Raw genomic sequence first — 72089 nt, 5'->3', positions numbered from 1 at the left:
CCAGTTTTTGATTTTTTTGACCATTAGGTTAATATATAACATCTTATGCATGTAGTAGTCTATATTAGGTTGATAGTCACCTAAGTTTCAACTCATTCAAAAAACACTAAATTGTTACACTCTCCCTCCCATGTTTCAGATGTATGGTGTCATACTTTACATCTTTTATTTTGTGACTCTCTTGACTAATTTTTATAGATATACTTTATTTTACTACTTTTATGCTTCTTACTTTTCTTATTCCTGATTATGGTCTTTCCTTTCTACTCACAGAGTTGCCTTTAACATTTCTTAGGAGGCTGATTTAGTGGTGATGAATTCCTTCAAAACTTTTTTTTCTGGGAAACTATCTCTCCTTCTATTTTGAATGATGGCCCTGCTGGGTAGGGTAGTCTTGCTGGTAGGTTTTTTCTTTCAGCACTTCAAATATATCATTCTGCTCCCTCTGGCCTGCTAAGTTTTCACTGAAAAATGGTGGATAACCTTACGGGGTTCCTTTTGTATTTAACTATTTTTTTTCCTTTTGCAGCTTTTAAAATTCTGTCTTTACCACTACTTCCTGCCATTTTATTTATTTATTTATTTGACAGACAGATCACAAGTAGGCAGAGAGGCAGGCAGAGAGAGAAGGGAGGAAGCAGGCTCCCTGCTGAGCAGAGAGCCTGATGCGGGGCTTGATCCCAGATGCTAGGATCATGACCTGAGCCGAAGGCAGCGGCTTTAACCCACTGAGCCACCCAGGCGCCCCCTTCCTGCCATTTTAATTTTTGTGTGTCTTGGTGTGGACTCTACTGTGTTGATTTTACTGGCAGCTCTCTGTGCATCCTGGATCTGGATTTCTATTTTCTTCCCTATTTTCTTCCCCAGATTTGGGAAGATTTCAGCTATTATTTCTTCAAATACATTTTCTCTCCCATTTTTTTTCTCTCTTCTCCTTCTGGGATGTAATAATCATATTACATATGATATGATATGATATGATATGAGTTCCCTTAATCTATTTTCATTTTAATTATTTGTTTTTCTCTCTCATGTTCAGCTTAATTGCTTTCCATCACTCTGTCCTTCATGTCACTGATCCATTCTTCTGTTTCCTCTAGTCTACTATTTCCTCCCCCTCTTGCCTACTATTTATTCCCTCTAGTGTATTTTTAATTTCAGTTATTGAGTTCTTCATCTCTGATTGGGTCTTTTTTATGTTTTTTATCTCTTTGTTGAGGGTCTTACCGAGGCCTTCCAGTCTTTTCTCAAGTCCAGTCAGCATCTTTCTGGTAATAGGCAAATTACTTATTTCTATTTCTTTTAGCTCTCTTACTATGATTTTGTACTCGTCTTTCATTTGGGGACATATTCCCCTGTCTCATTTTGTCTAATTCTCTGCATTTCTTCATGTTTTAGGAAAGTCAGCTACGTTTCCTGATCTTGAAAGTAGTGGCTTTATGAAGAAGAGGTCCTGTAGTGCCCACTGTACAGCGTGCCCTGTTCACTAGAACCTGTAATTGAGGGGTATCTCCTATGTGTGTCTTGTGCACCCTGCTGCTGTGGCTAAGCCGTTTTTTGTCTCCAGTCCAATCGTCTGCAATGACTCTCTTTGCCTGTTGCGGGCAGGGCTTGGTCCCTGTGTTGTTAGCCAGTCTGGGACCACTTTGGCTTGAGTTGAGTCAGAGGAGGCATTTTCCTGAGCTGCAATGCCGTCAAACTGCAGGGCACTTTCCCTATGTTGTCCCCTACGAAGATTTTGTTGATGGGTAGGCCTGCAGTCAGACCAGATGTCTGCTTTAAGCCCACTGCTGGGACCTCAGTTGGACAGATATGTATGGTTTTCTTCCCCTCTCCCTGTGCAGGAGCCACTTTGGAGTGGTGCCAGCCCCTGTTGTGTGGCTGCTTGCACACTGCCAGTCTTGTGGCACCACTTTGGACGAGCTCTGGCCAAGTGCATCTTAGAGGGGTCAGGTCTGCAGGAGAATGCAGGGGTTGGGGACATAGTGCCAGCAAGGTTTGGGCAGGTCTGTTATGGGAGAGGACCTGTAGCCACTTTAGGAAATTCCTGCTGCTGGGATCGAGGGGGCAGATCCACAGAAGCATGCAGGGATGGGGCTTACTGTTAGCTGGCTAGGTGGAAAGTTTGGCGCTGCACTGGTTCCCTGCAGGTGTCTGTGTATCTAGGCTGGGAAAAGGGGAGGGAAATGGCACCCACCAGCTCTTTTGTTCTTGAAACCTACAAACAATCCCTCCACATCAGCACATGCTCTGAGATTAGGAAACAAATTCTACCTCCTTTTATACCCCAGGCATTTTTCAAACTGCTGCTTCTATGCTGTGTCTCTGCAGGGCTGTTTGTTGTGCTGTCTCTTTAAGGTAAGTACTCAGTCCACTGAATTTTAAAGCTCCAGATGTCAAGCACTACTGATTGTAAAAACTCACAAAGCCAAGCCCCTCTGGACTTCAAAGCCAAATGTTATGGATATTTGTCTTCCCAGTGTGGGCCTCTTGTGCCCGAGTTACCTAGTATGGGGTCCTCTTTTCTCTCCTCTCAGTACGTATAAAGTTCCTCCCTCCTGTGAACAGTCCTGTGGGTCCCTTTGGCTCCTGACCATGTTTCCACCTCCCTACAATTGTCATTGTGGCCTCTTCTCTACATTTAGCTGTTCTTTGCTGTTCAAGTCATTTTCTGGTTTATTTATACTGCTCTGGTTGTTATCTAGTATGTGTGGGACAGGTGAGCCAGGATCCTCCTACTTTGCCATCTTCCTAGAAGTCCACCTATATTGATTTAATGGTACTGTTAGTGTTCTAGATCCTGGGTTGGGAGGTATATTTATGAATATTGATTATATTATGATTTATTACATCTTTATTACATATATTGTTTACTTAACATTATTTGCTTATTTATTTATTTATTAAAGATTTTATTTATTTACTTGACAGCCAAAGATCACAATTAGGCAGAGAGGCAGTCAGAGAGAGAGGAAGAAAAGCAGGCTCCCCGCTAAGCAGAGAGCCCCATGTGGGGCTTGATCCCAGGACCCCGGGATCATGACCTGAGCCGAAGGCAGAGGTTTTAACCCACTGAGCCACCCAGATGCCCCAACATTATTTATTTTTAAATGAAAAAAATTAATTTACCTTCCTGACACTTTTTATTTTAAAATTTCAAATATAGAGAAAATAAAATACAATAGATAATCCAAAATGGATAATCCAAAAAATCATATACTCCTCTTAATTCAACAACTTTTTTTTAAAAAAGATTTTATTTATTTATTTGACAGACAGAGATCACAAGTAGGCAGAGAGGTAGGCAGAGAGAGAGAGAGGGAAGCAGGCTCCCTGCCCAGCAGAGAGCCCGAGGCAGGGCTCCATCCCAGGACCCTGAGATCACGACCTGAGCTGAAGGCAGAGGCTTTAACCCACTGAGCCACCCAGGCGCCCCTTAATTCAACAACTATTAATGTGTTGCCAAATTTTAAAATATTTCTGTCAATATACATGTATACATTAATTTTCTTGCTGAAATGTTTAAAAGTCATTTGCAGACATATGAAACTTCACCCCCTAATATTTCATCATACAACCTTTAAGAATAAGAATGTTCTACTTAATCCCAGTGCCATTATTACACCCAAGAAACTTAATAATAATTTTGCATTATTTAATACCCACTGCATATTTTAAGTCTCCCAAATGTCTCCAAATTCCCTTTATAGATGCATATTTTAAAGTATTAAATTTGACATATTGAATTTGATGGTCATTTCTTTTAATTGAAACAATTTGCAATCCATTTTTTTCATGACTTTTTGAAGAGTCCAGAACATTTGTCTTATACAGTATATTCTATATCCTGATTGTTTCCCATGATGTTATTTAACCTGTTCCTTTATTCCCTGTATTTCATGTGGGCTGAAATATAGATCTAGACTCAATTAAATTCAGATTAAACCTATTTGTCAAGAATCCTTCTTTCACAACACATGTAATATGACTTCACATCTAATCAGGAACTATGTAATACTAGATTGTCCCACTACTAATGATACTTAGTGTGATTGTTAAATTCAATGTCAACTTTCAGATCTTCACATTGTAAAGGTACAAGGTACCCTTTGGAATTAATAATCGGAGAGGTTATACTTGGGCACTGGGGAATATCCTGTTCTCTCAACAGCCTTTGATTTTGTAATATTAGAAGCCATTTCCTAGGTATTGCAAAATCTTGATTTTCTAACTCTGTCATACTAAATGGAACTTTTCCCAGTATTTTAATGTTTTTTAATGAATTACATCAGGATCCTAGAGCTTTAGCTTATATGAGTGAGTTAAATTTAACATAATTATCATTTATTATTATTATTCTTGTATAGTTAGATTGACCTGGAAATGTTTTTTAATATCGTATCTATGGACTGAATTGTGTCACCTCAAAATTCATGTTGAAGTCATAACTCCCCACTGTGATGCTATTTGGAGATGAGGACTTTGGGAGGTTATTAGATTTTGATGAGGTCATGAGGGTGGGGCCATCATCCTGGGATTAATCCTCTTACAAGAGACACCAGAAAACCCATTCTTCCTTTGTTCCCCCACCACTTGAGGAGACACAGAGAGAGTGGCGTCTGTAAGCTACAAAGAGAATTCTCACCAGAACCCTACCATGCTGGTACCCTTATCTTAGATGTCCTGCCTCCAGGTAGTGAGAAAATTAATTTCCATTGTCGAAGCGACCCAGTCTACAGCATTTTGTTGTGGCAGTCCTAAGAGACTAATACATAGTTTTTAAAGTCTTATAGAACCTCTTGTCTCACCTGTACTCCTACCAAAATTTTCACATATTGCTACACATTTTCATCGGAAATATAATGCTCTGCTCTGAATTATACAAACTGAGAAACATTGAGGAGCATATTTATTGCTGTTTCTGCATAGGCATTACAGTGCAGACAAAGGTGATCCTAAGCAGAGGGTTCTCATGGTTGCCTTCCCCATGGAAGACCAATGGGGCTGCTTTTCAGTACTATAAATAGTGAATATTGCTGAATTTTCTCCTTAAGGTACATTCTACCCCCCCTCCAATATATACACCTTTACTGAGATATGATTGACATATGACATTTGTAAGTTTAAGATGTACATGTTAATTTGATACTTATATATTGCAAAATCATTTTTATCATAGTGTTCGCTAAAACCTGTAACACATTACATAAGTATTATTTCTTTTTTGTGCTAAGAATATTTAAGATCTCGTTTCTCAGCAACTTTCAAATATGTAGTACAGTATTATTAACTAAAATCACTGTGCTATACATTAGATCCCTGGAACTTACTCGTCTTATTACTGGAAGTTTGTACTCTTGACCAACATTCCTCTTTCCCTCGTCCGCCAGCCTCTGGTAACCACCATGTAGGCTCTGTTTCTGTGAGTTTGGCTTTTATAGTTCCAAATATAAGTGATAATCACACAGTGTTTGTCTTTCACAATATGACTTATTTCCCTTTAGTATGATGCCCTCAGGGTTCACCCATGTTGAAGCAAACAAGATGTCCTTTATAGCTGAGTAATATTCTACTGTGTGTGTACACACACACACAGACACACATGTATAAAACACACACACACACACACACACACACATATATATGTATATAAAACACATCTTGTTTAGACATTAATTCGTTGATAGATACTTAGGTTGTTTCCATATCTTAGCCATTATCAATAATGCTGCAATGAACATGGGAGTGCAGATACCTCTTTAAGGTCTTATTTGAATTTCCTTTGCATATATACTCAGAAGTGAGATTGCCAGGTCATATGGTGATTCTATTTATTAATTTTCTGAGTAACTTCCGTACCATTTTCTGTAATGGCTAAACTATTAGGGCAAATTCTTTTTTTTTTTTTTTTAATTTATTTGACAGAGAGAGAGAGACAGCGAGAGAGGGAACACATGCAGGGGGAGAAGGAGAGGGAGAAGCAGGCCTCCTGCCAAGCAGGCAGCCCGATGCAGGACTCGATCTTGGGACCCTGGGATCTTGACCTGAGCTGAAGGCAGACAATTAACAATTGAGCCACCCAGGTGCCCCACAAATTCTTGAAAGTTGAAAAATTTGGTCAAAGTTATAAACCTTCTTTAGGCTTATGATCTGGATTGGTGGTTGGCTTTCCATAAGGATTGTACCAAATTCCACTGATATGAACCATGTTTGTGAGTATTCCCCTAAATGTGACATTTGCTAACATTCATCAGTACAATTAAAAATATTTTCTGAATATAATAGAAAAATGTATTATCTGTAATTTTGATTATATTTTCATTTTAATTAGACATTTGTTTTTTTCTATAAATTATTTTTCTTATGCCATTGCCAACTTTTCTATTGTAGTTTCAGCATTTTCTAAATAATGAAAGTTTAATGACCATGTAGCAGGTTATATTTTACTGAAAATCATTTTTTACAGTTTGACTTTTGAAGAAAGCTATTGTATTAAAGATGCCATGATCCTACCAGCATTAGAAGGACACTAAGAAATGTGGAAAAAAGTGTTTCTCTGTATCTTGTTCCCAGAAAGCTTATTTTTAGCACACACATGTGAAAATCAGTCAGGCTAAGTGATTTAAAAAATGATGCCATTTCTAAGTGGGTATTTGATTTTTGTAAATATTTCAGCAATGAACCTAGATATATTTGCTAAATGTCAAAAACATAGCACTGAACATGGAGCAAGTTTTGAAACTCTGCTTCTACTGCTACTTGACTCCTCTGTAGAAGTTTCCTTATGGCGTTTTTGATATGGTCATGCTTTCAATGATCAAGGTCACCTCTACATGGGCATACTATAGTGATTTTAAAATTATAGTTCTTCTAGGCCTATTTTGAAGTTGGAATTTTTGAAATGTAGATTCTTCTTTGAGCACATTTTCTTCTTTCTGTATGATTTTGTTAAATTGAAACCTCTCCCTTCCTTATATGCTTCCTCAAAGATAAGAGGAGAAAGCCAATAATGTTCAACCTTGTCCCCAAATTGTGTTAAGTGATACTGCTACATAGTATAGCCAGGTGGCAGCTTCTTTTTATCTTCTGCAGTGTGTTCATTTATGGCCTTTCAATCAATGCTCAGCTCTACTTTGAGGAGCAAACATGCTTCTATGGGGTGAAATATGTGAATCTCAGTTTTTGTCACCAGCATTATGACCCAATAAGTTGTCCTTACACTGACATGATCTGCAAAAATATAGGACTTTGTTTTTTGGTATTTATCAGTTATACTTTGTCTTATTTTGTAATTATCTTTATATTTTATTAATTCTGCTTGCCTTCCATCCAATATTAACTCTCAGAGGGCATAGATGTGTTTTAACTTATCACTCCATCCCCTGCAAAATTCTTGATGAAGGAAGTGAGTTGAGTCATCTTGGTTTTGGAATTGAATTCCACATTCTATATGATTTGCTTGGGAAGCATATATAACTTTCTCTGGTTGGTCCTGAGTCAGAAGCAAGAGCAGATTATTTGAAAACAACCATCAATTTGGTCCTGTTTTAAAAATATAATTGTAGGGGTGGCTAAGTAGCTCATTCGTTAAGCATCTGCCTTCGGCTCAGGTCATGATCCCTTTGGCTCAGGTCATGATCCCCGTGTTCTGGGATCAAGCCCCGTAGAGGGCTGCCTGATCCATGGGAAGTCAGATTCTTCCTCTCCCACACCCCCTGCTTATGTTCCCTCTCTTGCTATGTCTCTCTCTGTCAAATACATAAATAAAATATTTAAAAAAATATATATATATAATTATATAGCTTATTGTTTTCTCAGAGAAAGCAAGCATCTTTCCCTCAGTTGTGTTATTGAAGTTACATCAAGGGCAAAAGTTTGTAATTATTTATCAGGAAAGACTATTTTTTCAATTAAAATTGGCATATATATTTTAAAAACCTCTATAATCCTGTGATAATATATATATACATTTCACAATCATTAGAGTTCTAATGTCTAGCTTAAATTGTCTGCTGTAATTTCCATCTGCTACATGGGACTAAGAATTATTATTTTCTTTTAAGTAGGAAGTGTTTTCATACTCAAAAACAAGAGTCAGTCTTTCTTAAAACTTCTTTACTTCAGGTCACATAAATTAAACTCTTTTCTCACAATTTTTTCTACCAAACTTTAAATGATATCTGTCTCTTTGTAATGGACTTTCTCAAAATTGCCATGCAGAACATCACGCAAGTTCTGACTAATGCATTGTTGTTTGAACAGTGGTAAGTCATATATATACTTGCGGGATCCGGGAGGTCAAAGGAACCACAAAAACAAGTGCAAATTTAGGACATGTAAAAAATTAGTAAAGGCCTAATAACCAAATGTCAGAGGGTTTATTTAATATGGTGGGTTTTTTGTTTGTTTTTTGTTTTTTTGTTAGCTATCCTGTTAGCCTAATAGAAGGAAGTGTTTCTGTTCCCATAATATACTGATATAAGTAGCAAGGAAATGAATGAAATTTCATGAAATAAATGGAATTTTCTACCAGATTATGGTTGAGGGACAGACTTGGCCAATGGACTCGTTAATCTATATGAGGATACTGGATCTGATTCACTGAATTGTGTACTTAGAATGTGATCACATTGACCCAAATACTCTCTTTTACTGGGACTATGGTATGATCACTTGCCACCTCTCTGCCTTAGCCAGTGGTGTGTGACCAAACAATATAGCTGATTTAACTGTTTGGCCTTGGAGACAGTAACTGTGGCCTCATTAGTGCCATAGTCATATGGTATGACTACACAAAAATAACTGACTAAAGAGAAATCTATTACTTGACCTTCCAGTGCTTTCTTTCTTACATGGAAAAAGTGAATAGAAATTTATTTTGAGACTGTTGATTTTGCCACTTGACTTTACTTTGCAGCAGGAAACCCTATTTCCTCTTTTTTTTTTTAAATTAAATTTTTTATTTATTTTCAGCGTAACAGTATTCATTGTTTTTTCACCACACCCAGTGCTCCATGCAATCCGTGCCCTCCCTAATATCCACCACCTGGTTCCCCCACCCTCCCACCCCGCCCCTTCAAAACCCTCAGGTTGTTTTTCAGAGTCCATAGTCTCTCATGGTTCACCTCCCCTTCCAATTTCCCTCAACTCCCTTCTCCTCTCCATCTACCCTTGTCCTCTATATTATTTGTTATGCTCCACCAATAAGTGAAACCATATGATACTTGACTTTCTCTGTTTGACTTATTTCACTCAGCATAATCTCTTCCAGTCCTGTCCATGTTGCTACAAAAGTTGGGTATTCGTCCTTTCTGATGGAGGCATAATACTCCATAGTGTATATGGACCACATCTTCCTTATCCATTCATCCGTTGAAGGGCATCTTGGTTCTTTCCACAGTTTGGCGACCGTGGCCATTGCTGCTATAAACATTGGGGTACAGATGGCCCTTCTTTTCACTACGTCTGTATCTTTGGGGTAAATACCCAGCAGTGCAATTGCAGGGTCATAGGGAAGATCTATTTTTAATTTCCTGAGGAATCTCCACACTGTTCTCCAAAGTGGCTGCACCAGTTTGCATTCCCACCAACAGTGTAAGAGGGTTCCCCTTTCTCCACATCCTCTCCAACACACGTTGTTTCCTGTCTTGCTAATTTTGGTCATTCTAACTGGTGTAAGGTGGTATCTCAATGTGGTTTTGATTTGAATCTCCCTGATGGCTAGTGATGATGAACATTTTTTCTTGTGTCTGGTAGCCATTTGTATGTCTTCATTGGAGACGTGTCTGTTCATATATTCTGCCCATTTTTTAGTATGATTATCTGTTTTGTGTGTGTTGAGTTTGAGGAGTTCTTTATAGATCCTGGATATCAACCTTTTATCTGTACTGTCATTTGCAAATATCTCCTCCCATTCCGTGGGTTGCCTCTTTGTTTTGATGACTGTTTCTTTTGCTATGCAGAAGCTTTTGATCTTGATGAAGTCCCAAAAGTTCATCTTTGCCTTTGTTTCCTTTGCCTTTGGAGACATATCTTGAAAGAAACCCTATTTCCTCTTAGGACCAGTCACTCCAGCCAGGTTCGCCCAGGGGTTATGAAAAGCTGGGCTCTATAGCTTGCAGCTCAGATGCCCCTGATACCACCAGACATTCCCAGATGCTCCTGGTGCTGGCAATGCTACCACTGTGGCACCTGGATGCTATTATAGCTTCCAATGTGCTTCATTGTCCTGTCCTGATACTGCTAAATGAATCTCTACCTCACGCTCTCTTCTGGTTCTTTATGTCACTAGCTCCATATTCAAAATCCTAGAGTTTGATCCTGATGATTGACTGAGCCTTGTTCATGCACCCATTTCCTAACTAGCACACTTCTTGGGAAAACAAGTATCCATCCTTTCCAGCTTCTTTAGGGGGAGGTAGACTGCCACCTGTGAAGATTTAAAAGGTGGGGAAGTACCCAAGACACGGAATGTGTGGAGACTCAGACAAATGCACTACAAGTTGGAAAGTGTAATGTATGTTCTGAGGTTGGAAAGCATGGAGAAAAAGTGGGGAAAACACTCTGGAAGTAGGACCCAGAACAAGGGGAACCCTGACAACCAAATGAAGGCATTTAGACTTTATTTGGTAGGCAGAAAAAGTCACTAGAAATTTCTGCATGAAGAGGTCAAAATGGGCTTTAGCAATAATGATCTGCAGCAGTTTGTATAGAAGAACATTTGGAGGAAGGAGATTTCGGAGGCAGAGAAACCAGTGAGCAGTCCAGGGAGTTATCTACACATGAAGTGATGGGTGTCTGAACTTGGATAGTGTCTGTAGCAAAGGAGGTGGAAAGAACAGGTGAGAAAATTGGGAGGTTAAATTCTAGAGCTTACTTAAAGAATCCACTTCCCTCCAAGCATTCTCATATTCAACATTCTTGATAGCATAAGTATGAATAACTCATTAAGAAGTATTCTTCTATTGCAAAGAGAACCCAGTGGCTGCTGAGGGCAGCACTCCTTAGAGTGTGGACAGCTGGGCTCTTGAGATCCTTGCAGCCAAATCTGCAAGATAAAAACTATTTTTACAGTAATATTGAGATGTTAGGTGCCTTTCTCACCATGGTGCCATTTACTCTGATGATACAAAAGCCATAGTGGCTAACACTGCTCCTCAGCACAAACCAAGGCAGTGGCACTGAACTATATCAGTAGTACACAGTAATCATTGTATTCTTTACCCACATACTTGTAAAAAAAAAAAAATGAAAGAAAGCTGTTTCACCTAAGAATATCTTTAATGATGCAGTAAAAATACTAAGTTTATTAAATCTTGATCCCTAAATACATGGCTTTTAAGAATCAGTGTGAGGAACTGGGAAGTACAAATAAAATCTACTGCACATCAAAATGTGCCAAACACAAGCATAATTGTTTGAATTGGAAGCTAAACTAGCTATCCCTGCCTCCCCTCCCTACACATCATTTTTACTTCAAACAACAACTGACAAATGATGATTTTTGAGCTTTAGCTGGTTGATAGACACTATCTTGAAAGTGAATGAAGTGAATCTGTCCTTTGGAAAAAATAGTTTTTGTTCCCAATGATAAAATTAAAATTTCAAAAGACCTGTATCTGTCAGCTAACCAACATCCTAACATTTAAAGATTTTTCCAATGAGATTATTGATGAAATTAATGGATGCAATTTAAAAATTATACAGTGAACTGTGTCAACATTTGAAAGATCTATATAACTCAGTGAGCAAATATTTGAAAAATGACCAGTGCAGGATGTTAAAAAGTCATGGGGAAAAAATCCATTCAAAGACCAAAACAAGCCAATAGATTTTATAACAAAGAATGAAAAATTCACTGGTATGGTTTTAGATTCTATATTGAAACTTACTTCTAAAAACTAATCTTGCCCAGTTTTGATGTTGTTACCATTGAAGAATATCTACAGTTCTCTTCCCTTCTCTAACTGTATATCTATGTGAGACTGGATTTATATTTCAACAATAACAACATATTACAACAGATTAAATATAGAAGCAGATATAGGAGTCCAACTCTTATCTATTTAAGCCATATTTTAGAGATTTGCCAAAATATAAATACCACTCTTCCAATTTTTCAGTTTTGGAAAATACATTATTGATGTTAATATATAAAGCGTTTTTTAATTTTTTATTTTTTTAGATTTTACTTATTTATTTGAGAGAGAGCAGGAGTTCTTGCCAGAGGCTCAGAAAAGGAGGGAGTGGAGAGAGACTGCTAATGGATATAGAAATTTTTTGGGGGAGAGGAGGGTAAAGAAAATGCTCTTGACTTGATAACAATGATGGTTTAAAACCTTGTAAATATACTAAAAATCACTGAATTATGTACTTTTTAAAAAAGACTTATTTATTATTTGAGAGAGAAAGAGGGGGGAGGGGCAGAGGGAGATAGAGAGAAACAGACTCCCCTCTGAATATGGAGCCGAATGTGGGGCTCAATCTCATGACCCTGAGATGATGACCTGAGCCAGAGTCAAGAGTCAGATACTTAACCTACTAAGCCACACAAGTGCCCTGAATTATACACTTTTAAATGGTCCATTTTATGGTATGTGAATTGAATCTCAATAAAAAAAAATTACACGCTGGGAAAAAAAAAAAAGCTATGTTAGAGGTTAACAGCTAATACTGAAATCATTCCTGTTGCAAAAATGTTTTGAGTAGCAGGGTTTGAGGGGTTGAATATTTGGTATAAATCATATAAAGATACAAATGTTGGTGATTTTAGAAATATTCAACCTTTCTATAATTTGCTTGAGGCTGGCTAGCCTTAGTGTTTTGCTTCATTTAGATGCTAATGATCACCACCATAACACAAAATCCCTACATTTTTCACTTTTAGCAATGGTGAGTGAGTTCAGTGACAGTGATTGAAGCCATCGGATTTCATGAGACTTGCTGACATCTCAGGGTACCTGCCATCAGGAAGAAAAGGAAGCCAGTTGGAAGGATATTGGCAGTTGGAATAGGGGTAGAGTGGGGAAGTGGTAGTCTTTGTAGGTATAGCAGCAGGACTGTCCTCGCAATGGTGATACACGAACTACCGGGCTAGAAGTAGCATCACTATTTGCAAAGGCTTACCCGTTATGGGGCAGAACTCTATTAACAGGTTCATTCCCTTGATGGCCAGACCAGCAACAATCTCAGAACCCCAGTCCTAACAGAAAGGGATTAAGGCCCATGTCCCAATGGCAGAAGACAGGAATTGTGAAAGACCAGCCACAGAGACTAGATGGTATTGAGGATTGTGAGGAAAATGCTTCAGATTTTGTGATCAGAGACTTCCACATCTTGTCTAAGTACCAAGCTGAGGTTACAGAACTAACTGTAGATCAAATCGATCTAGGATTTTTTTTTTTTCTTTTTTAAATCCGAGGCTTTCATTTTGGCTTGGGAGAAATGTCTGATGGTGTTAAATGCTTACTCATCTTGCATGTGGACTTTTGTTCGCTTTTTTTGTACAAGTTTTAACCAATGATGAGAATTTACTATTATTGAAAGACAAAATTACTGAGTTACTGGATATTACTGAATGACAAAAAAAAAAATACAATACAAATTGTTGGGAACACTGTATACTGACAACAAAGAAAATGGGGTTATTGAAAAGTGTTAATTATAGAAAAACATTCTTTGCAATTTTGTTGACTTTCATTGTATACTTTAAAATTGGTTTAATTTCCATTTTTAAGGATAAAACTTTTCTCCTCCTCTTTCATTGAGAACAAGCCCCAATTAACAGAAGTACAACAATGATTTGCATAACAATAACTTCTTGGCATTAGAGAAGCTTGGCATTTGGTTTTCTCTAAATGAAGGGTTTGTTCTCTGCAGGCCACAACAATATTTTTATCTTAATATTTTGTAATCTTTTCATTATTTCCTGAAATGTAAATTTCAGTACATAATATATCTTCATGCTCCTTGTTGGCATACCTGAAAACACCTTTTAAACTTTTATAGCTTGACCCAGTCTCACTTTCCATTTGTACCACTTCCTCCTGTGCTCTAGCCAACAGATTGGTCTTTTCCACATTCCCCAAATAATCCATGGTCTTCAGTGGCATCATACAGAATCAATTACTCCTAGCTCTGCATTCCCACCACACTTTACCTCTCCAGGCACGGTCATTTTTGTTTGTTTGTTTGTTTTTAATTAACATATAATGTATTATTTGTTTCAGGGGTACGGGTTTGTGAATCATCCATCTTACACAGCACTCATGGTAATTTTTTTTTTTACACTACATACACTCTAAGGTACTTATGCAGAGGTGCTTCAAGGTTCTCATGTATCTCAAGATTCTCCTCTCCTGGGTAGAGAGAAGAGAATGTACTCTAGAGTCAAATCTTAGTTGGCATTTTAACCCCACCACTCAAGACCGGGTTAAACTTGGTGACTCATTGATTTTCTAACCTTTAGTTTCCCATTTGTAAAATTGGATGAGTAATACCTAGGTTATAGGGTCATTGTGAAGGTTGAGTAGGATTCTGTAATACAATGGGCCTAGTGTATCCAAAAATGCTAACTCCTTGCTTCTCGTTCTCATTTTATAACATGTATAATTTTGACAATGTGGTTAGTATATCTCCCACTAGATTATACCAGCAGGGAGGGAGATGGAGCAGTATCTGGCCTAGACACCTTGACGAATGAATGAATAGCTCTGAGTTTTCTTTCCAAATTTCTTTGGAAGTTGTGGTTTTTTACCTGCTTTAAGTGAATAGTTCTGTGTTCACACCAGACATACACTCAATTCAATTGGGAAATTGAATGAGATTGGAAGTTTTTCATCTTCTCCCTCATCTTCAAGTTGTTTTAGATTCCAAATGGTCATACTTTCTAGAATCCTAAATGGAAATTTGAGATGAAAAATATTGTTTCTTCCTATTTGTACCTATTTTTAGTTAGCTTTTCATTCTGTTTGGATTATTTTGCTCTATGTAGTTCTAGGATGCCTTCCTCAACCTCATGGTTGGTTTTCAAATAATAAGGTTTTTTTGAGCATCTATAAGTACTTCTGTTTTCTTTCTCAAAATTAACCAGGCTCAGTAATGGCTTGTTAAGTTATGAAGTCATTAGATCCCCAAAATGCTTAGAGAACAAAAAATGACAACCATAATTGTTTCTATGAAAAATCTATAAAAGATAAATGAATGGTGGTTGAGTAATGGATTTTTATTCAACAAAGGATGAGATATTTAATCAGAGATGGTTTTTCTTTCAATACTATATTAAAAGCTTTCATATGTTCAAATTTAGAGTTATTGTCTTAGAAGGTACAATCATTACTGCAAGTTCTTACTTTTCTTTTTTAGAAAATTTTATTACCATGGAAAGTTCTCTCTGGGCAATGCTTTTGATCCTGAAAGTAATTCATATGTATCTTTTATGAAATTTTTATATTGGAATAAAATAGTTAAAAAAATACCAGGTAGCTTTTTCAAAAATTATACAAACCAGGATACTGTTGAAAATTAACTCTTTTTAATCATTTTAGAAGTGAAAGTTCAGAGGAGGCTTTGGCTTTGCCAGGAATACTCAGGAAAAGCTATGTAGAGTTCATTTTTGAGTGAAGTCTTGAATAATAGGAATTTCTCAATGAGGAAGTGAAGAAAGCATTTCAAATGAAGGGAATAACCTTTACTAGTCGATGTTGGGTTTAGCTTTTATGTGCTACCCCTACAAATGTTGAAAATAGGTATTACGTTAGTCTTTACTCTTTTTTTTTTTTTAAAGATTTTATTTATTTATTTGACAGAGAGAGAGATTACAAGTAGGCAGAGAGGCACACAGAGAGAGGGGGAAGCAGGCTCCCTTCTGAGCAGAGAGCCCGATGCGGGACTCGATCCCAGGACCCTGAGATCATGACCTGAGCTGAAGGCAGAGGCTTAACCCACTGAGCCACCCAGGCGCCCCAGTCTTTACTCTTTAGGTACGTGTACGTATTAGGAAGGTGAAAAGAATAGGCAATTTCTCCTTCTTTAGCCTCCTCTTCTCTTCTGGAACAAGTACCCAGGAAAACAGACTGAGCAATGTTCCAGGTTGCTACTGGAGTGTTTCAAGGATGCTAGAGTAGTGTCATTCCCCAAAAACATCTTTGTTCTACAAAGTCCTTTTCCTGCATTATCTATAAAAATTACAATCCTGAAACTCATTCATACTACCTTGTGAAAACTGCCTTAGAGGAGATTCCTGTTCTTTACCAAAGCCAAGTCTTTTCATAATCTGTGACTTGTTATATATATTATACTGCTCCCATTTATTTTATAAGCTTTATCTTGGAGACAGAATCCATATCTGTACTTTTTAATATTTTTCTATGAGTTTAATATAGTGCTAGAATCTAGATAGAGCTTCTTAAATACCTCTTAGATTGCTTCTTGATTTGACCATCATGGGAAAGAGAGGAACTGCTGAAAAAATATATAAGGCTATTCAAACTGCAGATATAATGGTAGAGGGGAATGTGTTTTGGGTATTTGCCATTGCCTTTCCACATCTACTCTCCATCCTACTCTGACTGATCTTTATGGATGGTATCAATTTGTTCCCTTGCCCTTTGGCTTCCATTTGGGTTTAGCAAATAGGAGGAACTGGAAGGAAATCTGAAGGACAGAAGGAGCAAGGTTAGGTTATTTATTCACACCATTCCCACTCTGCAGGAATTCATGGCTGCTTTCCTCTACCTGAGTCCACAGCTGCTTTTCAGTATCCTCCTCCCACACATATCACTATAACCCTCTTCAGTTTCCAGTAATTGCTTGCTCCTCTTGCCCCTTTAGATCTAGTAATGATAATGACTCCCAATTATTTTAGCCTTAGGGTGCTTCACTATCATTTGTTGATTTCCTTAACCCTGCCCACACCCTTCTGAAAATCTTTCCATTCAGCTCTCTCATTATTCATCTACTCATATCTTGCTGGGATTCTAACTGATACAGGTGGGGGCCATAACTTTCTGAGTAACTCTGGAAATCACAGTTTGCATTTTATTGTTGTTATTGTAGAGCAAGATTTTTTTTTTCTTAGTTAATGTGAGTATTTACTTTTCTGGGGGTGGGAGGAAAGACAGACATCCTGAGATGGACATTTGAGGAGACTACTATAATTTTAAATTATGACCTTCAACAATTTGTGGAGAAAACCAAATTTCTTACTCTGCACTCCATTTTTTAAAAGCTTATTTATGTAACAGAGATGTTTCCTGCCCAGTGATTCAATGATCCATTATTAACCAGCCTTGTTCATTCTAACACATTGTTTTAGGTGCTTAATTGACTCAGCCCTCCCATACAGATAAAACTTGCTTAGGAACCCCTTTGACTAGTAGAGTAATTATGTAGACAAGAATGTGAATTAAATGTTTGGGTGAATAACAATGATAGTCACAGTTTCCACTTTTTTTTTTTAATTGTTGACAGAGCAATAAGAAAGATCAAAATATTATTAGAAATGACTGAGATATAGGACCTTTAAGTAATTCTTGATATATGGAAGAATAAGGTAATCCTTAAATATTATTGCTGTTGTGGGTTTTTTGTTTTTGTTGTTGTTGTTGTTGTTGTTTTGGTAAAAAAAAGGAACATTCCCTTTTAGTTAAGGGCATATATTCATCAGATATTTTATGTTATCATGTATGATTTTTACATTTATATTTCCATAAACATGAGAAATAGCTAGTTGACAGCAATGCTATAATCTTAAGATTCTTTTTTAATGTTGTCCTCTAATTAGTACTAGGAAATGTGTACTTTTTGAAGCATATTGAGAAAAAATATTTCTTTAGAGTGTTCTTTCTTCATGATTCTTTTGGAGCCAATTTGTACTTGAATTAATGAAGAAGTCTCTCAATGTAACTGAAAACTATCATAAGTGAGAGCTCTAAAGACATAAAATATATGAATGAATGAGTTTTTTCTATAGAGCTTTAGAAATAGCCTAATAAAGTGTCTGAACAGCAATATAACAATTTTGTACTCATATGTTCTGTCAGACTATATTTGAGTTCCTTTTCTGTTTCTAGTCCCGGACTGAGCACTAAGGATATCTTTCATTAAAAGCCAATGTCGTGGAAATATTACATGTGTCAGGGGTGATGTTCAAATATTTAAAAATTCATATATCACAGTCTTATACAATCAGAAGCGAAGCCAGCAGTAAACAACAGATTTAGCTGGACCCCTATATCCTATCTGAGTTTCCCCAAGACTTAATTCTTGGTTTTATCACCTGAAGCCTCCAGGCCATTGACTGAAGATTTGTACTTGTCCCTTATTTGAGATCAGGCTAGCTGGGTCTCCCTTCTTTGTCTTTGTGTCCTTTGTTTCTGATTCTAGACTGTGCCATGTGCTTTGACTTTCCATTGTTCCTTTAAGTACTTCAGTCCTTCAGTCCCAGGTGCTGATTTGAATTTTGGATCTTCTACTTCCTTAGCCTCTGGTTATCCTCTTGACTTTTTAGTCACCTACTTGTTTCTGAGCTCCTGGTCATACTGCAATATATATTTCACTTCTTTAGTGTCCGTTACCATCCCTTCTCTGACCATCACATGATACTTCGTCTCTACTTTTCTTATAGTGTTTGTTTCTCTTGGTTAATTAAGTAAATGTCTTATTAATCCTTCTAGATTATGAACTTTTGACAGCAGAGAGCAATTCTTATATGTATTTTTAAAGATTTTTATTTTATTTGTTTGTTTGTTTGTTTTAGAGAGAGAGCAAGAGCATTAGTGGGAGGAGTAAAGGGAGGGGGAGAGAGAATCTGAAGCAATCTGCTCTCAGTACAGAGCCTGATGTGGGGCTTGATCTCATGACCTGAGCCATGACCTGAGCCAAAATCAAGAGTCATATGCTTAACTGACTGTGCCACCCAGGTGCCATGAGAGCAAGTCTAATAGAACTGGATATACATTAATAGCATCAGATATTAAGCAATTATTTTTACCTTGTTCAGTGCTATTATGGTTATGGTTTTCAAATTCCTTACCTAAAAGAAATATATACCGAAATACTTGTAAGGTGAAATATGTTTCTGGCATTTATTTAAAAATATCCTAGGAAACAAGTCTGGGGATACAGAGAAGATAAAATAAGGAAAATAAAATATTGGCAGTTAGTAAAATTGAATTATGGGTACATTGGGGGGTCGCTGTACTTTTTCTCTACTTATATGTTTGAAAATTTCCATAATAAAGGCTAAATTATATATAAATACAAGTTATACATAACTATAAATATAAATAAAAATAATGATAAATATAAATAAAAGACTATATTAAAATATTTGTTCACAGAATTGACTCCTGAAATTGCCCCTTCTCCTGGTCTGGAATGATTGCTGGATACCATAAACGTCTTCCTTATTCTTATCTAAAGGGAATGTCATCTGGGGTGGCCACTTGTTCTCACAATAGTTTCCTCTTTTCTGGGAATGGATCAAAACACAGACCAGGCCTCTAGTGGCCATACCTATGCTACATGGCACTGCTATGCTCCACCCAAGTTCATTGATCCAGATGTAGATGGACACACGCTTGAGCTAGTCACACTGTTTCTTCATACTCTTTCTTCTGACAAACTTGTAAGAGAGAACCACACAAACTTGTCAGATTGGAAGCCTGTGTGTTAATGGCAATGCCCAGAGATAAGGCCTATGAACTCGCACTGTGAGGTTTTCTAGTTGCCTTTTCCCCTATCTTCCTGTGGTTTTCATGTCCACTTCTTCCATTGCTTCCAATGCCTCAGTATTTGCCCAGTAAATCCCTCTCCCTACTGTTTTTTGTTGAAGTCATCCAGAATTTGTTTCTGTTACCTAGAATAATAAAGAAAACTTATTTGATGTGTCATCTAAGTGAAATGAACTCATGCACATAATAAGGAACAGAATGTCTGAATTCAGCACATTTCTGCATATGAAACATTTTTGTATGTTATTGTGCAGAGGATTTCCTTTCTGCCTGCTTACTTTCCTACCTTTAACAATAATCACTGAGTACCTACTATGTGGCTACACTGTGGCAAGTGCTGATTATGATGAGAAAAACAGAGAAAGTTCTTGCCCTCATGGAGCTTACAATTTTATGGGGGAAATAGGTATTATTAACTAATGATACTCACCATTGTGTTATTAGAGAGATGAGTATCCAAAAGGAAAGGAATATATTTCAAAGAAGGTAAAGAACCAGAGAACCTGATTAAGAATGGATGGGGAGTAGGGAGTCAACTTGATTTGAGGGCTAAAAGATAAACAATTTATAATTATATGAGAGGACATTGAAATGAAGATGGGAGTGAAAAGTCATTCTTGAAAAGTTGACTTCCAGAATTCTGTCCAATCAACAAAATGGATGGAAACAGAACTCCTACATGCAAAAAGATGTTTGTCACTGTCTGATTAATAGTTAAGACTACTTTGGAATCTGTTTAATGTTCACCATTAGGATAATAGTTAAACTAGTACATTCACTTTATTATAAGATCGAAATCTCCCTGAGGTTTTACTGGCCAGAACTGTGACACATCTATACTTTCTAAGCTAGGTACCAGTAAGGGCAATTGTAGTGAATGGCTTAGAGAATAATCTTGATTTGTGACCCTCAGGCTAGAGAAAAGCTCGCATCCCCTAAAGCACATGGGTTTTATATGAGCAAGACAGTTAACAAAAAGAAATGACTATTACTTGGACAACCAACAATGTGTGAGGCAGACAAGTCAAATGACCTGGGCAGGAGCTGTTCTATAGGAGTTGTATGAAGGGAAGTTTGATTGGAGAGGGTTTGAATGAGAGTGAAAAGAAAATAATTACAGCAGTAAGTATAGACAACTCTTTTGAGAATTTTTGCTATAAAAGCTAGAAGAGAAATGAAGTGGTAGATGGACAGTGATGTAGGGACCAAGAGAGATTTGTATCTAAGATTGGAGAAATTACTGCATGTTTAATGTTAATGGGTATGAATCTATAGAAAGGCAAAAGTTGAGATAAAGAAGAGAGGAAATGATGTTGATTAAGGCAGAGTTGTTAGGTATGAATGCACACATGGGAGATTGGTCTCAGGAGGAAGATAATACCTCCACAGTGATAGGAGGCCATGGGCCCAGATGCGGTAGATGTGTAGATAGGGTAGGGAGCTTGTGTAAACTCTCTTCTGATTGCTTTTGCAGAACCCCAACATGTAAAGTATTGAACAGGTTTCTCAGGAAGGTTAAATTCTTGTGTGGCAGAGAATATTTCATTGTATCCCCATGAATAATTTCTATGATGTCTTGATTCTTTATTTTAACTAGGCTGATTGTTAGTACAGTAAGGTAATTGTTCTAAAACTATATTTATAAATAGATCCATGGGATCAGTGTTAGGATAGAAGGAAGTGTCCGTGTACTTTGAATAAAATTCAAACTCCTTACTGGAGACTACAGATCCCTACATAATCTGATCTTTGTCTACCTCTCTAAACATACCAAGTATTATTCTTCCCTTGCTTATTCTGTTCCAGCGAAATTGTCTGTCTTTCTTTTTTCCCCAATGTCAAACTCATTTTAGTTTTGTGATCTTTGTACTTCCTGTTTCCCTCTTCTTAAAACACTTTTCCATTAGGTATGCATACGGCAGTCTCACTGACATCATTCAGGGCTCAGTGAATCTCCTTAGTCCCTTGATCTAAAGTTGTGATACCCTGACCAGCCACTAGTGTATTACTGTATTTTGCTTCTTTGTAGTATTTAGCACTAACCAAAATTCTACATTGAGTTAGTTGTTTGTCGTAGGTTATTATATGCACTGAAACATATATACTTGTTTTAGAGAATGGCTTAAGAAATACCAAAGGAAGGACAGCAAATAACATGTAATTCTCCTCATCTCCTTAGACATAGATCAAGTATGCTGATCTATTTTATAAAATATTTAACAAAAATGCTAGGCAAACTTAAGAGCCACAGTGTTCACTTGCAGCAGGATGTTCAATAGTAGGGGAAATGCAATCCAAGTCTTTGCTTTTATTCATGTAGTAATGCTTTGGCTTCTTCCTTTGGGCCTCTAATATGGAAACAATCAACTCAGAAGTCCTAGAACACTAAAATGTTCCAACTAAACAAGAAAGTATTAGATTGGAAAAGAAATCTGACTCTAATTTTTAAAAAATTTTTCTGACTAGTTTTTTCTTTTTTTTAAAAAATGTATTCTGCCATTTATTTTGTTTTTTTTTTTTTTATTAACATATACTGTATTATTGGCTTCAGGGGTATAGGTCTGTGAATCATCAGTTTTACACAATTCACAGCATTCACCATAGCCCCAGTGTCCAAAACCTAGCTCCCCAATCCCTTCCCTCACACTTCCCAGTAACGCTCAGTTTGTTTCATGAGATTAAGAGTCTCTGTCTTTCTCTGATTGGCTTATTTCACTCAACATAATACCCTCTTGTTCTATCCATGTTGTTGCAAATGGCAAGATTTTATTTCTTTTGATGGCTGCATAGTATTCCATTGTATACATGTATACCACATCTTCTTTATCCACTCATCTATTGATGGACATCTAGGTTCTTTCTATAGTTTGGCTAAGGTGGACATTGCTGCTATAAACATTCAGATGCATGTACCCCTTCAGATCACTACATTTGTATCTTTAAGGTAAGTACCTAGTACTGTGATTGCTGGGTCGTAGGGTAGCTCTATTTTCAACTCTTTTCTAGAGTGGTTGCACCAGCTTGCGTTCCCACCAACAGTGTAGGAGGGTTCCCCTTTCTCTGCATCGTCACCAACATCTGTCATTTCCTGACTTATGAATTTTAGCCATAATGACTGGTGTGAAGTGATATCTCACTGTGGTTTTGATTTGTACTTCCCTGATGCTGAGTGATGTTGAGCACTTTTTCATGTGTTTATTGGCCATTTGGATGTCTTCTTTGTAGAAATGTCTGTTTGTGTCCTCTGCCCATTCTTGATTGGATTATTTGTTCTTTGGGTGTTGAATTTGAAATGTTCTTTATATATTTTGGATTAGCCCTTTATCTGATATGTCATTTGCAAATATCTTCTCCCATTCTGTCAGTTGTCTTTTGGTTTTGTTGACTGTTTCTTTTGCTGTGCAAAGCTTTTGATCTTGATGAAGTCCCAATAGTTCATTTTTGCCCTTGCTTCCCTTGCCTTTGGCGATGTTTCTAGCAAGAAGTTGCTGCAGCTAAGGTCGAAGAGGTTGTTACCTGTGTTCTTTTCAAGGATTTTGTTGGATTCCTATCTTACATTGAGGTCTTTCACCCATTTTGAGTCTATTTTTGTGTGTGGTGTAAGGAAACGGTCCCGTTTCATTTTTCTGCATGTGGCTGTCCAATTTTCCCAACACCATTTGTTGAAGAGACTGTCTTTTTTCCATTGGACATTGTTTCCTGCTTTGTCAAAGATTAGTTGACCATAGAGTTGAGGGTCCATTTCTGGGTTCTCTATTCTGTTCCATTGATCCATGTGTCTGTTTTTGTGCCAGTACCATACTGTCTTGATGATTACACTTTGTAATAGAGCTTGAAGTCTGGAATTGTGATGCTGCCAACTTTGATTTTCTTTTCCAACATTCCTCTGGCTATTCGGGGTCTTTTTTGGTTCCATATAAATTTTATGATTATTTGTTCCATTTCTTTGAAAAAAATTGATGGTATTTTAATAGGGATTGCATTAAATGTATAGACTGCTTTTGGTAGTCTAGACATTTTCACAATATTTGCTCTTCTAATCCATGAGCATGAAATGTTTTTCTGTCTTCCTCAATTTTCTTTTCTTTTGTCTTCCTCAATTTCTTTCATGAGTACTTTATAGTTTTCTAAGTACAGATTCTTAGCCTCTTTGGTTGGTTTATTTCTAGGTATCTTATGGTTTTGGGTGCAATTGTAAATGGGATCGACACCTTAATTTCTCTTTCTTCTGTCTTGCTATTGGTGTATAGAAATGCAACTGATTTCTGTGCATTGATTTTATATCCTGACACTTTACTGAATTCCTGTATAAGTTCTAGCAGTTTTGGAGTGGAGTCTTTTGGGTTTTCCACGTAAAGTATCATATCATCTGCAAAGAGTAAGAGTTTGGCTTCTTTTTTGCCAATTCAGATGCCTTTTATTTCTTTTTGTTGTCTGATTGCTGAGGCTATCAGACTTTTAGTACTATGTTGAACAGTAGTGGTGATAGTAGATGGTCCTGCCAACTTCCTGACTTTAGGAGAAAAGCTCTCAGTTTTTCCCCATTGAGAATGATATTTGTTGTGGGTTTTTCATAGATGGCTTTGATGACATTTGAGGTATGTACCTTTTGTCCCTACACTGTGAAGAGTTTTGATCAAGAAAAGGATGTTGTGCTTTGTCAAATGTTTTTTCAGCATCTGTTGAGAGTATCATATGGTTCTTGTTCTTTCTTTTATTAATGTATTATATCACGTTGATTGATTTGCAGATGTTGGACCAAACTTGCAGTCCAGGAATAAACTCCACTTGGTCGTGGTGAATAACCCTTTTAATGTACTGTTGGATCCTATTGGCTAGCATTTTGGTGAGAATTTTTGAATCCATGTTCATTAAGGATACTGGTCTGTAATTCTCTTTTTTGATGGGGTCTTTGTCTGGTTTTGGGATCAAGGTAATGCTGGCCTCATAAAGTGAAGTTTGGAAGTGAGTTTGGAAGTTTTCCTTCCATTTCTATTTTTTGGAACAGTTTCAGGAGAATAGTTATTAATTCTTCTTTAAAAGTTTGGTAAAATTCCATGGGAAGCCATCTGCCCCTGGGCTCTTGTTTTGGGGAGATTTTTGATGATTGCCTCAATCTCTTTACTGGTTACGGGTCTGTTTAGGTTTTCTATTTCTTCCTGGTACAGTTTTGGTAGTTGATATGTCTCTAGGAATGCATCCATTTCTTCCAGATTGTAAATTTGCTGGTATATAGTTGCTCATAATATGTTCTTATAATTGTTTGTACTTCTTTGGTGTTGGTTGTGATCTCTCCTCTTGCATTCACGATTTTCCCAATTTGGGTCCTTTCTCTTTTCTTTTTGTTAAGTTCGGCCAGGGCTTTAGTGATCTTATTAATTCTTTCAAAGAACCAGCTCCTGGTATCATTGATTTGTTCTATTGTTCTTTTGGTTTCTAATTCATTGATTTCTGCTCTGATCTTTGTTATTTCTCTTTTCCTACTGGATTTAGGATTTCTTTGCTGTTCTTTCTCCAGCTCCTTTAGGTATAGAGTTAGGTTGTATATTTGAGACTTTTCTTGTTTCTTGAGAAAGGTTTGTATTGCTATATACTTTCCTCTCAGGACTGCCTTTGCTGTATCCCACAGATTTTGAACAGTTGTGTTTTCACTTTCATTTGTTTCCATGAATATTTTTAGTTCTTCTTTAATTTCTTGGTTGACCCATTTGTTCTTTAGTAGGATACTCTTTAGCCTCTATGTATTTGAGTTCTTTCCAACTTTCCTCTTGTGTTTGAGTTCTAGCTTCAGAGCTTTGTGGTCTGAAATTATGCAGGGAATGATCCCAATCTTTTGGTACCAGCTGAGACCTGATTTATGACCCAAGATGTGATATATTCTGGAGAATGTTCCACGTGCAGTAGAGAAGAATGTGTATTCTGTTGCTTTGGGATGGAATGTTCTGAATATATCTGTGATGTCCATCTGGTCCAGTGTGTCATTTAGAGCCTTTATTTCCTTGTTGATATTTTGTTTAGATGATCTGTCCATTTCAGTGAGGGGGGTGTTGAAGTCCCCTACTATTATTGTATTATTGTCGATGTGTTTCTTTGATACCCATGTTAGGGGCATAGATACTTAAAATTGTTATATCTTCTTGTTGGGCAGACCCTTTGAGTATGATATAGTGTCTGTCCTCATCTCTTATTGTAATCTTTGTCTTAAAATCTAATTTATATGATACAAGGATTGCCACCCCAGCTTTCTTTTGATGTCCATTAGCATGGTAAATTTTTTCCCGCCCCCTCACTTTAAATCTGGAGGTGTCTTTGGGTCTAAAATGAGTTTCTTGTAGACAGCATATCAATGGGTCTTGTTTTTTTTTTTTTAATCCATTCTGATACCCTGTGTCTTTTGATTGGGGCATTTAGCTCATTTACATTCAGGGTAACTATTGAAAGATATGAATTTAGTGCCATTGTGTGGCCTATAAGGTGACTGTTACTATATATTGTCTCTGTTCCTTTCTGGACTGTTACTTTTAGGCTCCCTATTTGCTTAGAGGACCCCTTACAATATTTTCTGTAGGGCTGGTTTGGCATTTGCAAATTCTTTTAGGTTTTGTTTGTCCTGGAAGATTTTGTCTCTCCTTCTATTTTCAATGACGGCCTAGTTGGATATAGTGTTCTTGGTTGCATATTTTTTTCATTTAGTGCTCTGAATAGATCATACCCGTCCTTTCTGACCTTTCAGGTGTCTGTGGTTGGGTCTGCTGCTAATCTAATGGTTCTACTGTTAGAACCATTACATTACATTCTACTGTTAGAACCATAACATGTTGTATGTTATAGACCTCTTATCCCAAGTTGCTTTCAGGATTTTCTCTTTGTTATTGAGACTTGTAAGTTCTACTATTAGATAATGGGGCGTTGACCTATTTTTATTGATTTTTGAGGGGGATTCTCTGTGCCTCCTGGATTTTGATACTTGTTCCCGTCACCAAATTAGGGAAATTCTCTGCTGTAATTTGCTCTAATATACCTATTTTCCCTCTCTCTCTTTCTTCTTCTTCAGGGTTCCTAATTATTCTAACATTGCTTTGTCTTATAGTATCACTTATCTCTCAAATTCTCCCCCATGATCCAGTAGTTGTTTATCTCTTTTTTTTCCAGCTTTTTTGTTCTCCATTATTTGGTCTTCTATATCACTAATTCTCTCTTCTGCCTTATTTATTCTAGCAGTAAGAGCCTCCATTTTTGATTGCACATATATATATATATGTGTGTGTGTGTGTGTGTGTGTGTGTGTATGTATATATCTATATACATGTATACATCTATATACATCTATATACATGTATATAGATATATACATACACACACACACACACACACACATACTAGACTCGTGAATAGAACAAGGCCACATATTGATTTTGGGTGTATTTTGGTCTTTTAGAAGAAACTACCTCTCAAAATTTTAAAGAAAGAAAAACTTATATATATATATATATATATATATATATATATAAACTTATATATATATATAATGGTAAGCATGATGAAGGGATGGAATAGGACTATAAAGATGAAAATTTTAAAATATTCTAAAAAAGGAATAGATAAGATAAGAAGTTGGTTGAAAAAAAGGATTTAAAAAAAAGAGGAAAGAATGTGATCAGGCTGGAGATTAGAACAAAGCCATGCACTAGATTTAGGGTATATTTTGATCTGTTAGAAAAAACTGTGTACCAAAATTTTAATGAAAGAAAAACCTATATGTATAAAAAAATAAGGTTAAATACAATGAAGGGATAGAATATGACTATAATAATGAAAATAAAGAAAGATTTTTTAAAAAGGTATTGGTAAGATAAAAAAGTTAAAACAGTAAAGAGGAAAAATTAAAAAAATAAAATAAGCAAAAAATAAAATTAAAAAAATTTAACTTTGAAAAACTGAAGAATCATGGGAACAAAGCCATGAATTCTATATGCTGTGTTCCCATAGCTCTGGAGTTTTGTAGTTCTCAGTGATTGGTGAATTTGATCTTGGCTGCATATTCTTGCTAATCTTCTGGGGGAGGGGCCTATTGCAGCAATTCTCAAATGTCTTTGCCTGAGATGGAATTGCACCGCCCTTGCCAGGGCTGGTGAAGTAATGTGCTCAGTTTTGCTCTTGGTAGATTTTGTTCCCTGAATGCTTTCCATACAGCTTTGGAGAATGAGAATGGAAATGATGCCCTTCCAATCTCAGGCTCCATAGGAGCCAGGAGCTCGGGACCCCACTCCTCAATATGCCCCCAACGAAAAGCAGTCAATCACTCCTGTCTCCCTGATCACTGGCCCCACTCTGTGCTCACCCAGCCTGTGACTGAGCGTTTCTATCTCTGGTGCATTGACCCATCTGGAGTCTCCAAACTCAGCAGATTCCTGCAGTGCTATCTTGCACCACTCCTCCTGGAGGAGGTAGGAGGTTGTCTCCCCAGATCTGCCATTTGTGGGGTCCCTGCTTGAAGAGCAGTGGCCCCACTGTGCCTCGGATCATGGTTTGGGGTAACCTTGAGCTGAGAGTTCACTCCTCAGCTCCGTGTATGCAGCCAGCTTCCCTGCTCTGATACCTGGCAGCTCTGCCACAGTCAGACACCCCTGGTCTTTTTGTGACCTCGTGCGTTCTGAGACCACACTTTCCCTATGAGGGCTCCACCCTTCACTTAGCCCTCTGGAACGACATCCCTCAGTGGAGTTGAGGCTGGACGAAGACTCTCCTGCTGCTGGTGGGGCTGCTGCTGCCCTGGGAGAGTGGATGGGTTTTGGGAGACAAAGTGGTCTCAGATACAGAACTCCAGGAAATGTCCACCCAGGAGAGTAAGCACATTAATAAGGAAATTAAAAATGGTCTCAAGGGGGTAAAACAGATAAAGCACTAATAGAACAAGTAAATGAAAGTACGCCAGTCACTACTCAGCAATTCAGAAGAGGCCAAGAAGAAGAAAGAAGATGCCCTACATGATACCAAGGATTCTGAAATGAAGCTGTAGGCATCCCAGGGGTTGTGTGATGACACCATGGTGGCCCTCTGGGAGAAGTGTAAGTCCTGCCTGACACAGACCTTCATGAATTTCTACACACATGTCTGTAGAACCAGCTCCCACCTGGTTGGCTGTCAGCTCAAGTTGTTCCTGAACTGGTTCTCCCATCTACTTTTGGATTAATGGCAGCCTCATGGACTCCCTGCTGGAGAAAACTTGCAGCAGACCCATGCCCTGGACTCATGCAGGACAGCTTCAACCGGACATCTAGCATCATAGACAAGATTTTCCAGGACAGACTTCATCTGTGTGCCACAGGATACTTCTGCTACTCACCCTTCAGCTCATTCTAGGAGAGGCCTCTCTTCTTCAATCCTAAGTCCTGCATTGCCTGGAGTAGAATATATTTCCCTGCATATTAATCCTTGAACTTCCACAACATGTTTTGGCCCCTCTTTGACATGACATACCAGGCTCAACAGGCCCTGGATGTCACCTTCATAGAATTCCCTACCACTTTCCAGTGGAATTCACAGAAGACAACCAAGACCATGCCATGTTCAAGGAGATCCATCACAATTCCACAGCTTCACTGAGGATGAAATACCAGTGTGACAAATGCCAGGAGATCTTGTCAGTGGACTTTTCGGCTGACAACCCTCTCAAGTCCAGCTATGACAGGAGCTTAACAGTTCCCCCCAGCTTGTGGAGAAGTTCACCAAACTGTACCCTGAGCTTCTGCAGTCCTCCCAGGAAAAGGTCAACACATCCTCTCTGCTGAAGCAGCTGAATGAGCAATTTATCTGGGTGTCCGAGCTGGCTACTCTCACTCAAAGTTAAGAGCCGTTTTGTCTCCAGGTCACTATGATGAGTTCCCAGACTTCTGACTCTAATGTTCCCTCTGGCCTCACTCACTAAGGTGATTTCAGAGCTCTTTGACTCCTGACTTCATCACTGCGATGGTCCCAGAAGTCTCCAGGTATAATTGTAAGTTTATGGAGACTGTGGCAGAGAAAGCTCTTGAGGAATACTGCCAAAGAACTGGGAGAATTAGATGTAAACATTACCTCTTCAAATATGAGGGTGTCTGAATTCAGTTGTCCCCAAGATGAGCCATGAGCCCCTAGAGAGAGCTCTGCATGTCACCAAGTGACCAGGCCTTGCCTTGAGGCCCTCCTGTCCCCTCACCAGCCTTTCCTTCCTCTGGACTCTTCACTGCAATGCCTACCTTCACTAATCATGGGAAGAAATCCCCCTAACTCAATAAAACCACCAGTGTGAAAAAGAAAAAAAAAAAGAATGACATACGTTTAAATAAATAAAATAAAATGAGAATCTTTTTTGGTGAACAGAAATGTCATTTATTGACATATGCTTGTGTGCTTATTTAGACAAATAGAGAATGGATGAATTATTTGATTTGAAACTCCTTACTTTATCAGTTTCTCTGAGATGCTCATAAATTGTGTCATTTATTCACTAATTATTTCAACTTAGTGCTAAGAGGTAATTTTCATGGGTTTTTCCATGTTTCTGCACATCTTGTGAACAGAGTTAGTGATAGCCTTTTGTTCTGGATGATCTTTTCAAAGATGTCTGGGACTAAACAGAGATAATATCTCCCTCTGGAGCAGAGGGCCAGTATGTTTGCTATCCAGTATGATTATTTTCATTATTGTCCTCTTGAGCAGCTTTGGACAGGTTTTCTTGCAGTCCAATCTCTTATAAGATAAAGTTGTGCTTTCTCAAGCTCAGGGTATCTCAGCTATGATGCAAACCCATTGGGTGAGCAGCACTTGCCTAGGCTGCTCTGTGTAACCTATGGAACTTGAGGGATAGGAGGAACCAGCACAAACATAAATTTCAAGGTGTTGACTATGCCATGAGTAACACAGTCTTTTGTCTGCAACCCAAGACTCCTGTGTCTTTTGCCACTACCCAAAAAAACCTGTGGCAGACTAACTTGTCAGCTTGCAGAAGTTGGCAAAATCTCAGCTGTAACAATATTTTTGTTGTTGTTGTAACAATTTTTGATACTTGTAGGAAGCATCATCTTCAGGGATATGGTTTGGAAAGGTTTTTTTCCTGGATGTCATCAAGGCTTGACCTGAATCAGGATCCCTGGTAGGGATCATTACTGGATGATCAGGGTGGGGCAGATTTGAATCTGGAGGGAAAAGCATTGCTGGCCTGAGGCAAATATCAGGGTTGATTAGTCTTATCTAAGAAAAGCCATCTAAGCTGTATTTGAAGTAGACCTGAATGAGTGAACAGACTAGGAAGTAGGCAGCCCTCAAGAGGTAGGATGGCTCAAGTAAGCACATATCCCAGACAAAAGTGGTCAGAAGCTGGATGGCAAAAAGTAACCGCTTAATTCCTTTCTATTCTAGAGCATGACTTTTCATACCGAATGTGCTCTTTTTCCTTCTCCAAAAGTGATCCTTGTGTAAGACTTCGAGTTCTTAAATTGCTAGGTTCTTGGGATGTTCTAGTCCCAGATCTGGCAGACCCTAGTCATTGTCACTATTCGTGTTTAAAGAAAATGATGCTCTTTGCCTGATCAGGAGCATTGGCTGAACTGTGATATTTTCCTTTTTTAAGGTGTGCTGGTTCCTGGTGTCCAGTTGCCTAGGCTCTTCTCCAGGATAGGTTTCTGCTCTCGGGACAAGTAACCCTTAACTATTGGGGTGAAAGTATGACACCTTGAGCCTTAAGAGATCACTAGGGACAAATAAAAACAACCAACCAACCAAACAAACAAAACAAGTTAATAGTGGCTTCAATAGTAACAAATTTCCAAACGATGTGTCATTCAGTTTTCTCAGTATAAACAGTTACAGTTCCCTCAGGAATTTGGAACTGTTGATTGTGCTCTTTCTAAAGTGGAATGTGGTTAAAATAACAGCTGTCAATCCAAGCTGGCAGGCCAAAGCAGTGGTGGCTAAGCCTCTTTGTACTCATAAATAGTCTTATAAAAATGGATATGCCATGAAATGCAATGGTCACTGCATGATCATGTGGAAGTGTGTAAAGAAAATTCCCCAGATATTTCAGACACTTAATTTCGGCCCTAATTATTGTGCCCCTCTGAATAGCTTATCAGTTATTCTATCAATGTTATTGGCAGAATCAACAAAAATACAAATTATTATTATTATTATTATTATTATTATTTTGAGAGAGAGAGAGAGGAGAGGGGCAGAGGGAGAGAGAGAATCTTAAGCAGGCTCAATGCCCAGTGCAAAGCCTGGCATGGGGCTCCATCTCAAGACCCTGAGATCATAACCTGAAACTGAAATCAGGAGTCAGACACTTAGCTGACTTGAGTCATCCAAGCACCCCACAAATTTTCATTACTTTAAGGAGAACATTTAGGAGCAGTTTATCTTAGAAATGTATAGTCATAGGTTGCCTTTCAGTTTGATTATTCTTATATGCTTATATAATCTCATATATAAGCAGTGGGGAACATGCTTCTGGAAGTTGAATTTGGAATAAAAAAGGCAACATGAGTGAAAAAAATCCCAAAGTATAGGCCTTGGTCTTGAAGCAGGACTGGCTATCATAAACCAAGTTCAAGAGAAACCCAGGAGAAGCAGGTAGGATGAGAAGGCATTAGGAATTCTAGACCGCCTTGGATTTTAGGACAGCTAGTTAAGAGGGAAGATTAGAAGTGTAGGAAAGCAAAAGAAATCTTTAGCTTGGTGGCAGAGAATGGGAAAAGCAAATACAGGTAGAAAGACTATTCAGGCTTATCTGTGGCTCAGGGTAAGTAGGACCACTATAAACAAAACAAAGCACCAGACAAGTGTCTGACCAGACTGCTTTAACAGGGCAAATTAGGGAGCTATAAAGAACCTGCAAACTATAACCCAGTCTGTTCTGTGCCTGGTGATAGCTGTGTTGTTAGGAGCACCCAGAGCAAGTTTGTGTCTCCCTCCTTTGGCTACAGAACAAAATTTCTCTGATGGGGAGCGTTCTCTCCAGGCTGGGTTGGTTAAGAGCCTCTCAGCCAAGTCTGGAATTAGTATAAGCAAGATTAGAGCTAAAGCTAAATGCAGTAATTCAGAGGGAGATTTATATACACTATCAAACTGAGGGACAAGAAGGTATCAGAAGTTCTGGGAAGGAGTTGGGGTAAGCATTCCTTTTTATTCAGTGTATATTATGTGCCAGGTTCTATGCTAGGGTTTGGGATTACAAAGCTGAGAAGACAACACCTCTGATAATTTAGAGTGCCATTGCTAAACTAGACAAGCTGATTGCAATCAAGTGTATATAGATTGGTATATACACTTGGTATAAAGATTACTATAGGACTCTCCAGGAGTACACAAGGTGGGGGTGAAGGCAGAGATTATAAAAGATGGTCTCCTGGAGGAGGTGATCATCAAGTTATGTCAAGAAAGATGAGTAGGGGGGAGGTTTGAGTAAATCCTGTGAATTGAGAGAAGGCATGATTCATTCTGTAACCTTCAAGGTTTTAGGGTAAATGAGGCTGGAGAGCCATAAAGAACATCACATATTCTCCACAGTGGTAGAGAAACTCAACCACTCAGTTTTCGGTTTCTCAGAGCAGCTCCACTCATGGACAATAGTGGCAGTCTTAATTACCTTTGTGCCTTCTCTAGGCTATCTTGTGAGGGTTTCCTCAGAGTTCTTCACAGTTCTTCACAGAGTCCAAGCTCTCTCTTCAAGGGCTAGAGGGTGTAGAGGGATTAGAAATGACCTCTTTATTTCATATATACTGACATGCTGAGATGCCAGCTCTCTCCCTCTTTGGCTTTGGAATGAGGTCGCAAACCAGCATACCCAGGTAAACCCATGGTGACTTTTTCTGTGAATTCTCCCCTTAGCAGAGGGATATGGACTGACACATGTCAATAAAGAGCAAACTCTGGGGCATGTGCTAATGACAGACAACTCTTGGGCCTTTTCCCCTGAGGAGAACAGGTCTATTATATCCTTTAGGTCTTATAGTCCTTGGGCTGAATTCATATTTACCATCTTCCTTTCTTGTTTAAAGATGTTGCAGAAAATGAAAATGTCATGTTTGTTTAGTATTGCTTAGATATTATCTATGGTGGGGGATTGTTGCTATGAGTATTTGTTATGAATGCTCAAAAAGGCAGAGTGTGGGCTAAAGTGAAAGTACAAGAACACTGTATTAACCACAAGATTCTGATGGTTCTGGTGCTAGAAGGCAAGTTATGTGGCTTGCGTTGCCCACCTCATGTGGCTATTTGTAAGATTAAATCACAAAAGGTATATGAAAAGGAGGTGTCCCTAGGATACTATATAAACATAAGACGTTATTATTTGACTTGTTCCTTAACTAGCTTACTAAAAAAAGAGCATTTTTTTCTTTTGAAGTGTATCTTTTAGCTAAGAATGAGTTACCATGGTATTAGAGATACTTTAATGAAACATTGACAAATAAATGAAAAAAAAACAATAAAATGTGGTTGTTCATGAGTTTAAAAAAACCTCCAAAATAGTTAACATACAGTGTAAATGAGTTTTAGGTGTACAATATAGGGATTCAACACTTCCGTATAGTATGCAGTGCTCATCATAGCAAGTACATTCCTTAATCTCCGTCACCTATTCCACCCACTCACCCACACACCTCCCCTCTCATAACCATCCATTTGTTCTCTGTGGTCAAGAGTCTGTTTCTTGGTTTCTCTCTCTCTCTTTTCCTTTGCTTGTTTGTTTTGTTCCTTAAATTCCATGTGCGAGTGAAATCATATGGCCTTTGTGTTTCTCTGACTGACTTATTTCACCTAGCATAATACTCTAGCTCCATTCACATCATTATAAATGGCAGGATTTCATTCTTTTTGTGGCTGAGTAGTATTCCCATTGTGTGTGTGTATGTATGTGTACACACATACACACATATACAGATATGTATATGTATGTATATCTCACATCACATATGTGTACACACACACATACATATGTATATATATCTCACATCTTCTTTATCTATCAGTTGATAGAGATGGCTCTTTCCATAATTTGGCTATTACTGATAATGGTGCTATAAACATCAGGGTGCATGTGCCCCTTTGAATCAGTACTTTTGTATACTTTGGGTAAATACCTAGTAGTGCAATTGCTGGGTCATAGGGTAGTTCTATTTTTAACTTTTTGAGGAATCTCCATGCCATTTCCATAGTGGCTGCACCAATTTTCATTCCCACCAACAGTGCAGGTGGATTCCTTTTCCTCCACATCCTTGCCAACATCTGTTGTTTCCTATGTTATTAATTTTCGCCATTCTGACAGGTGTGAAGTGATGGCATTGATTTACATTTCCCTGATGATGAGTGATATTGAGTATCTTTTCTTGTGTCCGTTGGCCATCTGGATGTCTTCTTTGGAGAAATGTCTGTTCATGTATTCTGCCCATTTTTGAATTGGATTATTTTTTGGGAGTTGAGTTGTATCAGTTCTTTTTAGATTTTGGGTTCTAACCCTTTATTGGATATGTCATTTGCAAGTATGTTCTCCCATGCTTCAGGTTGCCTTTTAGTTTTGCTGATTGTTTCCTTACCTGTGCAGAAGCTTTTTATTCTGATGTAGTCCTGATAGTTTAGTTTTGCTTTTATTTCCTTTAACTCAGGAGACATATCTAGAAAAATGCTACTATGGCTGATGTCAGAGATATTACTGCCTGTGTTCTCTTCAAGGATTTTTATGTTTCATGTCTCACATTTAGGTCTTTAATCCATTTTGAGTTTATTTTTGTGTATGGTATAGGAAAGTGGTGCAGTTTTATTCCTTTGTGTAGGTGTCTAGCTTTCCCAACACCATTTGTTGAAGAGACTTTTTTCCTATTGCATATTTTGCTTCCTGTGTTGAAGATTAATTGACCATATAATTGTGGGTTTATTTCTGGGTTTTCTATTCTGTTTAATTGATCTATGTGTCTATTTTTGTGCCAGTACCATGCTGTTCTGATTACTACAGCTTTATAGTATAACTTGATGTTTGGGATTGTGATACCTCCAACTTTGCTTTTCTTTTTCAAAATTGCTTTGGTTATTTGGGGTCTTTGTGGTTCCTTGCAAATTTTAGAATTGTTTATTTTAGTTCTGTGGAAATGCTTTTGGTATTTTTTAAAAAGATTTTATTTATTTGACACAGAGAGAGAGAGATCACAAGTAGTTGGAGAGGCAGGCAGGTGGGGGGGGGGTGGGAAGCAGCCTCCCTGCTGAGCAGAGAGCCCGATGAAAGACTTGACCCCAGGACCCCGAGATCATGACCTGAGCCGAAGAGCAGAGGCTTAACCCACTGAGCCACCCAGGTGCCCCTGCTTTTGGTATTTTTAATAAGGATTGCATTAAATCTTTAGATTGCTTTGAGTAGTATAGGCATTTTAACAATATTTGTTTTTCCAACCCAATGAGCATAGGATGTCTTTTCATTTCTTTGTATCATCTTCAATTTCTTTCCTTGATGTTTTATAGTTTTCAGGGTACAGGCCTTTCACCTCTTTCATTAGTTATATTCCTAGATATTTGATTATTTTTGGTGCAATTATAAATGGATTTGTTTTCTTAATTTGTCTTTCTGCTGCTTTATTATTAAGGTAAAAAATGTAAAAGCTTTCTGCACATTGATTTTGCATTCTGTGACAAAATTTGTATCCTGAATTCATTTATCAGTTCTAGTAGTTTTTTGGTGGAGTCTTTAGGATTTTCTATATATAGTATCATGTCATCTGCAGATAGCGAGAGTTTTACTTCTTTCTTACTAATTTGAATGCCTTTTATTTCCTTTGTTGTCTGATTGCTACAGTTAGGACTTCCAGTACTATGTTGAATAAAATTAGTGAAATTGGACATCCTTGTCTTGTTCCTGACCTTAGGGGAAAAGCTCTCAGTTTTTCATCATTGTGTATGATGTTCGCTGTGGGCTTTTCATATGTGGCCTTTATTATGTGGAGGTATGATCCCACTAAACCTATTTTGTTGGTGGATTTTTTAAAAAATCGTGAATGAATGTACTTCATCAAATGCTTTTTATGCCTCTATTGAAAGGGTCATATGGTTTTTATCCACTCTTGTTGATGTGATGTATCATGTTGATTGATTTATGAATATTGGATCACCCTTCACAGAAATAAATCCCACTTGATCATGGTGAATGATCTTTTTTGATGTACTGTTGCATTCAGTTTACTAGTATTTTGTTGAGGATTTTTGCATCTATGTTCATTAGAGATATTGGCCTGTAGTTCTCTTTTTTTGTGGTGTCTTTATCTGATTTTAGTATTAGGGCGAGATTGGCCTCATAGAATGAATTTGGAAGTTTCCCCTTTTCTTCTGTTTTTTGGAATAGTTTGGGAAGAATAGTATTAATCCTTCTTTAAATGTTTGGTAGAATTTGCTCATGAAACTGTTTGGTTCTGGACTTTTGTTTATTGGGAGGTTTTTGATAACTGAGTCAATTTCATTGCTGGTAAGTAGTCTGTTCAAATTTTCTATTTCTTTCTGCTTCAGTTTTGGTAGATTATACATTTCTAGGAATTTATCCATTTCTTCTAGCTCATCTAATTTGTTGGCATATAGTATTTCATAATATTCTTTTATAATTGTTTGTATTTCTGTGGTATTGTTTGTTATTTCTCCTCTTTCATTTCTGATTTTGTTTGAGTCAACTCTTGTTTTTGATGAGTCTGGCTAAAAGCTTATCAATTTTGTGGATCTTTTCAAAGAACTAGCTTTTGGTTTCATTGATCTGTTATATGTTTTCTTAGTTTCTATATCATTTACTTCTGCTCTTTATTATTTCCTTCCTTCTACTGGTTTTGGGTTTTATTTGTTGTTCTTTTTCTATCTCCTTTAAGTGTAAGTTTACTTTATTTGAGATTTTTCTTGTTCCTGGATGTAGGCCTGTATTTATTATAAATTTTTTTCCTAGAACTGCATTTGCTGCATCCCAAACGTTTTGAACCATTGTATTTTAATATTCATTCAAATTCCTATACTTTTTGATTTTTTTCTTTGATTTCTTGGTTAAGCCAGTCATTATTTAGTAGCATGTTATTTAACCTTTGTGTATTTGTGGTCTTTCCAGACTCTTTTTTTTTTTTTTTTTTTGGTGGGAGATTTCTAGTTTCATATTATTTTGGTCAGAAAAGATTCATGGTATGACTGCAATCTTTTTGAATTTGTTGAAACTTGTTTTGTGGCCTAGTTTGTGATCTATTCTAGAGAATGTTCCATGTGCACTTGAAAAGAATGTGTATTCTGCTGTTTTAGGATGGAATGTTCTGATGAATATATCTGTTAGATCCATCTAGTCCAGTGTGTCCTTCAAAGCTATTGTTTCCTTAGTTGGTTTTCTGTTTAGATGATCTGTCTAAAGATGTAAGTGGAGTGTTAAAGTCCCCTACTATTATTGTATGACTACCGATTAGTTCCTTTATGTTTGTTATTAACTATTTTATGTGTTTGTATTGTATTTTATGTGTATTCCCTTGTTAGGTGCATAAATATTTATAATTGTTTTTATCTTCTTGTTCGATTATTCCTTGTATTATTATAATATGGTGTCCTTTGTCTCTTTTTCCAGTCTTTGTTTTAGAGTCTATGTTATCCAATGTAAGTATTGCTACTCAGGCTTGACACCAATTTGCATGATAATGTTTCTCCATCCCCTTACTTTGAATCTGCAGGTGTCTTTAGGTCTGAAATGAGTCTCTTGTAGGTAGCATATAAGTGGGTCTTCCTTTTTTTATCTACTCTAAAACTGTTTTTTAAAATAGTTTCTTAAAGCATTGAATAATATTTAGGGCTTTTTATGTGTATTTTGGGCTCTCCCTGCAAACTGACAGTTATTTGATTCCATAATTCAATGTATTTTGATGAAGGAGCGCTGAAATATGCAGCACTTTTTTGAAAGACAATTGCTTTAAAAAAGAGCTTTAGCTTTGACAGCGAGAAAGGTATTGGTAATTTCCATAGATACATTAAAAAATGGGTAAAGAGGGGCACCTGTGTGGCTCAGTGGGTTAAAGCCTCTGCCTTCAGCTCAGATCATGATCCCAGGGTCCTGGGATTGAGCCCCGCATCAGGCTCTCGGCTCAGCAGGGAGCCTGCTTCCTCCTCTCTCTCTGCCTGACTCTTTGCCTGCTTGTGATCTCTGTCAAATAAATAAATAAAATCTTTAAAAAAATGGGTAAAAAATTCAGACAGGAGGCAGTAGGAGTGAACACACTGCCTGTTCTAAAAGTTTAGATGTGCAAGGGATATGAGAGGTCAGGAAATATATGGAGGTGAGGAAAGATTTGTTCTCAACCAAGGGTGATGCTTGATGTAAAAGTATTGCAAAAAGAGCACAAATCTTCACTTGGGCGATCATCACTATCAGGGATTAAATATCTGCCCCCAAGCTCCTCCTATCAGTCACCTGCCCTGCTTGCCAGACTATGAAAACTTCAGAGGGAATTTTTGTGGGCTTTGTGGACAGGAGGAGTATTTTTCCCTGACAGCCCCCCATAAGGCATTAGACATTGATTTGCAACTTGCAAACCTCCTAAAAACAAATGTTTAGAGCAGAGCCCCCCTTTTTTTTGATTTTCTCAACTAGAGAAGAAGTCATGTTAATAACTGCAGAGGCAACCTGCTTCTATAGGAACATAGGTGCAAGACAGACTGAAGTTCTTTTGTTCCTCCTTGTTCAAGGAAATACATGGCTTACACTCAGTAGGGAGCATTGACTTCAGAGTTATCAAAAGTATTATTTCTAATATTTCTACAAGTGGAAGACTATTCAAAATGAACTTATTAATTTCAATGAAGAAGCGCTTTCCTGCATTTTATGTAACAAAACTGCATAAATGGGCCATTATCACACTAGTGTTTAAAAAAAAAGCAAAAAAAAAAAAAGTTAAAACTCTTGAATATTTAGTATGGCTGGGAATTATATCATATTGATAATATGTTAATTCAATGTTTTCAATGAAGTCTTTCTAATTAGTACTCACAGATAACTTAATTCTATTCATGGGGGAATAAATTTGAATACCTTTATAATATACACCCACACTCAGAAGATTTTTTTAAATGAAAATTTGTAAGTACATTATGAAAATTCTCGTTCAGTGCATTAGTTATTAAATTCTAGAACCAAAATACTAAACTCATTGTTTTCTAAAAACAGTATTTAGTTTAATGAATAAAGTATAGTAGTCCTGTCAATAGTGGGAGATTAAAGTTAATGAAAGGCTGTTTAATAATTTTGAACATGCAAGTAATGAGTTTTAACTTTGTATTTTGTTGTATTATGAAAAGAGGTCAGAAACCTTTTGAAGATAGTGCCTATGTAATTTCATACTGGGCAAATCTTGTTTTGAGGCTAGTGTGGTAGTGCATATTATGCTGAACAGATATTTCTTGCAGAATGGGTGTGGTGAGGTGAATATCTGCAGAGTAACTGGTTTTTGCTGTTGGCTCAGAGACCTGTGTCTGCCTGTGTCTGAAGTGTTGAGCCTGAATTGTTGGGTGTTCTTTTCTACGCCAGAGTGGTTCTATAGAGGCTAATCTGATCTTAGCTTGTATGTAAAATGGACCGCCCCACGCCCCCAAACCCTGGGTGATTAGGACACACATAGAATTTCAAATACATGCTAAGGTGGGGCTAGGACTGACTGCTTTATCAAGCACATTGACAGATGGGGAGATCCTTTCAGTACCTGTAGAACCAGAAACCTGACCTTATGGATTTTCTTTTTCTTAAAAAAAAGTTAAGTAAACTTTAAAAAATTGAAGTAGAACATACATATTGAAAAGTGTACAAATTAAGTGTATGTTCATTTAAAGATCATTAAACTGTAGCCCCCTGTTTCACTAGTATAGCATTTAAGGCTCAAAATTTCACTCTGAGCAGTTTTAATTGCATCTCACAGATTTTGATATGTTGTATTTTCTGTTACAATTCAGTTCAAAATTTTATGGGTTATTTAGAGGCAAACTGCTTTTTATCAAACATTTGGGCCTTTTCTAGGTGTTTTTTAAATTATTGATTTTCAGCCTTATTTCATAAGATTAATGATTTAAGTGCTTTGAAATTTGTTGAGACTTGATTTATGGTCCAATGCTTGGTTAATTTTGGCAAATGGTTTATGTGCACTTGGAAAAAAATCTGTATGCTATTTTATTGTATATAGCAGTTAAATGAGGCTCATTAATCATGTTCATAAAATCTTCCAAATCTGATTATTTTTTTCTTGCTTGTTCTTTCTTTTACTGAGAGAGATGCATTCAAATATTCAAATCTAATTGTAATGCATCCATTTTTTCTGCCAATTTTTGCTTCTTTTGAGGCTGTATTATTAGAAGCACACACACATTTGTAACAGTTAAGTCAGTCTGGTGGATTGACCCTTTTACCTTTATAAAACATTTGCTCCCTCTAGTACTGGTTCTTTTTTTTTCCCCTGATATTAGTTAGCTCTAGCAAATTTTGTTTTGTTTTGTTTTTGTGTTGTATACATTTTCCCAACTTTTGTTTTTAACCTGTGTTTAAGAGGTGTCTCTTGTAAGAAATATATAGCTGAGTTTTTTTTTAAATTTTTATTTCTTTTCAGTGTAACAGAATTGATTGTTTATGCACCACACCCAGTGCTCCATGCAATATGTGCTCTCCGTAATACCCACCACCTGGCTCCCCCAACCTCCCATCCTCCACCCCTTCAAAACCCTCAGATTGTTTTTCAGAGTCCATAGTCTCTCATGGTTCACCTCCTCTTCCAATTTCCCTCAGCTCCCTTCTCCTCTCCATCTCCCCATGTCCTCCATGTTATTTGTTATGCTCCACAAATAAGTGAAACCATATGATAATTGACTCTCTCTGTTTGACTTATTTCACTCAGCATAATCTCTTCCAGTCCCATCCATGTTAATACAAAAGTTGGGTATTCATCCTTTCTGATGGAGGCATAATACTCCATAGTGTATATGGACCACGTCTTCCTTATCCATTCGTCTGTTGAAGGGCATCTTTGTTCTTTCCACAGTTTGGCCACCGTGGCCATTGCTGCTATAAACATTGGGGTACAGATGGCCCTTCTTTTCACTACATCTGTATCTTTGGGGTAAATACCCAGTAGTGCAATTGCAGGGTCATAGGGAAGCTCTATTTTTAATTTCCTGAGGAATCTCCACACTGTTCTCCAAAGTGGCTGCACCAGTTTGCATTCCCACCAACAATGTAAGAGGGTTCCCCTTTCTCCACATCCTCTCCAAAACACGTTGTTTCCTGTCTTGCTAATTTTGGTCATTCTAACTGGTGTAAGGTGGTATCTCAATGTGGTTTTAATTTGAATTTCCATGATGGCTAGTGATGATGAACATTTTTTCATGTGTCTGATAGCCATTTGTATGTCTTCTTTGGAGAAGTGTCTGTTCATGTCTTTTGCCCATTTTTATTTTTTAATCCAATCTGATGACTTTTCGATTGGAGAATTTCATCCAAATTGCTGATAATTTTGGTTTTAAATCTATCATTTTATTTTTTGTTTCCTATTTGTCCCTCTGTTTTTTCTTTCTCTTTCTTGCCTCTTTTGAACTGATGAAATATTTTATCAATCTATTTTCTCCTCTATGAATTGTCGATTATATATAATATTATGTTTCTGTCAATATGACAGTATGCATTCTTGACTTAGTAGAGTTTACAAAACTTTTATTACTGCCTAATAATGTCAGGACTTTCACTCCATATAATATACTTCTGCCTTTTTTCATCTCTTTCCATATATATGTATATTTTACCTCCCTCTTGGAATATTATTATTGTTTTCTGCCATTACAATTGTTTATAGTTTCTTTCTGTTGCTTTTCATTTTGTCGTGCATTTCTGTGTTTCTGCCTGGGATTGTTTTTCTCATGTTCAACAAAATGTGTTTAATATTCCTTTTAATATTGGTCTGTTAATGATGTCTTCTCTCAGTTTTTGTTTGCTTTAAAGTGCATTTCTTCTTCACATTCTTAAAAAACAGTTTTATTAAGGTACAATTTATATACCAGAAAAGTCACCTTCTTCTTTTACTTTTTTTTCCTGTCTCTTTCACTTAAAAAAACTGGAGTAAATCACAATATAAAATTTACCACATAAACAATTTTTAAGTGTATAGTTCAGTAGTGTTAAGTATATTCACATTATCATACAACAAATCTCTAGAACTTTTTTATCTTGCAAAACTTCTTCACTTTTATGGGGGTATAGGAATATAGCTTGACAATTATTTTCTTTCAAAATTTAGTGTCAGTATTATTGTTATTTATTTGAAGGAAATGTTTTTTGTTTCTTTGACATGGATGATAATTCTATTTTTTGGTTATCTGTGAATCCATTTCTGTTGTCCACTTTGTCGTTGTTGTTTTGGCTTTTAGTTGTTGGTAATTTGCTCTTATCTTCTGAGATGCCTAGTAACTGTTGAATGCTGGATAAGAGGCATAAAAATTATAGACATTTGGATGATTTTATACTCCTTCCAGAGAGGATTTACTTTTCTGTTAATAGGCTGTTTATGTAAGGGTAGATTTCCTCAGTTTAATCAACCATTAAGATGATTTGTGGTGAAATTTCAGTCCATGTAATGTTCATTGTATTTTTGTTTGTCTCAATTCTGGGATATAGCCTTTCTGGGGTTTAATGCAAAGCTGAGGTGTTTACCTTGATGGTTATTGAGCAACAGTTTTTATCTTTTCATCCTTGTGAACATGTTGAATGCTCTGAGCTTGAAAGCTAATGCTCTGGTTGGCCTCTAAGCCCTATGGTGCTTAAGTATTGGCAAGTTTCTCAAGGAGCAAATTTAGGAGAATGTTGAGCTTCTCATCTATAAACTTTCCTTTATGTGCTTCTCTTCCCCCTGTGATGTTGGTTCTTTTAAGTGTTGGCTGTATACATTGCTTTGTAGTGCCTTCAAATAGCTGATTTTTTAAAAAAATAAGATTTTGTCCAGCTTCTTGGTGGAAGTATCAGTCTGATATATAGCTGGAAATGGATATCCTCCGGAATTTCTTCAGATCAGGGTAAAACTAAAATATGCAGATTCTCTTAGCTAGATATCCAGGTCCGACTAGAACTTGTATGTGGCTGTTCATCTCTCTGGGATGTGCCATCACCAAGTTTTATCTCAGTGGGAAAATGGGCTAAGAATATTAATTAATATTTCACAGGAATAATATAAATGTGGCAAGGAAATCTATAAACGAGTGTTCAATCTCAATTAGTATTAAGAAAATGGAAATTGAAACAAGGAGATGATTTTCCTCCATCAGATTAAAAAATTAATTTTCTTACTATTTGTGGGAATGTAAATCAACCAAATCTACATTAGCAATAATGATAACTGACATTTATTGAGCACTTCCTGTATGTGTCATGAGCTGTTTAATAAGAAGGAAAAAATACTCTACTAACTAAGGGAAAACTCTGTTTTTCCTACTCATTACACAGAACACTTCTGTGACCAGGCATTTGGGTTTTTTGCATACCAATCAATTCTCTGATACCAATTGGGTGTTGTATAATTCAGTTCTACCTAGAGTAGGTACAGTTTAAACTACTTGGAGTTAGTGTCAGATCCCACAAATTAAGGACTCAGCCCCACAATACCTCCCCTACTTCAGATATCAATAGCAAATCCCAGGATGTTAACTTCTACTCCTTTCTTTTTTCTTTTTTCTTTTTTTTTTTTTGGTAATTTTATTTTATTTATTTATTTTTTCAGTGTTCCAAGATTCATTATGCATGACACCCAGTGCTCCATGCAATACGTGCCCTCCTTAATACTCACCACCATGCTCACCCAACCCCCCACCCCCATCCCCTCTAAAACCCTCAGTTTATTTCTCAGAGTCCACAGTCTTTTAGGGTTTGTCTCCCCCTCTGATTTACCCCAACTCACTTCTCTCCATCTCGCAATGTCCTCCGTGTTATTCCTTATGCTCCACAAGTAAGTGAAACCATATGATAATTGACTCTCTTTGCTTGACTTATTTCACTCAGCATAATCTCCTCCAGTCCCATCCATGTTGATACAAAAGTTGGGTATTCATCCTTTCTGATGGAGGCATAATACTCCATAGTGTATATACGGACCATATCTTCTTTATCTATTTATCTGTTGAAGGGCATCTTGGCTCTTTCCACAGTTTGGCGACTGTGGCCATTGCTGCTATGAACATTGGGGTACAAATGGCCCTTCTTTTCACTACATCTGTATCTTTGGGGTAAATACCCAGTAGTGCAATTGCAGGGTTATAGGGTAGCTCTATTTTTAATTTCTTAAGGAATTTCCACAGTGTTTTCCAAAGTGGCTGCACCAACTTGCATTCCCACCAACAGTGTAAGAGGGGTTCCCCTTTCTCCACATCCTCTCCAACACTTGTCATTTACTGTCTTGTTGAATTTTCTACTCCTTTTTTAAAAAAATTTTTTTATTATTTATTTATTTATATTTTTTATTGTGTTATGTTAGTCACCATACAATACATCATTAGTTTTTGAAGTAGCGCTCCATGATTCATTGTTTGCATATAATACCCAGTGCTCCATGCAATCCATGCCCTCCTTAGTACCCATCACCAGGCTCACCCATTACCTTACCCCCTGTCTTCTAAAACCCTTAGTTTGTTTCTTGGAGTCTGTAGTCTCTCATGGTTTGTCTCCCACTCTCGATTTCTCTCCTTCATTTTTCCCTTCCTTCTCTTAATGTCCTCCATGCTATTCCTTATGTTCCACAAATAAGTGAAACCATAAGTTAATTGACTTCCTCTGTTTGACTTATTTCACTTAGCATAATCTCCTCCAGTCCCATTCATGTTGATACAAAAGTTGGGTATTCATCCTTTCTGATGGCTAAGTAATATTCCACTGTGTTTATAGACCATATCTTTTTAATCCATTGATCTGTTGAAGGGCATCTTGGCTCTTTCCACATTTTGGCTATTGTGGACATTGCTGCTATGAACACTGGGGTGCATATGGCCCTTCTTTCACTACATCTGTATCTTTGGGGTAAATATCCAGTAGTGCAATTGCTGGGTCATAGGTAGCTCTATTTTTAATTTTTTGAGGAACTTCCACAGTGTTTTCTAAAGTGGCTGCACCAATTTGCATTCCCACCAACAGTGTAGGTGTAACCTCTACTTCTGACTGACCAGATATAAATTGAAATTTCCCATGACCTCCTCCTTGGGTTCAGTAATTTGCTAGTCTGACCAACAGAACTTGGGGAAACACTTACTTCACTTACTTACATTTACCAGTTTATTGTAAAGTGGTAATAAAGGATACAGATTAATAACCAGATGAAGAGGTACAAGGGTGGGTCTGGAAAGGTCCTAGGTATAGGGTCCTCTTTTCCCTTGGAGTTGGGGTGTGCCAGTCTCATGGCATGGGATATGTTCACCAATCCAGAAGCTCTCCAAACTGTGTATTTCAGGGATTTTTATGGAGGCTTCACCATGGAGGGACAATTGATTCTTAACTCATATTCCAGTGTCTCTCCCCTCTCAGAGAATGGGTGGTGAGAGGGGAGTGGGACTGAAAGTTACAAGCTTTTCATCATGTCTTGATCTTTGCAGTGGCCAGCCTCCATTCAGGAGCCCACCAAGAATCACCTCATTAGAACAAAAATGCTTCTGTTACCTAGGACATCCTGAAGGATTTAAGAGTTCTGGGTCAGACATTCCTACCTCAGAAAATTACAAGGATTTTAGGAGCCCTGTGTCAGGAAAAAGGGTTAAGGACCAAATATTAACAGGAATCAGGAAAAGTTCACAGCTCTTCTAAATACTTTATATGTATTATTTATTCTTACAATGTATGAAATGAATAAAATCATCATGAATCCTATTAGTAGAAGGAAAACCTGACACAAAAAGAATTAAAGAGATGTCCACATTCACTCAGATCATCAGTGAGAGCTCTGACATTAAGAACCAGAGAATCTGTCTGGAGTGTTCCATACGCTTCTACACTAATTTAGACTGCCTCTCAATTCTAATTCTAAAACTTCTTCCTATAGACATTGCCACACAAAGGTACAAAGAAGAATGCACAAAGAAGTTCCCTGTATATTTGCTAATAGTTAAAAACTGCAAGCAGACTAAATATTCATCCATGTGGAATTGTAAAACATAGTCTCCATGCAAAATATCCAAACAATGGAATAGTCTGCATCAGTTACTAATAAAAAGATAGATGTCAATTTGCCAACATGGAAAAATGTCCAAGATATTGTTTTAATAAAGGAAATGTAAAAAGGCGTTTCTGTGATAAAATTAAATATCTCTATATAGGTGTGTGTGTGAATAGAAATTTTCATGTTGATATACACACCAAATTCATAGTGGTTTCCTCCTGTGGGTAGTGGTGAGGGAGGACTTTTGCATTTTTGACCTATACATGTCTTGTATTACTTGTATTTTTATACTGAATACATATTAATTTTGTATTATCTATAACATTTTTCTGTTAAGATTTTAAGCATACACAAAAGCAGAAAATGCAATAATGAAACTCTACTTGTGTATATCTAGAACAGTCAACAATTATTAGTTTTACTTTGTTGACTTCATTTTCCCATGTCAATTTTTTTTTTCTTAAATGCCTTATAGCAAATCTCAGACAGCACATCCTTTCATTCCTAACTAACTCAGTATGTGTCAATAGAATCATAGAAATTTTATTACATAATCACAGTGCCATTATCATACCTTGCAAATTGACAATAACTCCTTGGTATCATGTAACACCCAGTCTGTAATGAAATTGCCACAATTGTCTCAAAAATGTCTCTTTACAGTTGGTTTGTTTAGAACAGGATTCAAATTAGGTTCTTACATTGTATTTAATTGTTAGATTTTTTTTTTGCCTATTTTAACCTAAAATAGCACCCTCACTTATTTTTTTTAATGCACTGACTTGTAATTTAACAATTATTAGAAGAATTCAAATATGTATTCTCATAGCTACTTATATGGCAACCCGTGTCACACATTAAATCTTATGGAAGTAAGACACATATGTATTTCTTCCCTCCATCATCCATCAATAGTCAGTATTTATTGAAAGTCAAAGGTGGTTTGAGCAAAAGACATTTCTCCTTTTCTCCCTCCCTTCTCCCGCCTTTCTTCTCTCCTTCCTTCCTTTCTCCCTCCCTTCTTTCCATTCTTCCTTTCTCCCTCCCTCCCTTCCTTCCTCCCTCACTTTCTTCCTTCCTCTTTCCTTCCTTCCTTCCTTTGTTCCTTCCAACCTTCCCTTCTCTCTTTCCCTCTTTCTTTCTTTCTTTCTTTCTTTCTTTCTTTCTTTCTTCTCTTGCTACAGTCAGGAGTTATTGGTGTGGAAACCTGGAAATCAACTTTTTTTTCCCTAAAAATTATAGTATATTTTAAATACCTTTGCTCTGAAAAACTCAGAAACTTAAAGAACTTTCAAAGAAGGGCAAGTCAACATAATTACAATCTCAGATGGAATATTCAGGACAGTTTAAAAGTATTCAGTGCATGATAAATAAAGCTTTGCATCATTGTGTACAGCATTTGAGAGAGAATGCCAAGATGGCACAGAGTTATTCTCTCTGATCCAATGAGACCTAATTAGCACTAATGGGGGGAAAACAGCAAATGAGAGCAGAAGTGCAATATTATATCAGGGAAAATATCCTAATGGACAGATTGATCAGTTAATGGAAAAATCCCAAGGGAAACAATGTTAAGGCAATTGAAATATGTAATTAAGAGGACAGAGAACACTGGAGGAGAAATAAGTGTGCTGTTTGTAATTCTCCAAGCAACTCTGCATAGATCAATTCCTGTTCAGAACATTTTGTCTTTATTTTGGAAAGAGATAAAAGCTAGCATTGTTGTATTCTTAGTGAAAACGTATCTAGAAAGAGAACAGAATTCATATAACTATGTTTTGTTTTCATTCCTCTTGCTGATATTCGAGTGTGCATTCTAGAAATTCCCAAAGGAGGCTCACATTTCAGTCTCACTCACTCACTTCAATATCATAAAATTTGCTTAATTACAATATTATAATGATACCATGGCATTACTGTGCTTGCTGTGATGGATGCTGACCAAGAAGGAGAGAAGTGAGACACACACTTTGGAAGCTTCGTATCACAAGTGTGATAATCAAATTGCTAGCCCAACTAATCTATCTTCAAAACAATAGGTTATTTTGTATTACAAAACTCATAATATAATTTATCTATTGTATGTTCTTTTAACATTATTTGGTGGAAAATTTGAAATTATAGAATGACCTGAAACATCTCAAGAATTTCACCAAAGCCCTTTGAATTAAGTGTGGGCATATTAAACAGAGTTACCATGTATTTGTTGAATCAAATTTTTTTTTCACTTCTAGTGAAAGAGACCAATGTAGGACTGATTAGTGATTTTAGCTCTCATTTAGCAATATACCGGAATATAAATCACTGAAATTTACTGTATCTAGCTTATCTATTATTTGCTCTGTGTTGTGGCTAAGAACATTTAGATATGGCCAGAGCATTTAGAATTTAAAGCAAATTTCAGGAGCAGGGGTAAGTGCAAAAGAATATAATGGTTTGTTGATAGGAATAAGGGTTATTGTGAAAGTTTTCAAACTAGTTTTAAGGAAGTGTCTATCTAATTACACTCATTATAATCATACTACACCCATTAGATGTATTTGTTTATTTAAACTTGCTGGCCATAAACTAGGACATGTCTATGTTAATGACGAGAAACTATCAGACAGGCAGTTAATCTCGATCCTGGAACTTGAAGAAAAGAAAAAAAAAAGCCTGGAAATAGAATTTGAAGTCTATCACTAAGGTAATCAATCAACCTGAAAACATTCTACAGATGTCAAAGGAAAGTCTATATGGAAACAGCAGTCTTCATATTTGGCAAAAATAAATTCAAATGAAAGGTAATTGAGCCTAGTGAATAGATAATAGTGAATAGATAATTTGCTACATGGTCTTATATTTTCCCTCTTTCTTTGTACGAGCTATACACGGTGCTTGATGATCTCTTTTGTGTCTGAGTATCTGATTCACAGGGTGCTCACAAATCAAAACCATAATCCAGTAATCTTTATTCTTCCACGGGCATAAAGCCATATTCCCTATAAAGTCACAGCAATTATTTCTGTAATTATATGGTTGCATCTTACTCTTTAGCAATATGTCTACTATATTCATGACACGATGGCTTTGCTTGTTGATATCAAGATAATACTAAACTATAAATCTTCTTAAGGCAGAGACCTAATTAATCACTCTTATATGTCTAGTATACATGGTAGGCATGGCAAAAAGTACAGTGAACGACCTCTAATATATATGATTTAAAAGTGTCCATATCCTATTTTTAAGGCAATGGATCTATTCCCACTGACTGGTTAGAATGCTAGGTACCTAATGACTGGTTAATATCTTCAGAAGTTGAGGTTACTAACACAGCTCACTGAAATGCACTGTGTTCTATGTGTTTAAGTTATAACTTCAGGGAGGCTGGAATCTTAGTCCAGGATTCCTATATATATATAGTCCTTCTCGAATTGATTGAAGGCATTCAAGGTAAGGGGTGGTAATTTAGGATTTCACTGCTTCAAGAAGAGTAGTAATTTAACATTTTTCTGTTTTACTAAGGTGCAAAGTAAGACTATTAGTGATAAAGTATTTTAATTCCAAATTTCCATTTATTTCAGGCTTTGCAGACTTTTTAGAAGTTAGGAAGTTGTTATGAATGTTAGTAATTCTTTTTTTTTTTAAGATTTATTTATTTATTTATTTGAGAGAAAGTGAGAGAGAGTGAAAGCAGGTCAGAAGGAGAAACAGACTCCTTGCTGAGCAGAGAGCCTGATGTGGGACTCGATCGCAGGACTCCAGGATCATGATCTGAGCTGAAGGCAGTTGCTTAACCAACTGAGCCACTCAGGCACCCTGAATGTTAGTAATTCTTTTTTTTTTTTTAAATTTAAAAAAAGTTTTTTATAAACGTATAATGTATTTTTATCCCCATGGGTACAAGTCTGAATCGCCAGGTTTACACACTTCACAGCACTCACCATAGCACATACCCTCCCCAATGTCCATAACCCCAAACCCCTCTCTTGACCCCCTCCCCCTAGCAACCCTCAGTTTGTTTTGTGAGATTAAGAGTCACTTATGGTTTGTCTCCCTCCCACTCCCATCTTGTTTCATTTATTCTTTTCCTACCCCCAGACCCCCCACATTAGATCTGCACTTCCTCATATCAAGGAGATCATATAATAGTTGTCTTTCTCCGATTGACTTATTTCGCTAAGCATAAACCCTCTAGTTCCATCCACATCGTCGCAAATGGCAAGATTTCATTTCATTTGATGGCTGCATAGTATTCCATTGTGTGTATATATATGTGTGTGTGTGTATATATATATACACATATATATATACCACATCTTCTTTATCCATTCATCTGTTGATGGACATCTAGGTTCTTTCCATAGTTTGGCTATTGTGGACATTGCTGCTATAAACATTTGGGTGCACGTGCCCCTTCGGGTCACTACATTTTTATCTTTAGGGTAAATACCCAGTAGTGCAATTGCTGGGTCATAGTGTAGCTGTATTTTCAACTTTTTTGAGGAACCTCCATGCTGTTTTCCAGAGTGGTTGCACCAGCTTGCATTCCCACCAATGGTATAGGAGGGTTCCCCTTTCTCTGCATCCTCGCCACCATCTGTCATTTCCTGACTTGTTAATTTTAGCTATTATGACTGGTATGATGTGGTATCTCATTGTGGTTTTGATTTGTATTTCCCTGATGCCGAGTGATGTGGAGCACTTTTTCATGTGTCTGTTGGCCATCTGGATGTCTTCTTTGCAGAAATGTGTGTTCATGTCCTCTGCCCATTTCTTGATTGGATTATTTGTTCTTTGGGTATTGAGTTTGCTAAACTCTTTATAGATTTTGGATACTAGCCCTTTATCTGATATGTCGTTTGCAAATATCTTCTCCCATTCTGTTAGTTGTCTTTTGATTTTGTTAACTGTTTCCTCTGCTGTGCAAAAGCTTTTGATCTTGATGAAATCCCAATAGTTCATTTTTGCCCTTGCTTCCCTTGCCTTTGGCGATGTTCCCAGGAAGAAGTTGCTGCAGCTGAGGTCAAAGAGGTTGCTGCCTGTGTTCTCCTCAAGGATTTTGATGGATTCCTTTCTCACATTGAGGTCCTTCATCCATTTTGAGTCTATTTTTGTGTGTGGTGTCAGGAAATGGTCCAATTTCATTTTTCTGCACGTGGCTGTCCAATTTTCCCAACAACATTTGTTGAAGAGACTGTCTTTTTTCCATTGGACATTCTTTCCTGCTTTGTTGAAGATTATTTGACCATAGAGTTGAGGGTCTATTTCTGGGCTCTCTATTCTGTTCCATTGATCTATGTGTCTGTTTTTGTGCCAGTGCCATACTGTCTTGATGATGACAGCTTTGTAATAGAGCTTAAAGTCCGGAATTGTGATGCCACCAACTTTGGCTTTCTTTCTCAATATTCCTTTGGCTATTCAAGGTCTTTTCTGGTTCCATATAAATTTTAGGATTATTTGTTCCACTTCTTTGAAAAAAATGGGTGGGATTTTGATAGGGATTGCATTAAATGTGTAGATTGCTTTAGGTAGCATAGACATTTATTTATTTACTTATTTATTTTTAGATATACTCTTTTTAAAAAAATTTATTTTTATTTTTATTTTTTTAAAAATTTTTTATTTCTTTTCAGCGTAACAGTATTCATTGTTTTTGCACCACACCCAGTGCTCCATGAAATTCTTGCCCTCCCTAATACCCACCACCTGGTTCCCCCAACCTCCCACCCCCTGCCCCTTCAAAACCCTCAGGTTGTTTTTCAGAGTCTGTAGTCTCTCATGGTTCACCTCCCCTTCCAATTTCCCTCAACTCCCTTCTCCTCTCCATCTCCCCTTGTCCTCCATGTTATTTCTTAGGTAGTATAGACATTTTCACAATATTTATTCTTCCAATCAGGAGCATGGAACATTTTTCCATTTCCTTGTGTCTTCCTCAATTTCTTTCATGAGTACTTTATAGTTTTCTGAGTATAGATTCTTTGCCTCTTTGGTTAGGTTTATTCCTAGGTATCTTATGGTTTTGGGTGCAGTTTGTTAGTAATTCTTAATATTGATGCCAGGTTGGAAACCTCAAGTGTTATTTCCTATTCTACAGGCTGTGGAAAGCATGTTTTATATTTTGTTTTGTTTTTAATAGCATTATGGAAGTATAACTGACATACAATAAGCTGCATATATTTAAAGTATAAAATGACATTTTAACTTATTTATTTACATGCAAAACTATCACCATAATCATGATAGTGAGCACATCCATTATACCTCAAAATTTTTTTGTAATCCCTTATTTCTCTCTGTCTTGCCTACCCCATGTCTCCAAGAAATCTTTGATCTATTTTCTGTTACTAAGGATTAGTTTTTATGTTTCAAATGTAATATAAAAGGAATTATGTAGTGCTTACTCTTTTTTGTCTATCTTCTTTCACTTAGCATAACTATCTTGGATTCATCTATGTTACTCTGTGTTTCAATCAGTAGCTCATTCATTTTTATGCTGAGTAAAATTCCATTATGTGTATATGCTACAATTTATTTATCCATTTACCTATTAATGGACTTGGGTTATTTACACATTTATATGTATTGGGTTATTTATAATAACTTGGGTTATTTCAAGTTTAGGTCATTATAATAAAGCCACTGTGAACATCCCTATATAAATCTTTGTGTGGACATGTACTTTCATTTCTGTAGGCAAATATATAGGTATAAATGATGAGACCATATGTTAGGTCTATACTTAATTTTTCAAAAACTGCCAAGGTAATTCTTTTATTTTACATTCCCATTAGCATTGAGAAAGTGTTGTAGGTGCTCCATGTTCTTGCCGATATTTGGTATAGTCAGTCTTTTTTTTTAAGTTTTTTCATCACGTAAAAATTTTGAAAAATTGTTTGTCTCAGGTTTTTAATTTAAATTCCGGTTAGTTAACATGTAGTGTAATATTAGTTTCAGGAGAATTTAATGATTCATAACTTACATACAACACCCAATGGTCATCACAATAAGCACCCTCCTTAACACCCCTCACCCATTTAGCCCATCCCCTGCCTGCCCCCCTCCATCGACCCTCAGTTTATTCTCTATAGTTAAGAGTCTGTTTTATGGTTTGCCTTTCTCTTCCCCCACCCTATGCCTATCTGTTTCATTTCTTAAATATCTTAAATTAAATGTGAGTGAAATCGTATGGTATTTGTTTTTCTCTGACTGACTTATTTTGTTTAGCATAATACGTTCTAGCTCCATCCACATCCTTGCAATATTTGAGCATATTTGACATGCAATGTTACATTAGTGGTATAGTCAGCCTTCTTAATTTTAGCCATCCTAATAGCTGTGTAGTGACATCTCATTGTGGCTTTAATTTGCACTTCTCTAATGACTAAATGTTGAGCATTTTTGCATGTATCTTCTTTAGTGAAGTATCAGCTCAAATATTCTGATCAATTTAAGATGATTATATTTGTTTTTTACTATTGAATTTTGAGGCCTTAAAAAATACTCTTCATGTTTTCTCCAAGTATGAGGCTTTTTTCTCTTAGCTGTGCCTAATAGCAGAAGTTAAAAAAATTGACAAAGCCAATTTATTTTTTTTTCTTTTATTAATTGTATTTTTGGTGGTGTAGCTAGGATACCTTTGCCTAAGCCAAGGAACCAAGTATTTTCTCCTATGCTTTTGTCTAGATGTTTTATAGCTGTAGATTTTACATTTAGGTCTTTGGTGCATTTAAAAATAATTTGTTTCAAAAAACAGGGGTGCATATATGCCTTCAAATTAGTGTTTTTTGTCTTCTTTGAGTAAAAATCCAGTAGTGGCATTACTGAATCATATGGTAATTCTATTTTTAACTTTTTTAAAAATTTTTTTTATTTTTAACTTTTTGAAGAGCCTCAATACTGTCTTCCACAGTGACTGCACCAGTCTGCATTCCCACCAACAGTGCATGAGGGTTCCTTTTTCTCCATTTCCTCACCAACACTTGTTGTTTCTTGAGTTTTTTTATTTTAGCCCTTCTGATAAGAGTGAAGAGATATCTTACCATGTTTATTGCAGCAATATTTACAATAGCCAAACTATGGAAGCAGCCTGAGTGTCTATCAAGAAATGAATGAAAAAGATGAACAACGAAGATATATACAATAGAATATTATTCAGCCATAAAAATGTTGCCATTTGCAACAACATGGATGGATCTAGGGAGTATAATGCTAAGTGAAATTAGCAAGTCAGAGAAAGTCAAATACCATATGATTTCACTCATATGTGGAATTTAAGAAATAAAACAGCAAACAAAGGGGGAAAAAGGAGAAAACCCAAAAAACAGATTCTTTTTTTATTTTATAATTAACATATAATGTATTATTAGCCCCAGGAGTACAGGTCTGTGAATCACCAGGTTTACACACTTCACAGCACTCACCATAGCACATACCTTCCCCAATGTCCATAACCCCACCACCCTCTCCCTACTTCCCTCCCCCTGGCCACCCTCAGTTTGTTTTGGGCCATTAAGAGTCTCGTGTGGTTTGTCTCCCTCCTGATCCCATCTTGTTTCATTTATTCTTTTCCTAACCCCCAACCCCCCCACATTGCATCTCAACTTCCTCATATCAGGGAGATCATATGATAATTGTCTTTCTCTGATTGACTTATTTCGCTCAGCTTAATACCCTCTAGTTCCATCCACATCATCGCAAATGGCAAGATTTCATTTCTTTTGATGGCTGCATAGTATTCCATTGTGTATATATACCACCTCTTCTTGATCTATTCATCTATTGATGGACATCTAGGTTCTTTCCATAGTTTGGCTATTGTGGACAATGCTGCTATAAACATTCAGGTGCATGTGCCCCTTCGGATCACTACATTTGTATCTTTAGGGTAAATACCCACTACTGTGATTGCTTGGTCATAGGGTAGCTCTATTTTCAACTTTTTAAGGAACCTCCATGCTGTTTTCCAGAGTGGTTGCACCAGCTTGCATTCCCACCAATGGTGTAAGAGGATTCCCCTTTCTCCACATCCTCACCAGCATCTGTCATTTCCTGACTTGTTAATTTTAGCCTTTCTGACTGGTGTAAGGTGGTATCTCATTGTGGTTTTGATTTGTATTTCCCTGATGCCGAGTGATGTGGAGCACTTTTTCATGTGTCTGTTGGCCATCTGGATGTCTTCTTTGCAGAAATGTGTGTTCATGTCCTCTGCCCATTCTTTTTTTTTTTTTTTTAATTTTTTTTAAAATTTATTTTCAGCATAACAGTATTCATTGTTTTTTCACCACACCCAGTGCTCCATGCAATTCTTGCCCTCCCTAATACCCACCACCTGGTTCCCCCAACCTCCCACCCCCTGCCCCTTCAAAACGCTCAGGTTGTTTTTCAGGTCTGTAGTCTCTCATGGTTCACCTCCCCTTCCAATTTCCCTCAACTCCCTTTTCCTCTCCATCTACCCTTGTCCTCTATATTATTTGTTATGCTCCACAAATAAGTGAAACCATATGATACTTGACTCTCTCTGTTTGACTTATTTCACTCAGCATAATCTCTTCCAGTCCTGTCCATGTTGCTACAAAAGTTGGGTATTCGTCCTTTCTGATGGAGGCATAATACTCCATAGTGTATATGGACCACATCTTCCTTATCCATTCATCCGTTGAAGGGCATCTTGGTTCTTTCCACAGTTTGGCGACCGTGGCCATTGCTGCTATAAACATTGGGGTACAGATGGCCCTTCTTTTCACTACATCTGTATCTTTGGGGTAAATACCCAGTAGTGCAATTGCAGGGTCATAGGGAAGCTCTATTTTTAATTTCCTGAGGAATCTCCATACTGTTCTCCAAAGTGGCTGCACCAGTTTGCATTCCCACCAACAGTGTAAGAGGGTTCCCCTTTCTCCACATCCTCTCCAACACACGTTGTTTCCTGTCTTGCTAATTTTGGCCATTCTACTTCTTGATTGGATTATTTGTTCTTTGGGTGTTGAGTTTGATAAGTTCTTTATAGATTTTGGATACTAGTTCTTTATCTGATATGTCGTTTGCAAGTATCTTCTCCCATTCTGTCAGTTGTCTTTTGGTTTTGTTAACTGTTTCCTTTGCTGTGCAAAAGCTTTTGATCTTGATGAAGTCCCAATAGTTCATTCAAAAAACAGATTCTTAATTATAGAGAACAGATGGTTAGCAGATGGGGAGATGGGTGAAAGAACTGAAGGGGATTAAGAGCATACTTATCCTGATTCACACTGAGTAAATATAAGGAACTGTTGAATCACTGTATTGTACACCTGAAACTAACATAACACTCTTTGTACACTAAATCAGAATTAAAACAAAAAAAAGTTAGGTAATTTGTATATATGGTATGAGATATGGATCGAAGTTCAATTTGTTAATGTATTGACCGAATTATTCTAGCACCATTTATTGAAAAGACTGTCCTTTCTTATTGAATTGCCTGAGCACATCTGTTAAAAAAGTCACATGCCAGTGTGCCTAGGTGGCTCAGTCCATTAAGCATCTGCTTTCAGCTCAGGTCATGATCCCAGGGTCCTAGGACTGAGCCCCTCATTAGGCTCGCTGCCTAGTGGGGAGTCTACTTCACCTTCTCCCTCTGCCCCTCCCCCTCTGCTTTGCTCTGTCTGTCACTTTCTCTTTCTCTCAAATAAATAAGTAAAATATTTTTTTAAAAAGTCACATGTCCCTATATGTCTAGGTCTACTTTTGGAATCCCTATTCTGTACTATTGATCGATTTGTATCTTCACATCAGTATCACTGTCTTGATATCTGTAGCTTTATCATAAATATTAAAGTATGACACTAGTTCCCCAACTTTTTCAAAGTTATTTTAGCTATTCTAAGTATTTTGGCTTTTCCATATGAGTTTTAGAACCTCGTTAATTTCTACACAAAATCTCCCTTTTTTGATTGGAATTGTGTTGAATCTATAGATCAATCTGGGGGAAAACAAAAATTTTAACGATATTGAGTTTTTCAACCTATGAACATGTATATTTCTCAATTTATTTAGGTCTTTCTTAATTTTTCTGACTGTGTTCTATAGTTTTCAATGTCCAAGTCTTGCACATCTTTTGCCAGATTTATCTCCAAAATATTTTTTATGTTTATGTTATAAATGGTATTGGTTTTTCAATTTTAATTTCTGATTGTTGCTGGAATATAGAAATAAAAGTGATGTTTAAAAATATTTTGTTTATTTGAGAGAGAAAGAGTGTGTGCACACACAGAGGGAGAGGGAGAAGCAGACTCCCCACTGAGAAGGGAGCCTGATGCAGGGGCTCAATCCCAGGATCCCAGGATCATCACCTGACCTAAAGGCAAACACTTAACGGACTGTGCCACCCAAGTGCCCCTAAAAGTGATTTTTTTCTATGTCAATCTTATATCCACAACCTTGCCAAACTCACTTATTAGTTTTAATAGCCTTTTTTTGTTCCATAGGATTTTCTACATAAATGATTGACATCTCTGAATAAAGATAGTCTTTTTTCCAGTGTAGAGGATTTAAAATATCTTTTTCTTGCCCTTTTCATGGGTTAGTATCCTCAATATAATGCTGGATTGAAGAGCTGAAAATGGATATCCTTCCCTTGGTCATGACCTTAAGGAGAAAGTATTCTTTCATTAGGTATGATATTAGCAGTAGGTTTCTCATAGATGTTTCTTAGCAGTTTGAGAAAGTTCTCCTTATGTTGCTGAAACTTATATCAAGAATGGATTTTCTCCCATGCATCTATTTATAAGATTATAAATTTTTTTTAGTTTGTTAATGTAGAGTATAATCTTTGTAGGTTTTCCCAATGTCAGTGGGGCAAAGCATGTGTCAAAAATCCTAAATTACCCAGATTTCAATATGAATTTTTCTAGCAGAAAAATAATAAATTTCTGCAAATAAAGAGACATATAGAGTATACTATAGGAAAAAAAAAGATAATGTCAGTATAAAGCCATCTAGTTTTAGAGAAAAGACAACTCTTGATTTTTGGTGTTACAAAGAAAGAGGGAAAAGGAACAGTAAATATTTGTGCCATTCAAAGCAGTTCACTCTATTTCTGTTTGAATACTGGGCCATTATGTGTTATTTTGTCCTCTAATACTAACTTAGGTGACTTGGATTTTTGCATTATATGTAGCAATCCTCCCTCTCTTGAGGTCCATCTTTTAAGAGAACATCTATAAATAGGTAAATATACCTTGCCCTGATGTGCTAAATAATATAAGCAAAGGAATTTCTCCAAATCATTGTGAAAAGGTCATTTTGTCTTCTGTGATCTCAATTTGTGAGACCATTTTTAGTCTTTTATCTTACACAGGGTATATAACAATAAGTAAGGATGGCTGCCAAATTTACATTAGATTTTTTTTTTTTTCTGAGAATACTGGGGGAACCTCGTTATAGTCTAAGCTGTATTTTCTTCTAGGGTTCAAACATGTGTGGCTTGCTGGGGTGGGGTGTGCGTTGGGTGGAATGGGGCATGGGCCCTCCAGTCATTTATTTATATGACTAAATGAAGCCTCCTGGGAAAGAATTCATGCCTAAGAAGGAAAGGTCAAGAAGGGAAGATTTGGCCTAACATCAGGGATCAAAAGGGACCCAATTTTATGGGTCTCACCTTGTCAGCCTCTCAGCTCTGGTCCAGGGTCACATAAGTCTTGCAGGAATAGGAGTTGAGAATTGTAGTGTCCACAGTCTCTGAGACATGAGGACACCAAGCAACTCTACTTTGGTCTCTGGGCACAAAGTCAAAAAGAAAGAGATGCATTCTCCCTTTTCTGGAGGGAACACAGCATGGCTTTAGCACTTAGAAGTTTCCAGAAAGCTCTACATATTTAGCATTACTAAGACTGGATCCTACAGATATATTAGTGTCTGTGGCTTCTCTTTTGCAGATAGTGGAGACAATACATTTGCTCCTGGAGACTCCCAGGTAAAACTGGAGGGATTTTGAGAGAATCTGGGGATCCCAAAGTTGTGGCTTGGGGGACAAAGTCAGTAGAAATATAGGTTGTTACTATTAATGTGCCTTAATTTTATCCTTTAGGTGGATGTTATATGGTGAAGTATGGGCAACCCATTCTGGTTAGGTTAATTTGAAATACTGTATTTTGAGTCCAATTTAATGAGATATAAGAAAGAAAAAAATGGTAAAATCAACTACCAATCAACATATCTTTATATAAAAAAAAGTCCTCTTATTTGACATAACAATTATTTTCCTGCTAGTCTTGACTATTTTTAGATGAAGAAAAATTTGCTGTGATTTCTAAGTGCTAATTAATTCTAAAGTTCACAGATTGGTAATGGTAAAAAGTGCAAAAGGTGTGATTTAGAAAAATAATGTCTACTTTATGTGTATGTTGGAGTATAATGGATTATGTTTCTATTGCTATGAATTTGTCATTTGTTTTTGAGAAATAAGACATGGCCACTCACTCAAAAATGATAAACTAAAAGGGATTTTATATTAGAATATACTATTGGGGTGATAGCCTGTAAATCCATTTCTTTATGAATAGGTACAATTTATTATAAACAGTGCTGGCAATGCTCCAAGCATGCACCACCTGGATCAGGCATTGCTTCGGTGATACAGAAACTGACTTTCACAAATCTTCATTCTGTGACTTTCACAGTGGCCTCTAGTGCCCAGAGCCTGTCAGAGTTAAATAAAGAGAAAGATGACGTCATACATCCTCAGCTTGACTAAGAGGGCATTCCTTCCAAATTATCATGATTCTCTACAAAACAAGATTTTGTGTTGTTTAAAAATATGGATATTTCTAAAATGGGTATAGTATCATATCAAGATAATAATAATAATAATAACAACAACAGTAATAAATGTATTCTAATCAGACTTTCTTAGAATCACCAGGCACTAATTTCCCTAGGTGACTTTATTTATTATTCTGTTATTAGCTGCTTTTCTGTAAGACATGTTTTAAAAATAATTCCCTTATTTTTCTAACAGTATTTGGATTTTTAAATTTTTCACTGGCATCTTAAACTTAATTTTCATTGTTGAAAAAGAAAGATATTGCTCTTTCCTTCTAAGCCACTATTTTCCCCTTGTTTTAATAGTTCTCTGTCATTCTTTTTCTTTTAATAATTAAACATATCTGTGAAGTAGGTATTCATATCATTTTATGGATGGGGAACTGAGATTAGTTTTGAGTTCTTTGTTCATGTTTTGAAAAGGAAATGTAATTATGTGCCTCTGCCCTCATCATGATCACTATATAGTCATTAAGTAAACATTCCATAGCATTTCTTAGTAGGGAAACTTGACAGGTAAATAAGACTGTCCCTTGGAGCTCACAGAGGGAAATTTCACTTTCTCTGTGAATTGGTTGTACAGTTTTGGTTGTAACAGTAATCCAGAATGAAATTGTAGGCCATACACTATAAGATATATGAGAACATTTAAAAATGAAGTGATCAAATATTATGTTCATCAAACAGAAACTGTAATTCAGCTTTGGGAAAAGTCGTTATCAATAACATCATTAAAAATGTCATGTGAAGCTATATACATAAACAGGTGAATTTATTCAGGTGATTTAAGCTCATACTGTATTAAAAAAATCAAAATTTTTACAGGTGATTATTTTATCTTGGTGACATATATTCTCTTTTAAGAGAAAGGGAAAGACCATAAGCAAACTAATAAAGACTTTAGGTTAAGTAGAGCTGCAGTGAGTTCTAAAGAAAATACACTGACAGCTTTATTTGATAAACCTCAAATAGATGGGAAAATCAGTGCTGTTCACATCATTTGGTTTGCTCTCCTATCACCTACCTTATCAAGCAGAAAATAAATTACTTTCTTTTCACGAGTAATAAGAATGTTAACAGTTGCATAATATGAATCTAGGCATAGATCAGCAAGTTTCGCTTAATTTGTGGGTATATAAAAATCACCATTTCAGTGGACTTATTTCATGTCCATTTCATATCCATCATTTTAGTGGATATATAGTTGATGATTGTCATCTGGGGATAGCAGTTAGAAAACCATAGAAGGTAACTGAATATCTGGTATGCACAACTGTTATTAATTATACTAATTAATATTGACTTAAGGTTAATATGTGTTAGGTATAGTGTTGAGTATATTAGATATATTATGTTAATTTAATTTGGATTTATATAATCATAGTTCACTGTATTCATATATTGATAATTTGTTAAAGCTATGGACTGGCTTAAGGTAAAATGCAAATATATACATGAACACAAATGTTTGCATGTAATTTTAGGGATCATAAATCCCCTGAAGCCTATTCCTGAATTCTCACCTTAAGAATTCCTGTTTTAGAATACTACTTAGAGAATTCAATAGCAATAATACTGTTTCCAAATATAACTTGCTTATTTTTATGTGTATTTGACAGCATAGAACTTCAAGAATAGAATTTTAATGACCCTGTTTGTAAGTTACATCACACGAATAGCATATTATTGTAACTGGAAAACACAATTTATACCAAGAGTACTGACTGAGGGATAATTTATATCAGGGCAAAATTGGAAACAATATCCAATATCCAACGATAGAGTATAGGTTAAATGGATTATGAGACAACAAAACGTCATGAAGCCATTTGTAATGAATATGTACATCAATATAGCATATCACTGTGTCAAGAACTAGCTTTAAGCAGCATATATATTGTTTTGAAAAAATATACATATTAATGAAAAAATCTAGGAAAGCCCTTCATTTGGCTCTTAAAAAATTCAAGCTAGCCTAACAAAAGAGATCTCACTGATGGGCTACATAAGAAATTTTAAAGAAAATCCACTGGTTATCCAGGAGTCCCTGGCCTTCTTACATAGCTGACATCATGATGGAGTCTAGGGTGAGAGGTAGTTCTTAGTTTAAGAAGGCTCTAGGTGATCAGAGTTCAGAGCCTTCCTTCCAATTCCCCTTGAACATGACTCAGCCTCACTGTGCTTCCCAGCTTCTTTCTGTTCCACTTTAACTGGTATATTCATTAATCTGCTCCTTGTAAATTTAATTTGCCCATGGTCCAGTATGGTGTCTCTAATTCACAACCTTTTGGTTTCAGACCCTACTGTTAACTGTTTTTAGTTTAAATTCTCAGGATAGAGCCTATTGCTTGGCTAAATGGACTAGATTTGTTTCTGGACAAACTGTTGATTATTTCCATTAGAGAGACATTTATCTACAGCTGGGGTGATGGCCTGGGGTTGTAAATTTCATATGGTAGAAGGGTAATAGGTAGGGTAATTTTATTTAGAATGATGTAGGGATATAAGCAGTGTAAAGTAATTCTAGTGAGGAGGGATTAGGCATCAAAATATTAATAGTGGCTATCTCTGGCTAGTAGGATTATAAGTGATTTGAAATATGTGTGTATATATGTATGTATTTTTCTCTTTGTATTTCTCCAGTTTCTAATTTTTAAATAATGATTATGTCTGACTTAGAAGATAAAGAAATAATATCACTAGAATGTGATTTGGACTTTTTCCTCTGTAGTACTGTAGTTTTGGTCTAATTCCATTTGTTAGAGAATTTCCGGATTCTAGCAATAAAATGTTGCTTTGGAATAGATGAAATGTCTGGCAAAAAAAAAAAAAAAAAGGAAAAAGAAAGGAAGAAAAAAGAGAAATGAAAAAGAAAAAAAAAAGAAAGAAAATTAAATATGTGTTTTCTGTTTTAAGCAATCAGAGCCAGTACTCAATACCATTTTGAATTCTTTGGTTTTATAGCAAGGCATGTGCTGGGGCTGGAGAAATACGGAGATACATATTCTAAAACAAGGCCTCTGTCTTCAAGTTCCATTCAGTAAATATTAATTTAGTACTTTAATGTACAATAGGGATCCAGAGGTGATAAGATATAGTCATTGCCTCCTCAAAGAGCTAGATAGGAACAGGAAAATAAAATTCATATTGCAAGACAATCTATGTGAAGGGTCCAACAACTGATATGAGAGTTAAGAGGCAAGAAAAATCATTTTAAGTTGGGATGAATAAAAAAGACCTCATGAGAGATGTGGGATTTGAGTTGGTCTTATTGGATGGGGAATGCTTGTGTAAATGGGGGTATGGTAAAAGACATTATCAGATTATGGGAAGAGCTAGCAAAAAGGATAGGTAGGAGGTAGGAGGGGTACAAGGCATGTTTGGGCAATGTAAGTGTAGTGGACTCATGTTGTAGAGTGGTGGCAGGTAAGATTGGGTCAAGCAGAAACAAGATTTTACTAAATACTTTTTAAGTATGCTTTCATAAAATGCTTAGAAGTGTTTTTATTTAAATTTTGATTTCATTAACTAGACTATTTCAGAGCTGACTAGCTAGCCTGTGTCTGAAAATGGGATGGTAGTCTATTGTCCTAGACCTGCCTCACAACCATCTCTCACCTAGAATCCTTAGTCTTAGAATCCTCTGTAACAAATGAGAGTCCAAAGACCTTCTTAATAAAACACTGGCATTTATATGTTGTTCTGGTATTCTGATCTAGAAGTCATGTGATTATGAATGCTTGCTTGGACTTTTACTCTATTTTAGGCTCTGAATCTACTGTTGCCTTTCCTGACTATTTTCCTCTCTATTTACACTTTTCATTCTGCTGGACATCCTGATTCAGGTTTCTGGCCTTGACTTGGGAAATTTTACCATGATATTAATTTTTGATTCCCAATTCCAAGGTTTTTTGTTCCAAATCCTAGTTTGTGGTGCTCAGTTATGACACCTGATGGAGAGAAATTTGGTGTAAAATGGAATCCTCTCTATCCTATCTCAGATAATTTCTTGAATGAAGTGTAAGAAGTGGTGTATATGTGTTCCAATAAAGTAGCTCACAGAAAAGTAATTTCATAAAATAGGCCCCAAGGGCAGTGTTATATTGATATCCACTCCATATAGTTGTTTAATAAATTTGGTAGACATTAAAAACAATAAAAATCAGTTTTACAAGTGTTTTTAAACATTTTTCTACTTCTACATATTCTCCATGTTTTTCCTTATCAACTCCTACCATCTTCAAAAGATGATGTTGATGATGATTATCATTATTCAAAATAAGTATTTTTAAAACAACTTATTAGAATTGTGTTTACACAACATGTAATTATTCTGAGATGGTCAGTAGGTATGAGTGTGACAGTAGGGAGAAAACACTAGTCCATTAATGAATTTAATGTTTTGGTCTATTTCCAACTATCCCAGCTCCATTCAGCTGCAGGCATAGAGGACCTTTTCTGTAGCAGGCTTGTCTCCCTCGCAGTCTCTGAATGCATCCTGTCTAAGGCAACAGTATATCACTGGGCTCAAGTGTAGCCTATAGAAGGGTCTGGAATGAGTCTAAATTGAGTAGCACATCCCTCTTAAGCACCCCCTCAACCATCATACTGACCTCTTTCCCCTTACTGTGTTTGTCCATTTAAAAAAATTTTTTTTTAATTTTTAATTTTTTAAATTAACATATAATGTATTATTAGCCCCAGGGGTACAGGTTTGTGAATCATCAGGCTTACACACTTCACAGTACTCACCATAGTACGTACCCTCCCCAATGTCCATAACCCAACCACCCTCTACGTACCACCCTCCTCCCAGCAACCCTCAGTTTGCTTTGTGAAATTAAGATTCTCTTATGGTTTGTCTCCCTCCCCAGTCCCATCTTGTTTCATTTTTTCCTTCCCTACCCCACAAAACCCCAATTTGCCTCTCAAATTCCTCTTATCAGGGAGATCATATGATAACTGTCTTTCTCTGATTGACTTATTTTGCTCAACATAATACCCTCTAGTTCTATCCATGTCATTGCAAATGGCAAGATTTCATTTCTTTTGATGGCGGCATAGTATTCCATCATATATATATATATATATATATATATATGCACACACACACATATATATGTATATATGCCACGTCTTCTTTATCCATTCATCTATTGATGGACATCTAGGTTCTTTCTATAGTTTGGCTAAGGTGGACATTGCTGTTCTAAGCATTCGGGTGCATGTACCCTTTCGGATCACTACATTTGTATCTTTAGGGTAAGTACCCACTACTGTGATTGCTGGATCATAGGGTAGCTCTATTTTCAACTTTTTGAGGAACCTTCATACTGTTTTCCAGAATGGCTGCACCAGCTTGCATTCCCACCAACGGTGTAAGAGGGTTCCCCTTTTCCACATCCTTGCCAGCATCTGTCATTTCCTGACTTGTTAATTTTAGCCATTATGACTGGTGTGAAGCGGTATCTCATTGTGGTTTTGATTTGTATTTCCCTGATGCTGAGTGATATGGAGCATTTTTTCATGTGTCTGTTGGCCATCTGGATGTCTTCTTTGCAGAAATGTCTGTTCATGTCCTCTGCCCATTCTTGGTTGGATTATTTGTTCTTTGGGTATTGAGTTTGATAAGTTCTTTATAGATTTTGGATACCAGCCCTTTATCTGGTATGTCATTTGCAAATATCTTCTCCTATTCTGTCAGTTGTCTTTTGGTTTTGTTGACTGTTTCCTTTGCTGTGCAAAAGCTTTTGATCTTGGTGAAATCCCAATAGTTCATTTTTGCCCTTGCTTCCCTTGCCTTTGGCAATGTTTCTAGCAAGAAATTGCTGCAGCTGAGGTTGAAGCTGTGTTCTCCTCAAGGATTTTGTTGGATTCCTGTCTCACATTGAAGTCTTTCACCCATTTGAGTCTATTTTTGTGTGTGGTGTCGGGAAATGGTCCAGTTTCATTTTTCTGCATGTGGCTGTCCAATTTTCCCAACAACATTTGTTGAAGAGACTGTCTTTTTTCCATTGGACATTGTTTCCTGCTTTGTCAAAGATTATTTGACCATAGAGTTGAGGGTCTATTTCTGGGCTCTCTATTCTGTTCCATTGATCTATGGGTCTGTTTTTGTGCCAGTACCATACTATCTTGATGATGACAACTTGTAATAGAGCTTGAAGTCTGGAATTGTAATGCCACCAAGTTTGGCTTTCTTTTTCAACATTCCACTGGCTATTTGGGATCTTTTCTGGTTCCATATAAATTTTAGGATTATTTGTCCCATTTCTTTGAAAAAAAAAAAAAAAAAAGGATGGTATTTTGATAAGGATTGCATTAAACGTATAGACTGCTTTAGGTAGTCTAGACATTTTCACAATATTTGTTCTTCCAATCCATGAACATGGAACATTTTTCCATTTCTTTGTGTCTTCCTCAATTCCTTTCATGAGTACTTTATAGATTTCTGAGTACCAATTCTTTGCCTCTTTCATTAGGTTTATTCCTAGGTATCTTGTGGTTTTGGGTGCAATTGTAAATGGGATCAACTAATTTCTCTTTCTTCTTGCTATTGGTGTATAGAAATGCAACTGATTTCTGTGCATTGATTTTATATCCTGACACTTTACTGAATTCCTGTACAAGTTCTAGCAGATTTGGAGTGGAGTCTTGAGTTTTCCACATAAAGCATTGTATCATCTGAAAAGTGTGATAGTTTGGCTTCTTCTTTGCCGATTGGATGCCTTTAGTTTCTTTTCATTGTCTGATTGCTGAGGCTAGGACTTCTAGTACTATGTTGAATAGCAGTGGTGATAATGGACATCCCTGCCGTGTTCCTGACCTTAGCGGAAAAGCTCTCAGTTTTTTTCCATTGAGAATGATATTCACTGTGTTTTTCATAGATGGCTTTGATGATATTGAAGTATGTGCCCTCTATCCCTAATACTTTGAAGAGTTTTAATCAGGAAAGGATGCTGTATTTTGTCAAATGTTTTTTCAGCATCTATTGAGAGTATCATATGGTTCTTGTTCTTTCTTTTATTAATGTATTGTGTCACATTGATTGATTTGCCGATGTTGAACCAAACTTGCAGCCCTGGAATAAATCCCACTTGGTCGTGGTGAATAATCCTTTTAATGTACTGTTGGATCCTATTGGCTAGTATTTTGGTGAGAATTTTTGCATCCATGTTTATCAAGGATATTGGTCTGTAATTCTCTTTTTTAATGGGGTCTTTGTCTGGTTTTAGGACCAAGGTAATGCTGGCCTCATAAAGTGAATTTGGAAGTTTTCCTTCCATATCTATTTTTTCAGAAGAGTTTCAGAATTAAACTAATTAAATTAATACCTATTAATTCTTCTTTAAATGTTTGGTAGAATTCCTCTGGGAAGCCGTCTGGCTCTGAGCTCTTATTTTTGGGAGATTTTGATGCCTGCTTCAGTCTCCTTACTGGTTATGGGTTTGTTCGGGTTTTCTATTTCTTCCTGGTACAGTTTTGGTAGTTTATACATCTCTAGGAATGCATCCATTTCTTGCAGATTGTCAAATTTGCTGGTGTATAGTTGCTCCTAATATGTTCTTATAATTGTTTGTATTTCTTTGGTGTTGGTTGTGATCTCTCCTCTTTCATTCGTGATTTTATTTATTTGGGTCCTTTCTCTTTTCTTTTTGTTAAGTCTGGCCAGGGGTTTATCAATCTTATTAATTCTTCCAAAGAACCAGCTTCTAGTTTTGTTGATTTATTCTACTGTTTTTTTTGGTTTCTATTTCATTGATTTCTTCTCTGATCTTTATTATTTCTCTTCTTCTGCTGGGTTTAGGCTTTCTTTTTTGTTCTTTCTCCAGCTCCTTTAGGTGCAGGGTTAGGTTGTGTACTTGAGACCTTTCTTGTTTCTTGAGAAAGGCTTGTATCACTATATACTTTCCTCTCAGGACTGCCTTTGCTGTGTCCCACAGATTTTGAACAGTTGTGTTTTCATTATCATTTGAACAGTTGTGTTTTCATTATCATTTGATTCCATGAATTTTTTTCAATCTTCTTTAATTTCCTGGTTGACCCATTTGTTCTTTAGTAGGATGCTCTTTAGCCTCCATGTATTTGAGTTCTTTCCAACTTCCCTCTTGTGATTGAGTTCTAGCTTCAGAGCATTGTGGTCTGAAAATATGCAGGGAATGATCCCAGTCTTTTGGTACCAGCTGAGACCTGATTTGTGACCCAAGATGTGATATATTCTGGAGAATGTTCCACGTGCAGTAGAGAAGAATGTGTATTCTGTTGCTTTGGGATGGAATGTTCTGAATATATCTGTGATGTCCATCTGGTCCAGTGTGTCATTTAGAGCCTTTATTTCCTTGTTGATATTTTGTTTAGATGATCTGTCCGTTTCAGTGAGGGGGGTGTTGAAGTCCCCTACTATTATTGTATTATTGTCAATGTGTTTCTTTGATACCCATGTTAGGGGCATAGATATTTAAAATTGTTATATCTTCTTGTTGGGCAGACCCTTTGAGTATGATATAGTGTCTGTCCTCATCTCTTATTGTAATCTTTGTCTTAAAATCTAATTTATCTGATACAAGGATTGCCACCCCAGCTTTCTTTTGATGTCCATTAGCATGGTAAATTTTTTCCTGCCCCCTCACTTTAAATCTGGAGGTGTCTTTGGGTCTAAAATGAGTTTCTTGTAGACAGCATATCAATGGGTCTTTTTTTTTTTTTTAATCCATTCTGATACCCTGTGTCTTTTGATTGGGGCATTTAGCTCATTTACATTCAGGGTAACTATTGAAAGATATGAATTTAGTGCCATTGTGTGACCTATAAGGTGGCTGTTACTGTTATTGTCTCTGTTCCTTTCTGAACTGTTACTTTTAGGCTCCTTATTTGCTTAGAGGACCCCTTTCAATATTTCCTGTAGGGCTGGTTTGGCATTTGCAAATTCTTTTAGGTTTTGTTTGTCCTGGAAGATTTTGTCTCTCCTTCTATTTTCAATGACAGCCTAGCTGGATATAGTATTCTTGGCTGCATGTTTTTCTCATTTAGTGCTCTGACTATATCATGCCAGTTCTTTCTTGCCTGCCAGGTTTCTGTGGATAAGTCTGCTGCCAATCTAATATATTTACCATTGTATGTTACAGACTTTTTGTCCTGAGCTGCTTTCAGGATTTTCTCTGTCACTAAGACTTGTAAATTTTACTATTAGATGACGGGGTGTGGACCTATTTTTATTTATTTTGAGGGCAGTTCTCTGTGCCTCCTGGATTTTGATGCTTGTTCCCTTTGCCATATTAGGGAAATTCTCTACAATAATTTGCTCCAATATACCTTCTGCCCACCTCTCTCTTTCTTCTTCTTCTGGGTTCCCAATTATTCTAATATTGTTTCATTTTATGGTGTCACTTATTCCCGAGTTCTCCCCTCATCGTCCTGTAGTTGTATGTCTCTCTTTTGCTCAGCTTCTTTATTCCATCATTTGGTCTTCTATATCACTAATTTTCTCTTCTGCCTCATTTATCCTAGCAGTACGAGCCTCCATTTTTGATTGCCCCTGATTAATAGCTTTTTTGATTTCAGCTTGGTTAGATTTTAGTCCTTTTATTTCTCCAGAAAGGGCTTTTATTTCTCTAGACAGGGTTTCTCTAATATCTTCCATGCCTTTTTCGATCCTAGCTAGCACCTTGAGAATCGTCATTCTGAACTCTAGATCTGACATATTATGAATGTCCATATTGATTAGGTCCCTAGCCTTTGGCACTGCCTCTTATTTCTTTTTTTTTTTTTGTGGTGAGTTTTTCCACCTTGTCATTTTATCCAGATAAGAATATATGAATGAGAGAATAAAATTCTAAAAGGGTGGCAAAGACCCCAGAAAAATGTACTCTAACCAAATCAGAAGATACCCTAAAATGGGGGGAGATGAAAGGGGGTAAAAAGAAATTAAAAAATATATATATATGTATATATATCAGACTGGTGAATAGAACAGCCACCCACTTGATTTTGGGTATATTTTGGTCTCTTAGAAGAAATTTCCTCCTAAAATTTTAAAGAAAGAAAAGAAAAGAAAGAGACTGCCTCCTAAAATTTTAAAGAAGGAAATTCTAAAGAAAGAAAAACATATATATACACACGCACATATATATACATATATATGTACATATATATGTACATATATATGTTTATATATATGGGTAAACACGATGAAGGGATAGAATATGACTGTAAAGATGAAAATTAAAAAAAATTTCTAAAAAAGGAATTGATAAGATGAGTTGTTTGGAAAAAGAAAGTGGAGAGAATTTACTCAGGCTGAAGACTAGAACAAAGCCCTGTGCTAGATTTGGGGTATATTTTGATCTATTAGAAAAAATTGTATCCCAAAATTTTTTAGAAGAAAAAACTCTGTAGGTATACAAAAAATAAAGTTAGATACAATGAAGGATATAATATGACTATAATAACGAAGGTTTAGAAATTGTTTTTTTAGAAAGGTATTGTTAAGATAAACTAGTTTGAAAACATTAAAAGAGGAATGAGGAAAAGTTCAAAAAATTAGAATAAGAAAAAAATAAAATTAAGGCAATTTAATGAACTTTGCAAGACTAAAGAATCATGGGGAGAAAGCTATAAATTCCATGCTTTGCTTTCCCCTCCTTTGGAATTCCACTGATCTTGATCAGTGAGCTTGGTCTTGGCTGGATGTTCTTGCTGATCTTCTGGAGGAGGGGCCTGTTGCTATGATTCTCAATTATCTTTGCCCAAGGTGGAATTGTGCCACCCTTGCCAGGGGCTGGGCTAAGTAATTTGCTCCAGTTTGCTCTCAGGAGCTTTTGCTTCCTGAATGCTTTCCATAGAGCTCTGGAGGATGGGAATGAAAATGGTGGCCTCCCAATCTCTAGCCCAGGGGAGCTGAGAGCTTGGGGCCCCACTCTTCCATGCACCTTCAGAGAAAAGAGGTCAATCCCTTCCTTCTCTCTGGTCTCTGGCTGCACTCCTAGCTCACCTGGCCTGTGACCAACCATTTATGTCTCTGGCACACAGCCCTGTTTGGAGTCTCCAAACCCAGCAGATTCCTGCTACGCTGCTCTTCCAGTGGAGGAAGGTGGGTCTCCCTGGATCTGCCAGGGACTTGTGGGGTCCCTGCTCAAAGAGTAGTGTCCCAACAGTGTCACAGATCACAGTTTAAGGTGACCCCAAGCTGAGTGCTCACTCCTCAGCTCCATTTCTGTAGCTGGCTTCCCCACTCTGATACCTATGAGCTCTGCTACACTTAGACACCCCCAATCCTTCTGTGACCCCATGGACCTGAGACCACACTGTCCCCGCGAGAGCTCCACCCTTGCTTAGCCTCTGGTGTGATGTCCCTCAGTGGAGCAGACTTCTAAAAGTTTGGATTTTGTGTTCT

At 36.8% G+C, this 72089-nt stretch overlaps 1 pseudogene across 1 annotated transcript; it reads left to right on the top strand.

The window, feature by feature from the left end:
• Positions 1-19477: 19477 nt before the first annotated feature.
• LOC308340205 (clusterin-like) lies at positions 19478-29834 on the top strand (annotated as a pseudogene). Its single transcript has 2 exons — positions 19478-19627; positions 28474-29834. The product of its transcript is annotated as a clusterin-like (transcript).
• The last annotated feature ends 42255 nt before the right edge of the window (positions 29835-72089 follow it).

The sequence above is a fragment of the Martes martes genome, assembly GCF_963455335.1.
Source record: "Martes martes genome assembly, chromosome: 3".
Taxonomy (NCBI): Eukaryota; Metazoa; Chordata; class Mammalia; order Carnivora; family Mustelidae; genus Martes; species Martes martes.
This window is presented reverse-complemented; position numbering and strand designations above follow the sequence as displayed.